At 38.9% G+C, this 72,089-nt stretch overlaps 1 protein-coding gene across 2 annotated transcripts; it reads left to right on the forward strand.

The window, feature by feature from the left end:
• The first annotated feature begins 23,499 nt into the window (after window positions 1–23,499).
• On the forward strand, window positions 23,500–27,528 carry Adcyap1 (adenylate cyclase activating polypeptide 1). Of its 2 annotated transcripts, none has more exons than XM_052193579.1 (4): window positions 23,500–23,606; window positions 25,658–25,789; window positions 26,199–26,297; window positions 27,339–27,528. In XM_052193579.1, exons 1-4 carry the CDS (start codon window positions 23,500–23,502, stop codon window positions 27,526–27,528), a joined length of 528 nt encoding a protein of 175 aa, XP_052049539.1. The 2 variants fall into 2 exon arrangements, with proteins under 2 accessions (XP_052049539.1, XP_052049540.1); XM_052193580.1 differs by lacking the exon at window positions 23,500–23,606 and adding an exon at window positions 25,341–25,369.
• The last annotated feature ends 44,561 nt before the right edge of the window (window positions 27,529–72,089 follow it).

Consider the following 72,089-nt stretch of genomic DNA (forward strand, 5'->3'; position numbering starts at 1 on the left):
AGAGAGAGAGAGAGAGATTATGAAATTCTCTAAAACAATGAGATTGATGGTGTTTTGCCAGAGCTGGTTCTTGGAATTTGAAAATAACCATCTTATAGAAGGGTCTAGGCTTTGGATAACAAAACTTCACCAAAGTGACAACTTGGATGGATTTCATATGCTTGCAATTCCACACTGAGAAGAGTTCTGACTCTGAGCTCAGCTCAGGAGGGAGAGGTGCTGATTAATCACATCTGTCTTCCATGGGACAGTGAGAGGAAGTATGATACATGAGTCATGACTTATTAGTGTCAGAAAATCTCTTGGTAATTTATTTATTGATGTATTTACCTTCTGTCTCCTATTACCAGGATATAAGCTCCAGGAACATATGGGCCCTATATTTTTTATTTATCCTAAGATTGACTTCATGTGTGTGTGTCTCTGTGTGTGTGTGTGTGTGTATGTGTGTGTGTGTGTGTGTGTGTGTGAGAGAGAGAGAGAGAGAGAGAGGAGAGAGAAAGAGCAGGTGCTGCTGGAGGGCAGAGGCATTAGATCTCCTGGAGCTGGAGTACAGGCAGTTGTGAGCCATCCAACATGAGTTCTTGGCTTCAAATTTGGTTCCTCTGCAAGAATAGTAAATGCTCTTAACTGCTGAGTCATCCCTCTAGTACCTTTGATTCTTTTTTTTTTTTTTTTTTTTTGCGACAGGGTTTCTCTGTATAGCCCTGGCTATCCTAGACTCACTCTGTAGGCCAGGCTGGCCTCGAACTCAGAAATCTACCTGCCTTTGCCTCCTAGAGTGCTGGGATTACAGACATGTGCTACCACCGTCTGGCACCTTTGACTCTTCTTATAGATCTGTCTTAAGAACCTGGAACAATATTTAGGTTCACAACATATTTAAATATTTTCTAAATATATTTTTATTTTCACAAATATTTTCACACACACACACCACCACCACCACCACCACCACCACCACCACCACACCAGTTCTGTGTCAATTATGGGACAACTTTCCTGAATTGAATCTCTCCTTCCCCTACATGGGTCCCAGGTACTGAACTCAGGTCATCTGGAGTGATGGCACAGGTCTTCACCTGCTAAACCATCTCACTGACTCTACTGAATATATTTTCTAGTTTTGATCTAGCATATAAGCTCTTCTAGTGTTGGATATATGTCTTAATAGCTATCAATTAACTGACATACCAATATATTAAGTCCATGTGCCCAATACATTTTAAGGTACTCCAAAAAGAATACTTAAATCTGAAATCTGTAGTATTACTAGCATTCTCTTCATTGCAGAATCAGTCATTAAGTGGCTACATTATTCCAATCTCCTTAGTCAGTAAAGGAGATATAAATATGAATAAAATTCCATGTTACCTTCAATAAATTTAAGTTTTTAAGGAATTAGAGAGGAGAATGAATGTTGAAATCCAAATGTGATAGGTGCTTTAATAGTGGTATATATATGTTGATCCCAGAAATGGTAAAAAGGAAAGAACATTTGACTTTATCCAAGTTATGAAGAATCAGGGCTCAGGGAAGTTTTCATTACAAAGTAGAGTTTTGAGGAATGAAAAGAGCATTTTGGTGAGAGAGACAATGTGCAGAAAAAGAAATAAAGAACATCTAGGCAAATCAGGGAAACTTTAATAGAGAGGCAGGAAGGAATCCCAGGGTTGAGATCTGTTAGTGTAAGTTCTGTTTGGTTCAATATGGCAGCCCACAGCCTTGCATGGTTGCTAAGCATTTGTAATATGAATTGAGTTGTACTGTAAAATATACACTTCAATTTTGATGAGAAACTGAGTAAAGTGTAAGTTCACCCACACATAACTTTTCAGATTTTATTTTCATGGTAAATGCAAGTTGCCTAGGCTAGCATGTGGGGAGGAAGTTGACTCTGCTGTTTCACAATGGTGGATCAAATTGAAGAAAATGTGTATTTCTAAGTTTTTGTGGTAGGACTAGAAGGAATTAGGAGGGAGTAGGATCCTGTGACTCATTGGTGTCTGATACCTATGATTTTCTGCTATCCACATACAAAAGGAAAAAGAATCATGGTGGCATTTTGGTCCATGTTGATGTTTCTTCTTGGTTCCTGAGTGGGTGTTTTCAGTAGGTTCTACTGCTGAGTTTAGTAATCAGGCCTTGAATTAGTATGAGAAACAGTAATTTCATTTCAGCAGCTGTATAGAAGTACTCATGGGACCTCAGGTCTCAGGAACCATCTTTAGATGACACTAAAGGTGAAATATTTGCTGAAGAAAATTCTAGAAGGATTCTGAAAAACATTCTATAAGATGGAAGGACCTCCCATATTCATGGGTTGGCAGAATTAAAATTTCACAAGGGTTATATTACAGATTGTGGTCTTCAGAAAAAAACACAATCCTCACCAAAATCCCCATATTCACAAATATAGAAAAATATTCCAACTTGGAAGCAAAAAACTCTGATTGACCAAAGCAATCCCAAGAAGAAAGAACAATGCTAGAAGCATCAAAATAGCTGATCTCCAAATTATACTGCAGAGTTAAAGTGACAAAGACCACTTGTACTGGCACTCCCCAAAAGAAGTTATGTAGACCAGTGAGCTAGAAGAGAATATGCATAAATAAATTTGCACAGTTACAGCCGCCTAATTTTTTGACATAGGTGTCAAAATATACACTGAAAAAAAGCCTGTTCAATAAATGGTATTAGGACATCTACATGTAGAATGCAACTAGATCTATATATCTCACCCTGCATAACAATAAATGAAAGCCCATCAAAGATCTTAATATAAACTTTTAAACTGCTAGAGATAAACACAAATAAAATACTTGAGTGTGTTAACGTAGACAAGAATTTTTTTTCTTTTTTTTTCTTTTTTTTCTTTTTTTTTTATTCGATATAATTTATTTACATTTCAAATGATTTCCCCTTTTCTAGCCCCCCCACTCTCCGAAAGTCCCGCAAACCCCCTTCTCTTCCCCTGTCCTCCCACCCACCCCTTCCCACTTCCCGGTTCTGGTTTTACTGAATACTGTTTCACTGAGTCTTTACAGAACCAGGGGCCACTCCTCCTTTCTTCTTGTACCTCATTTGATGTGTGGATTATGTTTTGGGTATTCCAGTTTTCTAGGTTAATATCCACTTATTAGTGAGTGCATACCATGATTCACCTTTTGAGTCTGGGTTATCTCACTTAGTATGATATTCTCTAGCTCCATCCATTTGCCTAAGAATTTCATAAATTCATTGTTTCTAATGGCTGAATAGTACTCCATTGTGTAGATATACCACATTTTTTGCATCCACTCTTCTGTTGAGGGATACCTGGGTTCTTTCTAGCATCTGGCAATTACAAATAGGGCTGCTATGAACATAGTAGAACATGTATCCTTATTACATGGTGGGGAGTCTTCTGGGTATATGCCCAGGAGTGGTATAGCAGGATCTTCTGGAAGTAGGGTACCCAGTTTTCGGAGGAACCGCCAGACTGATTTCCAGAGTGGTTGTACCAATTTGCAACCCCACCAGCAGTGGAGGAGTGTTCCTCTTTCTCCACACCCTCTCCAACACCTGCTGTCTCCTGAATTTTTAATCTTAGCCATTCTGACTGGTGTAAGATGAAATCTTAGGGTTGTTTTGATTTGCATTTCCCTAATGACTAATGAAGTTGAGCATTTTTTAAGATGTTTCTCCGCCATCCGAAGTTCTTCAGGTGAGAATTCTTTGTTTAACTCTGTACCCCATTTTTTAATAGGGTTGTTTGGTTTTCTGGAGTCTAACTTCTTGAGTTCTTTATATATATTGGATATTAGCCCTCTATCTGATGTAGGATTGGTGAAGATCTTTTCCCAATTTGTTGGTTGCCGATCTGTCCTCTTGATGGTGTCCTTTGCCTTACAGAAACTTTGTAATTTTATGAGGTCCCATTTGTCAATTCTTGCTCTTAGAGCATACGCTATTGGTGTTCTGTTCAGAAACTTTCTCCCTGTCCCGATGTCCTCAAGGGTCTTCCCCAATTTCTTTTCTATTAGCTTCAGAGTGTCTGGCTTTATGTGGAGGTCCTTGATCCATTTGGATTTGAGCTTAGTACAAGGAGACAAGGATGGATCAATTCGCATTCTTCTGCATGCTGACCTCCAGTTGAACCAGCACCATTTGTTGAAAAGGCTATCTTTTTTCCATTCGATGTTTTCAGCCTCTTTGTCGAGGATCAAGTGGCCATAGGTGTGTGGGTTCATTTCTGGATCTTCAATCCTGTTCCATTGATCCTCCTGCCTGTCACTGTACCAATACCATGCAGTTTTTAACACTATTGCTCTGTAGTATTGCTTGAGGTCAGGGATACTGATTCCCCCAGATTTTCTTTTGTTGCTGAGAATAGTTTTAGCTATCCTGGGTTTTTTGTTGTTCCAGATGAATTTGATAATTGCTCTTTCTAACTCTGTGAAGAATTGAGTTGGGATTTTGATGGGTATTGCATTGAATCTGTATAGTGCTTTAGGCAAAATGGCCATTTTAACTATATTGATTCTACCGATCCAGGAGCATGGGAGGTTTTCCCATTTTTTGAGGTCTTCTTCCATTTCCTTCTTCAGACGTAGACAAGAATTTTATGTAATGGATTCCAGTAGCACAGAAAAGTGACTCCAAGAATGGACAAATCAAAATATATGAAATTAACTTTTTAGCATAATAAAGAAAATAATCACCAGATTGAAAAGACAGTCTATAAAGTGGGAGAAAATATTTGCCAACTATACATCAGACAGTTTAGAATATATATGTGTGCATATGTACATATATATAGTTTCAACATTCCATCTCCAGAAAACTCTAAGAAAACACGCAGTAGTGCAGTGTATATAGAGAAAGAATAACCTTATTCACTGTTGGTTGGGACCCAATTTAGTAAGCAACTTTAGAAACTGGTATGGAGGTTCCTTGAAAACTAAAAATATAAGTAGCATGTCTCAGTTACACCATTCCTGGGTATATACCTGAAAGACTGAATGTCTTACTGCAGAGATACTTACTCATCTATTTATTGTTGTCTTTTCTAAAATACCTAAGAAATGTAACCAAGTGTATATGTCTATTAGTAGATAAGAAAAATATGACACAAATACACCATGGGATTTTCTTTAGTTATAAAGAAAAAATGAAATCATGATATTTGCATGAAAATAGTTACAAATTGATCTATTTGATTAATTGAAATGAAACAAATTGAAGCACTGTGTGTTTTCTTATGTATAGTCCTAGACTTTAATTTGTATGTGTATATACACCTCTCCCTCATGTGTGTGTGTGTGTGTGTGTGTGTGTGTATGTATGTGTGTGAAGGTATTTACTGGAATATATATGAGCAGCAGTGGGGGGTGTTGTGTGGAGGGTGGGGTAACAACAAAAGGGGATTAAAAGAAAGGGAGATAGGAGTTGGGGATGAGGAGTCAGATGAAAGTTGTAATGAAAACACCATAATGAAATCCATATGGTGTATGTTCACTAAAGAAAAACTAATGAATGTTGGGTGGAGATGTAGCTAAGGGGTAGAGTCTTTGAACAGCAAAGTCCTGGGTTCCATCCTCAGCTCTGAAAAAGAAAGAAAAGATAGAGGAGAGACACTAATAAAGAATAATGGTTTGGTTTTTAAGCATTCACCAAAGTGATTAATGAGATTCTTCTCATTTTTCTTTAAAAACGTTTCATTTTTATTTCTGTATTTGTCTCTGTGTATATGTCACATGCGCAAGGAAGCTAGAAAAAGGTGTTGGATACCCTGGAGTTCAAGTTATTGGAGGTTGTGAGCTGCCTGATGTGAATGCTGGGAACTGAACTCAATCCTCTGGAAGAGCAGCAGGGTGGCTCTTAACTGCTCAGCCATCTCTTTGGTCCTCACTTTACTTTGTAAGACATTGATGTGGATGCATTGGTTTTAAAGCAATTGAGATTTCAATTTATTGTCACTGGTATTCCTTTTATTGTGTAAATTATCCCATCTTGGGAGAGTGAGAACTTCTTTAGTATTTGATAGATCATTTGATAGATCTCTCCTATATATTTCAAATTAGGCAGATTCTTCTGCCTGACTTGAGTAAGAGATGTTTATTCTAATTTTGTACATTTCTCTCCCAAATTGTAGAGTCATTATGTTTTCAATGAGTTCTGGCTGTTTTTAGTAGAGAGTAATATTTGAGTGCCAAAACCTAGGTGCTTGAAATGGAGAGCTGTTGACCTCTTGGTTGTTGTTCCTTGGTCCTTTCAATAGATATGTTAGGAAGTACATGCTTTAAGATGAACAGTTCATACACATATTTTCATGTCAAATTCAGGCTTATTTCTGTTATTTTTTCCTAGAGACACTATATTCCTACATATCTGTGAAAGTGTCAGATAAATAAAGTTGATACTAAATTTTAAGACACAGTAGCCTGACAGTGGTGGTGCATGCCTTTAATCTCGGCACCCAAGAGGCAGAGACAGGTAGAACTCTGAGTTAAAGACCAGCCTGGTTTATGGAGTGAGTTACAGGAAAGCTAAGGATACACAGAGAAACCCTGTTCTGAAATACCAGAAAGGAAAAAAGAAGACACAGTATTTGAAGTACAGCAAAGATTGGTCTTGCTCTCCTCTACTTGTTCTTGTATAGTTGAGAAGAAAGAGGCTTACCAAGCTTTTCCACCCCACTTTCCTTCTGATTCAACTGAATACTCAGACCTGTTTTATATAAAATCACTATTTATGGCTATGTGGAGTATATTTAAAAATGTGTACACACTTCATGTAATAGCATTAAAAACACAGTCATTCTATTAGTTCTTATTCATCTACAGATACATATATCATTCTTCTATAATAATATGCGATGACTTTATTCAACTCTGATGTGACTACACTCAGCCAACAGAAATAAATGTGGGTTTTTTTTGTGTGTGTGTGCTGTGTTATTTGTGTTGTGTTGTTTGTTTGAGACATGGTGTCCCTGTGTAGTCATGGCTCTCCTGAAACTCTGTAGATCAGGCTGGCCTCAAACTTAGAGATCTACCTGCTTCTGCCTCCTAAGAGCTGGGATTAAAGGCACGAGCCACTACTGCCCAGCAGCAATGAAGTTTTCATTGAATATAATTAATAGTAAAGTGGGCAAACCTTAAGCTTAGCCATGTAATTTGTCATTACAGGTCACTAGCACCATGTTTTTTAAAATCAATGTTTTAAGCTCTGTATATTGTTTTTTCTGTATCTAGTTGCACACATTTCAGAGTGGTATGGCTTTTAAATAAAGTGGGTAACAGTCATAAAATCTTTAGAATATATGTTCATGCTCCATAAGACCTTTTGAATACAAGGAAAACAAAACTGCAAATGGATTGGAATCCAGTGTTGGCCTATTTCATATATTTTAATTTAATTGTTCATCTGATGTGTAGAATCAACTGTGTGATGAGAGCAATGTGTGTTTATGTGTGCTTGAGTGAGTGGTGTTGTCTGTAACAGAATGACTGAACTGTTCCATTATTCATAACTGTGGGGTGGAAAGAAAATAGTCTAAATAAATCTGTGTTAGGACCATGAAGGTGTTGTAGGATAATCAGACTGTAAGCTCAGTGATGTACAGAAACAATTTTCAGAAAGCCATATTTTCACTCACGCCTATTGACCTCAGTATCATCATAGTATTCATCCAAGTGACTAGTGGTAGCTTTCTGATTACATCTTCTTTCTTCACTCCTCCCTCCCTCCTTCCCTTCCCCGTTTTCTTTCACTCTTTCTCTTTCTTTTTCTTTCTTTCTTTCTTTCTTTCTTTCTTTCTTTCTTTCTTTCTTTCTTTCTTTCTTTCTTTCTTTCTTTCTTTCTTTTCCTTCCTTCCTTTCTCTCTCGTTCCTTCCCCCTCTTTCCTTCTTTCCTTCCTTCCTTTCTTCCTTCCTTCCTTCCTTTCCCCCTCATTCCTTTTTTCCTTATCGCTCTTTCTTTCTTTCTCTCTCATTCTTTCTCTCTCTCTCTCTCTCTCTCTCTCTCTCTCTCTCTCTCTCTCTTTCTTTCTTTCTTTCTTTCTTTCTCTTCCTTCCTTCCTTTCTCTCTCTTTCGTTCCTTCCCCCTCTTTCCTTCCTTCCTTCCTTCCTTCCTTCCTTCCTTCCTTCCTTCCTTCCTTCCTTTCCCCCTCATTCCTTTTTTCCTTATCTCTCTTTCTTTCTTTCTCTCTCATTCTTTCTCTCTCTCTCTTTCTTTCTTTTTCTTTCTTTCTTTCTTTCTTTCTTTCTTTCTTTCTTTCTTTCTTTCTTTCTTTCTTTCTTTCTTTCTCTCTCTCTCTTTCTTTCTCTCTCTCTCTTTCTTTCTCTCTCTCTTTCTTTCCTTTCCTTCTTCCTTCCTTCCTTCCTTCCTTCCTTCCTTCCTTCCTTCCTTCCTTCCTTCCTTCCTTCCTTCCTTCCTTCCTTCCCTTCTTCTTCTTCTTCTTTCTTTCTTTCTTTCTTTCTTTCTTTCTTTCTTTCTTTCTCTCTCTCTTTTGATTTTTTTTTTTTTTTGGATTTGGTTTTTTCGAGACAGGGTTTCTCTGTGTAGCCCTGGCTGTCCTGGAGCTCACTCTGCAGACCAGGCTGGCCTCGAACTCAGAAACTGGCCTGCCTTTGCCTCCCAGAATGCTAGGATTACAGGCGTGTGCCACCACCACCGTTCTTTTGATTTTTGAGACAAAGTCACACAACGTAGCCCTGGAAGGCCTGAAACTCACTATATAGACGAGACTGGCTTTGAATTCAGAGATTTGCTTGCCTCTGCATCCCAAGTGCTGGGATATTAGCAGATATTTACCATAAGCAAGCAAACAGCAAAACAAAGTAACACACATCCCTGGCCTGTGTGCACATCTGCAGATATTTTTCTGAATGAAGGAAGTAGTTAACAAATACAGAGGAATTGACTTAAATTTCAGAGTTAACATAGAAGAACTGGAGAGATAACTCAGTTGCTAAGAGCACTGGCTATTATTGCAGAGGTTCCAGGTTCAATTCTCAGATACGATGGTTCACAACTGCCTATAACTTCAGTTTCATGTCTCCTATGCCCTCTTCTGAGCTCATAGATACATATAGACAAAATGCTCATACAAAAGTAAAAAAAGAGATGATACAGGATAATAAATTTTCTTTGGATTTGGGTTTTTTTTTTTTTTGACAGGATTTCTCTGTATAGCCCTGGCTGTCCTGGAACTCACTCTATAGACCAGGCTGGCCTCGAACTCAGAAATCCGCCTGCCTCTGCCTCCCAAGTGCTGGGATTACAGGTGTGTGCCACCATTGCCTGGTGAGAGGTGATAATAAATTTTCAATTCAGTTATTTTCCTTGCAAATTTATCAATGAAACATAATTTACACGCCTCATGTTTCTCCCTTGTCTTTTATTTTTTTATTCGATATATTTTTATTTACATTTCAAATGATTTCCCCTTTCCTGGCTCCCCACTCCCGGAATGTCCCATAAGCCCTCTTGCATCCCCCTGTTCCCCCATCCAACCCTTCCCACTTCCCTGTTCTGGTATTGCCCTATACTGTTGCACTGAGCCTTTCCAGAACCAGGGGCCACTCCTCCGTTCTTCTTGAACATCATTTGAAATGTGGATTATGTCTTGGGTACTCCAAGTTTCTAGGCTAATATCTGCTTATCAGTGAGTACATACCATAATCAATCTTTTGAGATTGGGTTACTTCACTGAAACTAATAGAAAACATACTGGGGAAGACCCTTGAGGATATCGGTACCGGGGGAAAGTTCCTGAACAGAACACCAATAGCTTATGTTCTAAGATAATAGCTTATGTTCTAAGATCAAGAACTGACAAATGGGACCTCATAAAATTACAAAGTTTCTGTAAGGCAAAGGACACCATCAAAAGGACAAAACGGCAACCAACAAATTGGGAAAAGATCTTTATTAACCCTACATCTGACAGAGGACTAATATCCAATATATACAAAGAACTCAAGAAGTTAGACCCCAGAAAACCAAATAACCCTATTAAAAATGGGGTACAGAGCTAAACAAAGAATTTTCACCTGAAGAACTTCGGATGGCTGAGAAACACCTTAAAATATTCTCAACATCATTAGTCATTAGGGAAATGCAAATCAAAACAACCCTGAGATTCCACCTCACACCAGTCAGAATGGCTAAGAGTAAAAACTCAGGAGACAGCAGGTGTTGGTGAGGATGTGGAGTAAGAGGAACACTCCTCCACTGCTGGTGGGGTTGCAAATTGGTACAACCACTCTTGAAATCAGTCTGGTGGTTCCTCAGAAAACTGGGCACGTCACTCCATGAGGACCCTGCCATACCACTGCTGGGCATATACCCAGAGGATTCCCTAGCATGTAATAAGGATACATGCTCCACTGTTCATAGCAGCCCTATTTATAATAGCCAGAAGCTGGAAAGAACCCAGATGTCCCTCAACGGAGGAATGGATAAAAAATTGTGGTATTTATACACATTGGAGTACTATTTAGCCATTAGAAACAATGGAGCTGGAGAACATCCCTTGTCTTTTAAACACAATACTTAAAGGAGAAATACTGGCTAAACCTTTAATTTTGTCTTAGCTTCAGGTGTGGCAGAGATCTGCTGACTGTTGCAGGAACAGTGATAGAATATAGACATTAAAGTTCTGGATGCTTTGGGTGAAGTTTTTCATAGAATTAATATATTTAGCTTTTTTAAAAACATAATTATGTATTTCTTAGCTCAAAAGATGGCCTATTTGTTTCATTGTTTAAGGATGGCCTTACTCCTCAGTGTGTGTGTGTTTGTGGTTTGTGTGTGTGTGTGTGTATGTATTCTCAGTATTTAGTTTCTTTAAAAAAGAACATCAAGAGCCAGCTCCAACTGTAAAACATATACTGGAAGAGAGGTATCTGAAAGGGGAGATGAATAGTTCTGCCTTTAGGATGAGGCTGATGCTTTTAGAGGGGCATCTTTCACTGAATCTAGAGTCTCTGTCTTGTAAGGAATCTGAGTGCATTCCATCCGAAAAGGATAGTGGTCTCTTTCTATTCATTGGATATTACTCTGAGTCATGCAGTTTGTCTAAAGCAATTTTACATATGTAAGAAAACATCAGCCTCCCTGGGATAGCCTTATTTAATAGGTGTCAGTTGTGTGAACCTCCTGGGAATGGCTGTCACACACTATTTATTCCTCTGGAATATGTAACCATAGACAGCCCTAAACAGATCAGTGTAGTTGTTTATTGTTTTAACACATGAGAGAAGGATCATGTAATTATAGACTATTTAAAAATATTAAGAGTTAACAATTGACCTGAATTGAACAATTGTCTGTTCAGCTTCTTTCTTTGCCTATCATCTTCTTACCTCTGTTATGTTTATATTTTCTCTTCTTCAAAGTGCTTTCAAATATATTTGAAATTTTAAAATTTAGTTAAGTATATTGGTGTTTGGTACTGCAGATATATCTATGAACAACAAATGTATCTGGAGTTCACAGAGGCCAGAAGGGGGTATTAAATCCCCTGGGACTGGCAATACAGATGGTTATGAGCCACTATGTGAGTGCTGGAAATCGAACCTGGGTTCTCAGGAAGACCAGAGATCTTAAATGCTGAGTCATCTCTCCAGCTCCTATATATTCTAACTTATTAGTGCAATAACACTGTGAGATAGCACAACCTTTAAAAGTCTGCTAAAGGATGAAATGTGACACAAAATTGAAATTAAGAATGTATGTATAAACCAGATGGTTTGCTGAAGACTCAGCTATGATGAGCTTTATAGCAGCTGTACAGACTGGAGGGTTCTAAGGTTCTTTTGGTACACCTTCAGAATTCTTTGCATTTTAATTTTTTATAACACTATATTGTCTGTGCTAGTTTCCTAAATCAGCTGAAATAAAATGACTCAGAAAACCAGAAACGTCTTGTCTCATGTGTTCAGAGGCAAGAATTTGAAGTGAATGTTTTGGGGGCATGCTTGGTCTGTATAGTAGAGGGAGAGATCTTCCTTTTAGCAGCTTCTGAATGCTCAGGTTTTAAAATTTTGTTTATGGTAGCATAACTCCAATCTTCATGTATTCTTCCTTGTACATGTGCTTGTGGAGGATAGAACTGACATTGGGTGTGTTCTTTAATTATTCTCCATCTTAGTTTTGAGCCATCTCACACCGACTGAAGCTGGGTCTCATTGATTCAGCTACATTAGCAAATGCCAGTGACCTGCCTGTCTCTACCTACTGTGTGCTGAGAATGTGCTGCCATAGGCAGCTTCTTAAGTTCTGGGAGATTGAATTTTGGTTCCAAATGCTTGTTTGGCAAACACTTTACTGATTGAACCATCTTCTAACTGTAATCTTCCTTTTGTATAAGTCTGTGTTTGTGGCCAATTTCCCATTCATAAGGATATCAGTTATGGCGGATTAGGACCTACCCTAGGGACTTCATTTTAACTTCATTATATTTGCAAAAACCTTACTTCTTAAGTAAGGCTACATTCTTTTTTTAAAAATTAGTTTATTTACATTTCAAATGCTATCCCCTTCCTCATTTCCCCTCCAAAACCCCCCTATCCCATTCCCCCTCTCCCTGCTCACTAACCCACCTACTCACCACTTCCCTGACCTGGCATTCCCCTACCCTGGGGCAATGAGCCTCAATTCGTCCAAGGGCCTCTCCTCTCATTGATGTTCAACCATGCCATCCTCTGCTACCCATGTGTATTCTTTGGTTGGTGGTTACGTCCCTGGGAGCTCTGGGGATACTGGTTGGTTCACACTATTGTTCCTCCTATGGGGCTGTAAACCCCTTCAGCTCTTGGGTGTAAGGCCACATTCTTAAGTACAGGGTATAGGATACAAGCATTGTTTGTTTGTTTGTTTGTTTGTTTTATGGAGGGGCTACTTAATTCAATTTATAATACTATTCCTTGGAATCTTTGACTCATGGTCAAACCTAGCATCTGGCCAAGCTTGTTTGTTAGCCATCATTCAGTTTTGATAGCAAACAGTCCTGAACCCTGACATAGAAGAATATACTTACAGAGGTCACAGGGAATCAGAAGCCACTGATCAGGGACCTGGATCTCTATGACCCCATAAAGGAGAACAGAACTGGGTCATAAAACAGTGAAGTTATGAGTAAAGCGTGAGTCTGCTCATCTACCTCTGAGTAATGCAGGATAAAGTAGATTTCCAAGACACAGCTCAACTTCATGCAGCATAAATTTGATTCAACACATTCAATTAATCTCATCAACAATGACTTAAATGCATGGTAATTCAGTCTGTATATTAGAAATGGTTGATCGATGTGCTGCCTGATTCTTCCCCTCTGGCTTCTTTTTTAACTGATGTGGCTCAGCTTGATCTCTTAGCAGGCTGGTTTGATTATCTTCTTTTTGTTTTTGATCTGGTTTACATTTAGCCTTCCTTTCAGTCAGAGGTCAAAGGGTGGCACTATGGAAACAAAAGTCAATTATTTTACTTCCATAAAAATAAAGGAAATTTTAAGAAAAGAAAAAGTATACCTTTATTGAACATGCATCAAGGAAAAGCTGCTCATTAGACATTTGTTTAAAAATGAATCTGAAAACAAGAATAAAAAGCAAATTCGAAAAGAAAAGAGAAATGAATCTTACAAAAACACTCATTTAAAAACTCAGAAAAAAAATAGACATACCATAAAAAGAGTATAACTACAACACAGGTTCCCCTCTAATTCCTAGCATCAGTAATGGACATTTTTATTGCACATCTCCTAGATGCACAGCTATAAATGTTTTAGTTTTTTTTTTTTACAACATTAGTATTATATCGAACATTGGGGTTATTAACCCACTCATTTGATTTGATTATATTATAAATACTTTTTCACCATTAACGTTTTTTTCTACAGTATCATTTAAGTTCATGGAGGAAATCGTGCTTCCTTGAAGGGCGACACTGAAAATTGAATGGATTCTCTTAAAAAACACTTCAGATTTTTTTCTAAATGTTTTGTATTATAATCAATGGTGCTATGAATAGGGTTACAGTTAATTTTTGGCCTGGTTCATGAATTCTTATTTCTCCAGCATAAATCCCCAACAGTAAATCAGTGAGTTTAAAATATGCGTAATTGGCAACATTTTCTCTGGTTAGGCTGTACCAATACCTACTCCTCAGCAGTGTTTGGAGGCATGTTTCCTAGTATGTTTGACAACAGGATATAGTAGAAGAAAATGTCTTTCCCAGATTTAAAATGTAGTATCTCTGTGCTTGCCTAGGATGCTCAAGTCAATGGGGTCAATTCCTACAACTACAAATAAGATATTGTCATTTATATTTGTGTAACCATTATGTTACCTCAAAAATAGTAAATATAAAGTACACTATTATTAAGGAAAATAAGCACTACTGTGTTTCCAATGAGAAGTAGGTAACTTCCACAACTGCCCATGTGTTTGGAAAAAAGAAAAACTTCTCTTGAAGTATTTTTATAAATCAGTTGTCTAGTCATGCTTCTTGTTTTGAAATGACTTCCTTATGCTCTTTACTACTTTCATATTTAATGTGACTGCATTTTCTTCATGAATAAATATATTTTATGTGGCAATTTTGAATTCCTTATATTGTTACACATTTGCCTGTTGCCAATATTTTCTCCAAGTTTGCTTGTGTTTCATTTAAATGTATTTTTAGATTTGTTTGTTTGAGAAGTGGTCTGTGTTGCCCAGGGTGGCCTTAAACTTCTGATGTTCATGTGATTCTCCTGCTTCACAAGTAGCTGAGACTTCAGGGCGTGATATCATTCTTGGCTTGTGGATTTTTGTTTTAATGCAGAAAGTTGATAAATGGTTTTTTTATGGGGCTGGAAGAACACAGACTTCTTTTGCACAGGACCTAAGTTCAATTCCCAGGTCATGCCAATTACTTTTGCTTTTGTGGGCATCTAAACTCATGTGTACACATACAGATATTAAACAAATCTTAAAAATTAAAATTATGTATATTTACTTGTATGTACATGTGCACATGGGTTTATACCATGCCACACATATGGAGGTCAGAGGGCAATTTATGAGAGTCAGTTCTCCCTTTTCCTTCCCCTAGGTGCATCCTGGGGATTGAACTCAGTTCATCGAGTCTGGTAGTAAGTGCCATCTCACTGGCCAAAACAGATAATTTGTTCCTCTTAAAATAGCTTTCATATTGTATCCACTGACAATCTTTATTCCAGACCCTGTCTTTATAGGAATTTTGGGTGGGATGATAATATAATTCAGCAGTAGAACGCTTGTCTAGCACGTGTGAGACCCTGGGTCCTATCTCTACCACTGACACAACTTCACACAAGTTCTTGCTTTTGTCCATGGTGTACTTTTGATTTGTTCTTGCAGCCAGGCTAAATTTTTAAGGAGAAGAAAACAACTCTGAATGACCCCAGCCCTGATCTGTGAACTCCTAGGAGTGTGACATTCCTCTTCTCTTAACAAGAGGCAGAAAGTTTCCCCTACTAGTTTCTATAATCTTCCTCCCATCAAAATACATAAAGCATTGCTTCTTAGTTGATAAGTTTTAAGAGATGCGGCAAAGAGCCTTTGTTTTCTTAAAAAAAAAAAAGATGGGCTGGGCTAGGGAGTAAAGGCCTTCCATTTTCAAATTATTAAAATTTGTGAGATGGGCTGAAGAAATGGTTTAGAGCATTTGCTACTCTTGCAAAGGAACCAGGTTGCTAGCACTCATATCAGGCAGCTCATAACTGTGATCTAGCTCTAGGGAATCTGATGTCCTTCTCTGGTCTTCATGAGAAAACACACACACACACACACACACACACACACACACACAAGCAGAGAGAGAGAGAGAGAGAGAGAGAGAGAAGCAGGCAGATATATAGATAGACATATACACACACACATACAAAAAAAAAAAACAACAAACCTTAAAACAAAACAAGAAGCATACAATATACACTAGGATTCTGACAGCTTTATCTGAAAAGTTAACCTTTTCTTATACATCTGATGAGTAGAAATTAGGCAGCACTGCAGGAAGTATCACCTTGTAGTTGTAGGGTTTTAAGGCTGAGCAAACAACAGTCAAAACTTCTTTCTAATTCATGCCAGATAATGTTGCCAATAATCCTCAAAGTAGCAGTGATGACATTTATTTGTTTGTTTTGGCCAGTAGATAGCTATGAACAAGAGATTCCGAACTTAAAGATGAAAGTCAAACCAAGGATGACCATGTAAAAGAGTATCTATATCTGGGATTGGTTTACAGCACCTACTTGTCCAGCCTCTGTAAGGAGATGATGCCCACAGCAATAACCCTTTCTAAAGATGTGAATGTCAGGTTTCTTTCAGTTTTTGCTTAGGGTCTACTGTGGTATCACTTCTATACATATCTCATTTGACTCACAGAAATCTTGAGTCACTGATGATCATATGGCTTCTGTGGCATTCAATTATATGATGATTTAATAAGATATGATACAATGGATATTAAATAAACAACATTGATTTCTTTTTTTAAAAACTAAGCACATTACTAAAACATTTGCTGATTCTTAATGAAAATCATTTTTAATAATGGTTTGGGGCAGCAATATTTTTAAACATTAAGTATTTAGCCTTTAATATATAAAAATAGGATATGTGGTGTATTATTAGTGCCTAGTCTATAAAACAAAATTCTCCAGTATGCAATGTTTGTAGTGTAATTTAGCCATGTTTATACATGACTTTTAATTGGAAAATTAACAAGGAGTCAAGACACAGACCAAAGCTGGTATCAAACTATTAGTTTATACTTACAATAACTCTAGAAGAAATAAATATGTAAGCCAGAATAATATACCATTAACATCAAAACTCTTTGGAGTCTCTTGGACTTGAATTTGAAGCTGGGGAAGTTTACTAGCCTCTTTCAGTCCTAGCCTCTCATGAGTGAAATAGAAGTAGCACTAATATCCATAAAGAAAACTATAATAAGGGGAAATAATATTAGCCAAGAATTTAGTATGGCAAGTATTCACTAAGTTATTGTTGTTACTGATGGGGAGTGGCAACATTAGATAGCCATTTTGGAAGGAAGGATTTAAAATGATTTAAAGAAATAATAAGATATTAAAGAGTAAACTCCTGACAAATGTAGCTTTATTCTAAGCAGACAAGTGGTAGGCTTCTTAAAAATGCAAATATATGTTGGGTAGAAAGAAAATATAATTTGAAAAGTACTTGCTTGGTTTGGAGTAGCTCAGTGCTAGAGCACTTGCTTAGCACATGTATATAGTTTTGATCCCATCATTAAGAAAAGTATTGACAGAGATATTACTACACAGTGCTAGCAGTAAGGATAATGAAAAGCACGTTTAAAACTAAACTGTTGTTGTTGTTGTTGTTTGTTGAGACGGTTTCTCTATGTAGTCTTGGCTGCCCTGGAGCCAAGAACTCAATCTGTAGACCAATCTCTCCTGGGATTCAGAGGTCCACCTGTCTCTATCTCCTGCCTGTTGAGTGCTGGGATTAAAGGCATGTGTCACTACTACTTGGCTACACACTAAATCTTATTACAAATATTCATTGACAGATAAGACTGAGTCTGAGCTCAGAGTGCAGAGGTTTGGTTTGCTAAAAAGTCATAGAGCAAGATCCTCTTTTGATTTGTACACAAAAACTTTGCACATAGATTGGTCTTTAATGTTTTCAGAAGCTGTCGGTGAAACTCATTTGAGTTTCCTGGATATAATTAAACACTTTAATCCTATATTTAAGCCTAAAGTGAGGAGAGTATGTAGCTGAAGTTAAAGAGGACTTTCTTTTTGATTTTAAAGAGCAGATTTTAGAAATCTCTGAAGAATTAGACAGGAGTCACACAGTGAAATCTGGGTTACAGTTTTTGGTGCCCCATAGATTTGTGCTCAGTTAATTTAGTCTAAGGAGAGATGTATATGGAACTATTGAAATTACTTAGCTCTTCAACCCAAAGAATACTGTTTCTTGTGTTGCCTATTTTGTTCTCAAAAATTGGCATTTTTTTTTTAGCCATGTGAATATGCAATTCTTTCTTGGATTAGAGAGAAATGCTTTGCTCATGTGGTTTGGAAAGGCCTTCTTTCCTGGTTGTTTTCAGAGTGGGAGGCACTCCATTCTGAAGGTCAGAGAAGTCATGACACATTATGGGTAAACTCATCATCTCCTTACTTCACAGTGATTTCAGAAGAGCATGATGCAGGCTTCAAAGTAAGCCTTGGTCATGATGTTCTGTGGCAGAACATTTGGGTTTCCCTACAGGTGGAATCAGTATGAAGTGAGTCATTAGTCATCACATTTTCTGGAAAAGTCAGAAGAGAAAAAGTTTAGAATGAAATTGAATACAGGCTTATAATTTACTTCTGTCATTCACAAGGGAGGATGATATCCTGTATTAAGCTTGTTCACCAAAAAGGCTCACAATAGCATGGTTCTTATGCTAAGTGCCAATTAGAAAAGAATAGAAAGAGAACACACGGTTTTTGAAGTCTTTATTAGATATTATTTATGTTCGGAATGTGTAAAGATGCATTGTGGAAACACATCCTTTTTATATGATTAAAGAATTCTGATGGAGAAGGGCATAAAGACAGTGGTGGTAATGGGTAATGTGGAGAGCTAAGTAGTTAAGGAATGGGAAAAGTCACAGGAAATAATGAGTACTCTGAATGATTGGGTCAGGAGGAAAGGAAGAGAAATTGCCTTACCTGAGAAACTAAGCTCACTTCTCAGGTCTGCATAAAGGCAGAAATATAGTTTAATTCACCATGGGTTTGCTAGATCAAGATTCCCATTAAACAAATTCCCCAGGTGGAGATGATTCTATGAGTAGGAATCTGACAGATAAGATCCTTCAAATGCTATTGTGCTTACTAAAGGAAAATCCTTTGCAAATTCAAACTCTGACTAGAGGTCATGTTTCAAAAGACCAAAACTGTCTCAATCTTCTTTGAAGGCTAAAAAGTTCTTTGAATTGAGTGATTGATTCAGTGTTCAAGACTCCCACATCAGAAATGCAGATGTGTCAGGAGAAATAATTCAGGGATGTGTTAATTTGATTTTTAGCTAGTTCGATGTTTTGGATTAAAACTTGTTTTCAGATCTAAAGGACTAACAGGGCAAACAGGAGCTAACACACTAGGAATTTGAAATTAAGGGCCTTTCCTTATTTCCAATAGACGTTTCTGAAGAGTGCTTTTCAGGTAGGTCAGTAGGGGCTTAGCCTCAGATATCTTTAGTTGTTGCCTGTTGGACGACAGTGGTAAGAGCTTGAATTCCAAGATGTCATGGCTATTTATATTGTGATAATATAATTCTAGTTAATATAACATTCCTATATTTCATAGTCTGGAGAAAAGTTGACAGCTTGGGAAGTCTACCAAACCATAAAGGATGAAGAGAAAGGAGTATTGGTATTGGAAAGAAGGCTTTCCATTCTTCTGTGCTATCTAAATAGAAAGTCTGGCCCCTCCTCTTTTACAGTTATGTATAGGACATCTGGAAATTTCTCATTTTACTTATCAAGTCACTTTTAGGAGTATATAAAAATTTATTTGGGGTAGAAATTGGGTTTAAAAAAATTACAAGGCTTTTCCCTCCACACACTCTTCTTCCCTTCTCCCCAGTCTTCCCAGGAACAGCTGTTTAGTTGAGGGTCTCTTATATCTGTGCCCAGGCTTCTTCCTGTGTCTTAGTCCAAGTTGCCACATGCATTCCTAAATTAACAAATATATGTGGCTGGCTTCAGTCTCCTACCCAGTCTTTGCTGGCATACCAGTTACTGTGGACAGTACTGGGTGATAAGCCTCTTGTTTGCCTTTTGGCTGATGGTTGCTTATTGCACATAGGTTCAAAAATCCAAACTCAAAAGCCTCCTAGATACAGCAGTTTTAAGGTTGTGCTGGAGCATCCTGAAATTAATGGCAAAGACTCATTCTTATGAGGAGTAGTTAGGAAGCCAGTTTTGGTCTTTGAACGGTAACCCTCCATAAAGCAGATAGGGTTCAGTGGATGGCTTTGACCAAGTGGGATTCAGTTCCAAACTCATGTAGCTCTCAAGACCTCAGCCCACATTAGGTTTCTAATTTTTCTTTCCCACAACCTTCCTCAATTCTCAGCCAAGGGTTCATCCTTCTCTCCCCCCCTTCAATATTTTTGACTAGGGGCTCAGTCCAGAACTCTCAACTAGAATGCTTTCCTGATCTCCAGAAGTCAAGCACACCTAATTAAAGATGGCCATTGGCCATGAAAATGTCTGTGAAATGAGCCTGTATAGGATTGAGGATTTTAGCTCTCTAGGGAGGGCTAGGTGGTTTCAGAAGGTGCCACCCCCACCCCAAAAAAAAACAAGGTCTCTGGAGTTTAGTCACCAGCAACCTCAAATTCTCTACTGAGTTTTTCACTCTACTGAATGGCATTAACTTCAAGTTGTATGAGTTTTGGATGTTGGACCTGAGTAAACTCTGAGGCTACCCAGCCCCAGGCAGTGAGAGCGGCAACAACCCCCACACCCTGTTGAACTGAAAGCAAGCTAATGCTCTTGAAGGCTTACTTATTTTTCTTGCTTGTGGTTTTTGCTTTTAACAGACCTTGAAGTCAACAAAACTCCCCACACGGTGGCTCTCTTGACTAAAGTTGGGCATTGAATGGTGAATTTTAAATGAGTAGTCCTAGAGATTTTTAAAATATTTTTCCAGATTGAACTCATTTCAGAATTCAAGTGGGAGGTAAAAAATGAGAATTTTAATGGAGTTCACCTTTGACTCAAAAGTCAGGAGAGCCACTGTAGGCAATAGTTCTGGGCAAGTTTGTTATGAAAAGCAGTTCTGCTGGATTATCTTTCCTGTTCACTGCAGGCTTGTGTGAGGGTTAGGAAAGATAGCCCTTGAACATGTAGTTCAGGAACATAGATACCCCAACCTAAAGTAGCAGACAGATATAACATAACACAAAGAGAAACAGCCCCCGTGTAGAAATAGTTTGTTGATAGTATTCAATCTAAAGCTAGGAGGAAACTAAGAGGAGGCAGGCAGCTTTGGATCATTCAAAGTTAGGGAATAAGGAAAAAATTGATTACTGGAGAAAGTATTAAACTTCAAATAAAGGTGGGAATAGCATTAAAAGCGAGAAATTCTGTGCCTTGAAAAAGTACTCAGAACTAACAGCTTATTTAAACACTTACTTAAATCCAAATCACAGACAGTATAAAGGAAGTACCTCTACTTAATTGTAATTTCCTGTTTTTATGTGCGTGTTTGTATAAGATTCAAATAGTGAAAATGCACTCTAACGGTTATTGATGTTTCTATTTTCCCTTGAAAAGAAAGGCTCTTGAGATCTCCTGGTGGACCAGAAATTTGTGAAGCTTCTGGAATTACTCAGGAGCACAAAAAGGTTCCCATTGGATGTGATCTTTCCTTATTGCTTTCTTCTTCTCATTTTATTTTTAGTCAAAAATATTAACTATCCCTAGGGAAGGGTTCCTGGTAGCAATCTTCACCAAGAGAACTTGTGCAAGGAATCCTCCTGTGTTCCCAGTCTGTATTTCCCGAAACAGAATTCAACATGTAAGAGAAATTCAAGGGACACTCATCCCACAATCTTAAAATTTCAATTCTTGCAGGAAACACAATGCCATAGTTTCAATTTTTAAAACCAGTAAGAGCCACAGAAAGTGTGAAAGTGTGTAGACAGGGAAGGTAGAGATCCATCGAAATACCAGGACTAACTCAGAAGAAAAAGCTTTGCACCTAGGCAGGGATTAAGAAGGTTCTAAGCACTGGGACATTCGTGGACACAGAATGCAAGGGAAGATGAATATGAACAGCGGGGTGATTTAGAAAATGAATTGCCATAGTAAGAGCACCATTGCCAAACCTTCAAATTTAGGGGCTGTGGTGAAAATCAAACTAGTGGCAATTTTCAACATTTGTAGCATCTGCGCCCAAACAGTTCAGCACCAAGAGCCTGGACAGCACCACAGGCTCTGCTCCCAGTCTCATCCATCAATCTATTCAGAGACAGACTGTCAACACAGCCAGACTCCTTAGATATTTACTGAAAATCCTCTAAGTCTTTCCTTTAAAACATGAAACGACTTCCACATTTAGTCGCCTATCTGGAAAAGCATACGCAAGGAATTAGAAAACCTAAATTAAAATTATTAATAGGAGAGTTTGATGGTGCTTAATTCCAGAGATCAGAGTTGTCATTGGTGGGGGTTGAGTAAAAAGTAAAAAGAAGCAGGGACACAGTAAAAACACGACTTCACCATCCTCTAAATTCTATGAGTTCTTTACTTGTCTTTGAGAAATGAATGAAATCGAAAACCATCAAAATAATTGGACTTCTTAAAAATTGGATTGTGTGAGTGAAAGGTGTTTATCAGAAGCTGATGACTCCGGATCTTATCATCCTGGAGGACAGCACAGAATAGTTAATATGTTCCTTGAGGGACTAGGATGCTGACGTCTTTTACTGATACCGGATCATTACGTGACTGGGAAAAAAAAAAGGAAGTCATATCATGAATAAAAATCGGAGTGCAACAGTGTAACCAAAATATTCTGTACTTGAAGGCAATTGCAGACAGATGTTGACAAAGAGGTGTCTCCTGAAACCACGTTCGGACAGCTTTTTTTGTTAACTGCATATATAAATACGAGCAGAAGGCCAGTCACCTCTGTCAGCAGCAACAGAAGCAGCATCTTCAGACGCAGCCTGAGACCTCGGAGCAGAGAAGGTGCCTCAGATTCCCGACTCCCACAAGCTGCCAGATCGGCTCCTACAGAGGCCAGCAGCTCTGGCCTTCTCCCTTTCCATCCTCCCTTTCTTCCCCGACTTTCCCTCTTTTCTTACCCATTAGCTTCTTCGCCTGCTGGACTTAAGTCCACTCTGCTCCCCCTCCCTTTGGCAGCTCGCCTACTCTGTCTTCTACATCTATCTCCTCGCCCACTTCCTTCGGGTGTCACGCTCCCTCCTAGTTTTGTGCCTCTACAAAGTTTTGAGCGGAATTTCGGCAAACAAGTCCCCACAGCTCCTTCAGCTAATTCTCGCGGCTTCTCTCCAGACACCAGCTCCAGACAGTGACTGATATCTCTCGGGTTGTGATTCCAGCGCAGAAACTCGAAGGAGCCCTTTGCCCGCAGTCAACCCTTTCCTAGCCGCGGTAAGGTGTGTGTGTGTGTGTGTGTGTGTGTGTTTTCTTAGCATACTAACAGATTGATTGATTGACTACAGACTCCCTCCCTGTGCTGCCAGCAGCATCAGTGTATGAGTTAGCCTTCTTTAGTTCAAGGTCTGACTAGTTACTGGGTGCTGGGCACACACAAAGCTATTTTTTCGAACTATACCAAGAGAGAAGTGGCTGGACGCCCTGGTGTGGCTAAGTGGTGTTTCAACTGCTCCCCAGCTCCCAGGAGTTTCTTGGGGTTAGAAGGTGGAAAGCCAGGAGCGATCTCACTTACTGCATGTCCTCTTTCCTCTTCTGCACAGAATGACCATGTGTAGCGGAGCAAGGCTGGCCCTGCTGGTCTATGGCATAATAATGCATAGCAGTGTTTCCTGTTCACCTGCCGCCGGACTCAGCTTCCCTGGGATCAGGTAGGTGCTACCCTAATACTACACCCACTTTGGTCGCCTCTCTGAAGATCTGGATGTCAGGCTCCTAAGCATCACTTCCTGCGCGCCCATGCATTTCTACCGCCTTGTTTCGGGAGACCCCTTTGGGTCCCTAGCTAAGCCTGGGGGTCAGAGAGGCTCTAGAACAGCCAGATTCCCTCCTTACTAGTGGAGCCCAGGGACTCAGAGCGTTTCCTATCCTTGTAGAAATCTTCCCTCCGCTAACTTGTATAAAAGAATGTGGCAGGGTGCTCCCCCCTTCCCGTTTAGCTTCTTTTACCTATTCTTTGAGTGAGTTGGAAAACTTCAGTTCCCAGATCAAAACCCGGCAGGGGCCGAGAGCGAAGCTCTCCCCACTTTCCTTTGTTACTGCCTAGTCTGGACTATTGGGGCGGGGTCTCTCGCTCCTCCGCCCTTCCTGTTGTCTCTTTTGAATTCTTTCCCACTGGAAGAGCTCTCTTTCAAATATACCCTGTTTCAAACTGAAGTTTGAGTCCTAGAACGCCTTGGGGTGGGGGTGTTGGCCAGACACGGTTAAGGAAAAGCTACTTGAGAGACGGAAGAACACAAGGAGACGGCAAAGGAGGGAGAAGAAACAAATGCGAAGAAGGGAGAGAATGCCAGCAGGCAGGAGGGGTTGGGAGGACAGCCTAGCTCAATTGAGGATGCAGAAAACCTGGCTTTTGTTTTGGCTTCTGATTCTAATCGTGAGACGTTGCCTAGATTCCCTATCGAAGCTCCAGAAACCCTCACCCGTATGCGGGACAGTGGAAATGCGTGGGGTCGAGTAGTGTGGGTGCGGGGTGGCACTCAGGGCAGCCAGGAGAGCGCGGCGTTGAGCTGACTCTTGGAGCCCCGCCCAAGAACCTCTGCCTTAGTGGTATATGACCATTGATGTTTTGGCAGACAGAAATCCTAGCTTCTGTAACATGATTCCAGCATGTGGGCGCAGGGCAAAGCAGGGGTGGCTAGAAAGTCTGGGACCTGGACTGGTGTATCCCAGGGAGGAAAGGCTGGTTATGCCGGTGGGGAGGAGCTCATCTGGCCTCTCCTGGAAGGGCTGAAAGGCAAGCAAGCGCCTGGTGCAAGAATGACTGAACCCTGACTAGAGAATGCTATTTGTTCGATTGATTGCATTCCGAGTACTCCTGGAGCCCAAAGCTACCCGACTTTGCATTTTCGTTCTCTTCTGCCTGTCCTTTGTCCCGCTGAGAGGCGATATGTGAGGAGACTGTGGGATCGCTGTACACCTACGGAATGTCAGTCCAAGTCCACCCCTTCCTTGCGCTCTGGGGTAGAGATGGGATCCAACCTCCCCGTTAATGCTAACAGACAGCAGGAACTCTTTGTTTAATGGACTCGAAAGGTCTTTCACCTCCAGCTATTCTCAAAGTTGCGTGTGCCTAGCACTTATCCTGGGTGATAGGCTCTGGAGCGCTCTGTCACAACACAGAATGAGCCAAACTAGCTAAGTTTAGGGGCATCTATTATTCATGTTCCTAGCAGATTCTCTCCAGCCTAAAATAGAAGCTGGAGGTTCTCCGTGACCTACATCTGTACGGGGAAGGGCTCCCCTGGGCTCGGCGGCTCGGATGGGGGTAGCTGTTGCTGGAGTTGTCCTCCTGCATCCTACCTATCTACCCATTCCTTCTGTTCTTCCCTGGGTCTCCCGTCTCGATTCATATAATTTCTTAGGATCTTTCTCATGCGAGCTAAATGCTATTTAGGGAAGCCTGGGGAGTCAGGTGAGGGAAAAAGCGGGTGTTTTCCTTGGCCATGTGTTGGGGTTTACACAGTTGTCCAGTGGCACTGCTGGAGATAGTTGTTTCTTCCGAGGAGATGTGAGCGAATTTCCCTGTGGTCCTTGCAGTAGGAACTGCTGCTGGGTGTAATACCCTTTACCTTGTTCCTGGGACCGTTATGGAAGTATGGACAATTTTCCGTGGGAGACCATAACGAAGGAAAATCAACGGGACCTTCTTGGCAGAACTAGGGAGTGACTTTTAATGACCCTCCTTTTGGCTATCCCTTAGACCAGAAGACGAGGCTTACGACCAGGACGGAAACCCGCTGCAAGACTTCTACGACTGGGACCCTCCGGGTGTGGGAAGCCCCGCCTCCGCGCTGCGTGATGCTTATGCCCTTTACTACCCAGCGGACAGGAGGTACAACCCGCCCGGCCCGGCTTCTGCCGGTGGCTTAGGTCTAACCTGGCAGAAGGGACCTGGTAGGGGCTCTAAAAGTAGGGCCCTTTCTCCTAAAAGGGTGCTCAAGCCTCCCTTCCCATGAGAGCCACAGAAAATTAGCAGATTCCTGTGGAGCCCAGGCCGCACGACAACTGAAAGCTCTGAGGCCAGAGAGATGTCTGTGAGAGTGCAACTCTGTAGGTGGGGAGCGTTCAGGCTATACTAAATACCATCCTAGATTCACCCCCGGAGAGTGGGAACTTCCCTAAATTACTCCCAGGACCCAGGGTGTTGGGTCATCCTCCTGAAAAGCCCAGCAGTGGGAGCCTTGGCTGTCATTTGAAGGGCTGAGGCAGTGAGTGACCCACATTCTTTGTTTCCCCATTAGAGATGTCGCCCACGAAATCCTTAACGAAGCCTACCGCAAAGTCTTGGACCAGCTGTCCGCCAGGAAGTACCTTCAGTCGGTCGTGGCCAGGGGCGTGGGGTAAGAGTTTGTGAAAGAGTTAACCTTGGAATGATGCACACGCCTGGTGGGTGCCCATCTAGAAAGCTTGTGGAGAGGGCGGGGCAGCTTTTACGTTTATGCGCGCCCACGCGCCTGAGGGTGTGTCTGCGTCCTGGAAACAAGGTGGATACTACGAGCTTTGGGCGGAGTTCTAAAAACTGGGCATTTAAATTTGTCCTAAGAGCCAGAGAGGTGAAAGAGAAAGAGGGTAGGAAAATTGGGGTTTCGACCCTTGTTGAATGAGAACCAAGTCAAATCAGATAACCACGTTTCCGTTTCCAGGTTTGTGGGAGTGTTTGCCTCAGGAAGGAGCACTAGGTTTACTATAAAGGCAAACCGAAGGAACAAAGTCGCTAAATTTGTATACTTAAACATAATTTACTCACCCCAGACAAGCCCAGAGCTAAGGTCTTGCGTGAAGCCTGTGTCAGCAGAAGGCAACATTTTAATAAAGCCCAAGGGGAAGCTGATTACATTTTAACCATGAATAATTCATGCGGTGAAAAATATTGCCTACCGCCTGTCGCCTTATATCACTATCACATTTTTCAACTTAACACGCGCAAAGAGAGAAGGGTGCCCATGTTTGCCTAGATTTGAGGAATCGATGACCTAGTAGGAACCCACAGGCCTTTAGGGACCCTTGTATGTCGGGTAGTGCAAAGGCACAAGTCCAGACAATTTAGCTAGAGTCATGGATAGTGTAATCTTGAGAAGCAATGTTTAGTGAAAAGATGAAAGAGCGCGGATTCTTCAGACGCCCGGCTGCTTCAGAAAGATTTAGGAAAATCTGAAAGATACAGTGCCAGGAAACTCAGAGTGGGAAGGAGGGACTCTGGGGTCTCCGTATTACCGCATTTACCGCCAGCTGGTGAGGAGCAAAAGAGGGCTGCCCAGGGATGCTAGGAATCCTGCCCGCTCCCAGTTTGCTCCCGTGTGGGGGTGGGGCCCACTTGTTTTCCCTCAGCAACTCAATGTGTCTCCCGCCCCGCCCCCTCTCTCCGCCCCCTCTCCTTGCAGGGAGAACCTAGGCGGCGGTGCGGTGGACGACCGGGCGCCCCTTACCAAACGGCACTCGGATGGCATCTTCACAGATAGCTACAGCCGCTACCGAAAACAAATGGCTGTCAAGAAATACTTGGCGGCCGTGCTAGGGAAAAGGTATAAACAGAGGGTTAAAAACAAAGGACGCCGAATAGCGTACTTGTAGCGACGAGTTGCCAGCTACCATGTGTATAAAATGAAAAGTCGTTTTCCAAATTGACTGACCAGTCATCACTCATGTGTTCTTTCCAAACATGTATTTATGTATCAAGTAAAGCCATTAAATGACTATTTTGATAATAATATTGTTTTTCTTTTTATGAAGCACTAGAGAATGCACAGATATACTTTGTGGACCAATTATTGATATATATTATAAGTATATATTAAGAATATATATAACAGAGCAATTCATAAGCGTGCACAAGGATTGAAAATTCACCTGAGCTGTTTATGTTTTTATATAAAATAAATAGAGAAAATAGACAACCATTGTTTTGAATATTACTCCTATTTTTGTAAAATGGAATTAAAGGATAGTATTTTTATCCACAACCAGCTTAAAGATACCAATAATGGCCATTTGTACAAAAAACAATGATGCCCTGCTCCAGGAGATTTCTGAGGAAATGACTTGGGGAATTGCTGAAGGGCTTTCTTTCCCTGTGAGTCTCTGGGGCAGGCTCCTTGAACCCCAGCCTAAGTAACTCAAGTGGACATTGTCCCACTGGTTGCTGGGCAATTCCAACACTTTCACTTTCTTTGATTATACTTTTAAGTGTATTTGTCTCTCCTCAGATTCTCAGCCCAGAAGGAAATTCTAATTAAACAACAGCTCGATCCAAATTGTGCTTCTCCCCAGAATTCATGTCATTCCCTGGGAGAAGAATTGAGGAACTGTACAGAGGAGACGGCTTGGAGAGAAAGCCCTCTTTTCTGTACTTCCTGATTCTTCAGGGAACTATCCTAAGGCTAGGGCAATTGGAACAAAGTGGAAAAGGCAGGGCATGGGGTGCAGAGGAGGGCCCTGTAGAGGAACTGATTTGAGAGTTGCCTCAGGTCTGAGAATCTGGGCACAAGTCTAGCACCTCTGCAGGTTCCACTGCCTGACAGATCAAGTGCTGGTGTTGGAATGAATGCAAAGTACAATGTGTTTTTCTCCAGTGCTGTCCATGCTTTTCATGTTGTGAAATGGCCAGGATCCTCCCCTTTGAACACTGCTCTGAGAAGCCTCCTCTGTTCTTTGTGGTTTTTCTGGAGACCCTCCTTCCTACCTTTGCCCTTCTGCATTGTTTTAGAATCTTTTGCCATTTTCCACTCACTTATCTTAAATTTGTGAATGCTACTTACTTTTGTTGTTGTTTGATGCAAGCAGTTACTGTAAAGTTTAGGAACCCCTGTGTAGCTACCACAGAGTAATTATGCACTAAATATGAACCTTTTGTTTCTTGTTTATTGAGTTTGTAGGTAAAATGTATTTTTCTATATTATGGCTTATTGCTTAGTAAAATTTATTTCATAAACCAGTCTTTGTCATATTAGAATGTGTAGTGTTCCAATGCTGCTCAGTTTGACTGATAAATCATTTAAACCCCATCTTCATATGTATGAGTACTATCTTATATTTGTTCTCAAGAGTGGTGGAAGGAGGATCCCACACCCCACCATTGTATCCTGTCTTGGCTAAAAAAAGCATGTCTGTTTCTTGTCAATTTCTTGAACATATATGGAGTAATCTTTATAAACAAAAGAATCTTCACCCACCAACCAGATCAAGCAGCAACAAACCAGACAGCCTCCCAAATTTTAGGCACAAATTTAAAAAAAAAAAAAAGAAAAAAAAAAAGAAAAAACAATCAAAACAAAACAAGAAAAAAAAAACATTAGTTTGTAAAGTTTAAAGGACTTTTTCTTTTTCTTGTACAGATTTGATTAGTATGAAGTCAGGCATCTAAGAAAACAACTGTATTTGCATTCCCAGGCGGGTGGATGGATGCTGCCCCAGATCACATTGCAAACAGAGAAAGCAAGCAGGCATTCGATTTCAGCCTGTGTCCAGCTACAAGATCAATCTTTAATTCTGCAGTCTCCTCAGGCAATGTGACCCGGGATGCAGTTTGCAGCTTTAGTGCCTTTCTTTGCCTTTTAAATCGCCATGAATCACAGATGGCTATTTAGTGGCCCTACAATGCTGCAACACATTGGCTTGCGTTTTAGTCCTAATTATTTGTTTCTTGGATAATTGTTTGTGTCAGCTGTTAGTGGTGAAACTGGGCTCTAGTGAACCTTTTATTTATGAAGTCTAACTTCGTGTTCACGTAGCTAGTGGCAAGCATTTTACAGTGATCATCCAATTTAATCTTTTGTATACTTTTTAGAAATGCCAAGAGCCTTACTAAACTGGAGCAGTTTTATGATATAGTATGATATAGGTAGATGTTAGTCTTGAAGCTCTTATTTTGTGTGCAACTGATTATACAAACATATTAACCAAGCATTATTACACACATAATATCTATAACTAGGACTTTGATAACTGTTACATAAAGTGTGTAAAATTTGTATGAATAAATTTTTGTAAACAATCCACCTTGGTCTAATGTTTGGAGAAAAAACACATTCAGGAAATAATCATTTTAAAATCTTTTAAAGTATTATATTTCATTAGCAGCCATAAGATTTTTTTTCATGTCTGGAATATATATCAACCTAATCATTCATGCACCTCATAACTGTACTCCAACATCTGCATGATGGGGTACTGGACTCAACTAAAACTTTAAAGTAGCTGCTCAGATGGAGAAGACTAAGAAGATACTATGCCCATAAATAGACAAGGATGTTAGAACATTTGTAAGCTACATGGTTAGATTACTATCTGTCTGCTGGTGTGTACATACATGATTTAGTGTTTAGGAAGTTACCAGGCAATGGTGGTAGATCATACTGCAGTGTTAGGTATACTTACAGAGTAACTATTTAATTTTTTAAAAAGTACCTGTGTATTAACTAGGTCTTGACAAAATTTTGTATAAAAAGGATTGAAATAATCAGTTTGGGAATTGTAGGATGTGTTTAGAGACATACAAAGTTATTGATCACTAAAATGTTTTCAATAGAAGGATCAAGGACATTATTAATCAAAGAGTTAACAAGAGTTTTAAAATAAAATGTGCTTTGAAGCCTAAGAGAAACGCATAAAGTTATTTGTGGATAATATACATTATTAGTTTAAATTAGTAAGATTTGAAAATGAAAACTCCATATATTTCTCAGTACACATTTTTTGTTGTTCTTGTCTATTTCTAGGTTAAAAAATGCTTTGAGAACCATTAACAATTATAACTAGCCACATGGCAGAATGTAGATTAGTATAAATGGGTTATTAGTTAGTGCTGAATATTTGTAAATATCTTTTGAGTCTGAGTCATTATTCTGGGAGCTTGGGCCTGGGAGGAAAATAGCGCATTACAAGTGAGCTCAATTAATAACTCAACAAATGTCACAATATTATATAAAGACTAGTAAAACTTCAAAAATTATTTGTAGCTCACTTTTAGAATTATATATGAGGAGCCCAGATCTAGAAGTAGATATATGTAGAAAATAAGAAAAGAGTATAGAATAGTTATTTTTATATCGGATTTCTTTCCCCTTCCTTTGTAATTTTCCTCTTGCTATGTCACAGTGTAGTGAATGAAAACATGAAAAAAGAAAATGTATTTGCTTGAGGACTAATGCAATGACTTGTCAAAGAATAAAGATAAACCCTAGACTTGGCTGACATCAAGTGAAGGTCCGATATGTAATTTTTCTTGGTGGTTTTTTTTTTTTTAATATGGGATAGATTAAGTTACAGGCCTTATTAGGAAGACTTGAGAGAGTTGAGTTTTCAAGAGTCTAAAACATGTGCATTATTGTTTATTGCTTACTGGGAACAGTGAGATTCAATAGAACACAAATTAAACACCTGAAATGGACATGTGTGATGGTCAAAGAGTTTGGCTGACATCTAATTGTGCTTTTCTGTATCATTTGGGAGGTCTTGTTAGTGATGAAAATTCTAGGGTTACGCCAGAAAAAATGAGCCTACATTTTAAATAAAAATGCTACATTGATGTGCACCCAATTTGAGACCACTTAAATTTAGAATTTGATCACACACACACACACACACACACACACACACACATATGCGAGTGTACATTAAAATTAGTTATTTTCCATATTAAATAAGCATCAGGTTATGCTCCTCATATATAGTAATCAATAAAAAAGTCATATACCCCCCTCAAAATCGGCCTTCGGTTCTTGGACAAGTACACTATTTCCTTTAAATCATTAAGACTATTAGTTAGTATTACTACATGAGTATTCTGGTTGTCTTCACTCCCTAACTCTCAGTTACAGGTAGTTCCGGAAGGAAAGTGATTTTCTAAATAGAGTCCCAGAACATTTAATCATGTGATTAGAAGATCAGTGCAATACTAGAGAGCCTGGGTAGCTAGCTTGCACTAACTGTGGGGACCAAGAAGTCAATTTTCAATTGTATTATATCTCGGTTTGGTTTTAAGGATTTTAACCTTCTGAACTATTCACAAAATGACTTCACCTGGAAGCTTCACTGTGGCCTCAATCCATTCTTCACACCTGTACAGCATCAGAAACCAGGACCAAGCTAGCAGTCTTCTCTTCTACTCTTATCCCCAGAGAAGAAGAGTACCCATTCCCCTTGCAGCTGCCCCTGCCCCCTTGATCAGTTTTAGCTTTGTTTTGTATTCTGTGTTCTAATAAGCTATTACTGAATGGCTGACACTGACACAGAGTTTAAGGTTCTTTGAATTACATTTCTGTTACACTTTCCTTTGTGACCCCTTTTCACATGAGACTTCTTTTTATAATGACACATATACATCAAACACTTACCATAGCAAATCATATATTTATTTTAGAACAATTCTTTGTTACACATATATCTTTACTATTTATACGAGATGAAAGGAAAGTTTGCATACTAATGAGCTAGGTGGGCTTCTTTTTACATAAAGAATTGAATTGACTGAATATTTGATACTGCAGAATATCTCCAACCTTTAACAGAGTTGACAATTTATAGTCATTAATACTAAAATGTTGTTTGCATCATTATAAAATGTTAAATTATTATAAAATGTCCGAAGTATGTTTAGAATCATTTCAGATATTTCTGGCAATTACTGACCCAAAATTTTTTATTGATTTTTAAAAATATTTAATTTTATGTGCATTGGGGTGAAAGTGTCATATTCTCTGGAACTGGAGTTACAGATAATTGTCAGCTGCTATGTGGGTGCTGGGAATTGAACTTGGGTCCTGTGGAAGGGCAGCCACGTTCTTAACCACTGAGCCAGCTCTCCAGTCCCTATTGGTTTTTAAAAATGAAACTTAGGTCAACAACTTCACCAGTAAGTTTTAACATAGAACTCAATATAGTCCAAAGACTAATTTGGTACCTGTTGAGGCATGAGTAGGAAATATTAAAATTCTTTGTTTATAATAATTAAACAATTATGCTTGTAAAGAAATATAAAAGTATTTATGTATAGTAACAACACTGAGTTCATAACATAAAATAGTCTTGAGTCCAAGATGAGGTCTTTCAGGTAGTATTTATTGACATTGTGTGGTCTGACAGTACATGCAGTGCAAAGTATAAATGTTATGTGCTCAGAACAAAGGTTGTTGTGAAGTCATGTGAAACACTTCTGATTCATAACATATATGAATTTGAATTACCTGCTTTTTTTTTTAACTTTTCACTATTGCCAGATCTTTTCCTGACAAAATCAGTTATATGACCCAATGTGACAGCCTGTTCTTAGCAGGATAGTTTAACAGTCTTTGGAATGAGAATGTGTTTTTCTCCATTCCAGCCATCTCTCTTTGACTGGAATATCTCCTCTATCTGTTTAATACTAATAATCCTTAAGGCCCAAAGACCCAAGTCCCCTCCCATGATGGTTTGAATATGCTTGGCCCAGGGAGTGGCACTGCTAGGAGGTGTGGTCTTGTTAGAGTAGGCATGGCCTTGTTGAAGGAAGTATATCACTTGGGAGTGGTCAAAGAGAGCTTCCTTCTAGCCTCCTGAGGGTGTCAGTCTTCTCTTATTGGCCTACAGATTAAGTTGCAGAACTATTAGCGTCATCTCCAGCACCATGACTGTCTGGATGCTGCCATGCTTCCTACCATATTGTTAATGGACTGAACCTCTGAACTTATAAGCTAGCTCCAATTAAATGTCCTTTGTAAGAGTTGCCTTGGTCCTGATGTATCTTCCCAGCAATGGAAACCCTAACTAAGACACCTTCCTTCCTCTGTTCATCCTTCATTTGTTCCTACCTCTCTTGTTGGTCTTAGACACAAAATCCCTTGCTGCCACATCCAAGTAAGCGTGTGGTATCTCATCCTTTTCTAGGAAATACCATCAGCCTCCCAGACTTACCTTCATCTTCATTTGAGACCATTTACTCCTGCACTATTTTCTTTGTGTCATTTCTTTTTGACTTGGCTCTTCTGATCCTCAATGCACACTGATTACTCTACTCTTAAAATATTTTGTAAGTTGATGGCTTGTTCCTAGCTAGACAGTCCCTTGGAGTATACATGGGTGGTAAGTGGTATTTTTCTGCCTTTTAAGATGTCATCTGATATACTTCTGGGGTCATACAAAAGAAATATTTTTCTTGAATCAATAACTTAACCTGAAAACCTGCAGAATTCTCCATGACATTTCTTTCTAATACTAAAAGTTAAGCCAAAAAGTAAATTTAAGAAGTGAAATTAACGTATTAATTTGGTATTCATCAGAATTCTGATTCAATCTACCTTTAGGAAAAGCTACATAGAGAAGGCAAATTAATTAGGTATATTTCTGACATAAGATAAAATGATCTTTATATTAACTTAGAGGCAAAAGGCTGAAATAAACTCAAGCCACATAGGCTTTTATTTTATCATTCTGATAAAGGATTGCATTTTCACACTGAAGCAGATTCACCCAATGCCACAAGATAGTAATACTTTCCTCACCTAGAATAAAGGAAAAGAAATATCTTGAGATGCAGACAGGAAAATAGACTATTGTCAAATTAATAGTTAGCATAATAGTTATCTATGACTGTCAGAGAAACTTCCTTGTTAACTGGAATGTAACTTAAAACATGACTTGGTAAATAGGAAGATGGAAATTATTGAACATTTTTTTTTCTATCAGCAGTTTAGCATTCTAGCAGGTGACACCATCTGGCTTAAGTTATATCCTTGCTGAGTGTTACAGAACTCTAACTCGGGGATACTCTATGTGCATCATGATTCCTTTCTGCTAAAATACTTTGATTTTCATTTGGTTAACAACCCCTCCTTCATACAGGACATGGCATGGATTTCTAGGATGTTAACTGACTTCTTGATACAGCCAATTAGGATAATGGTATTCCCTACTAACAAATCATACCTTGTTATTTAGGATAGTGGAATTAGAAAGGACTTTTTTTTTTCTGTATTTTTCCAGTCATTGTTAGAGTGTTCAAATGCCTCAATGATGCAGTTGCCTACATGCATACTGGAAACTCCCTATACAGTGTAGTCCTAAATGAAATCATTACTCAAGCATTTAGTTGTCCTCCTGGTTGTCATCACTATTCCCTCCCATACTACTTAGCCTGTGCACTTCTGAGTTTCTTCCCTTTCCTTTATTCTTTTACTAGGCCATTAGCTCTCAGGGATTTTTCCATCCCTGTTCTTGTATAACCTCACACCCAACATAATAATTTGGCTAAGCTTGTTTATTTTTCATCAATATGACCTAAACTTGATTGTCTAATTGTATAGTTAACAAAGTCTTTGAAAGGTCTTCCAAGCTCTTTTAGATGATCCTAAAGAAAGCCTTCAGAGACCTGAGAGGGAGGCTTGATAAAATGAGCATTGGTCACCTGCATGTTTTAGAAAGTTCTATTACAGTAATTAGTGTAGGATCAATTTTTAGCAAGATATTTCAGAAGACGTTAGAGTAGGAGATGCATGATTTTCCAGGTTCCTGCTGTTCCCTGGGGGCAATAAGCTAGGCAGCATAGCAATGCTAATATGCCTGCTTAGGGCTAAGTTCTTTCAGGTAGAGAGACTAAACCCAAAGGATTTCCAATTCATTTTTATTTCCATCTACAATGTCCTAAACACCTAACTTAATTACTTGACAGTATATAGGATTACAAAACCTTAAAAAAACCAATCTGCTCATGTCTAACTTTCTGACTTTTTTGCATTTTACATTTTGCTCTATTGTACAGAGATTATCTAGTAAGAGCACATATTGTATAGAAGATTTCAAGAAACATTTTCATAACTAAAAGTTTATACCCCTTGAACATTTTCCTAGCAATCATTCTACAGCCTGCTTTGATGAGTTTGACTACTTTGGATACCTTGTATAAATGAAATCATGTACTGTTTGCCCTACTGCTGGCTTCTTTCACTAAGTATAGTGTTTTTAAGATTCATCCATGTTGCAGCATATAATGTCCTTTTAAAAAGTGACTTTTCTTTAATACATATTGACCACTTTATTGGTGTTGTTATTTTTTAGAGACAGGGATTTTCCTGTCCTGGACATTGCTCTTTAGACCATGCTGGTCTAGAACTCACAGAGACGCAACAACCTGCTTCTGCTCTATCAAGCTTTTGGATTAAAGGTGTACACCACCCCACCCCACTAACTGTGTGTTTTTAATTCATCCATCTGTTGACGGTGTGCCAATGAATGAGTCTATGTCTTGGCTGATGTGGATGATGCTACAATGAGCATGTTGTTTTCATAACCAATAATAACACACCCTTTCAGAAATAGTATTTCCCTTGACTAGACTTTACCCTGGACAGAATTTTTTATGGAACTCTAAGACTGAGCTGACACTGAGTTCTAATGTGGTTTTGCATCTCAGGTATTCCTGTAAAGCCCTCAAGGCAAATAGGGCAACAAGTTGTATGAGGCAGGGGAGATGCAAGAGTTTTCTGACTATTTAGGATTTTTTGAGGTTTAATCCTAAATATAATCTAATGTACCTTCTCAGACTCCAGACCATCTTTAATTACCTGCCTGGCCTTCTGAGTCTTAAAGGAAAACAACTTCAACTGAGTAACAAAGTAGATGCAAGAGAGCATGGCAATATTTTCTATGAGTTTCAGGGAAAATGGAAAGTAGCAAGCTTGGTCTTAGCTTTCCCAAGATGGGTCCTCATTATAGTGCCAGGCTTTCATGTTGAAGAACACTGAGAGCTTCCTCAATGCCACACACTCTGAAGCTACCTGATAAGCTGATTTAAGTTTGTTTTTCCCCTCTGCATCTGTTCTTGTGCCAATTTCTCCCTTTTATCTGTCTCTGTCTCTTTCTGTCTCTACCTCTGTCTCTTTCTGTTACTTTCCCCCTCTGCCCCAGCCTTGGGTCTTATTGGCAATTCCTCTCTCCCTTTGTTTTGATAACTGGGGTCTCTGATTCTTTCCAAGTCTTTATGTGCTTAACATTACACTTCAGTGTATTTCTTCATTGCTTCTTAACAAGAATCTATTTTGACAGGAACAGGTGTCTATTTGCATTACCAACCATGAAAATCTGGGTGCTGCTATCCAAATTAAATCCTGCCTTGGCTCCTACCCTATGGCCAGTTTTCACTAAAATCCAGGTATTTTTGGATTTCATAGTTTGGGTGTTTTTGCTTATCCAATTTATGAGCTGATAAATGAGGATAATACTTTCCTTCATAAGAACAAACCCAGTATACAAATTGTCTGCAAATGTCTTTTGGTTTTTATCAGCTTATCATTATATTTACATATTTGGTGTAAATATATTGTTAATTCTATGTTTCTTGTGTATTGGTTGATGTTTCTTTTCTTTTAAGCTTCTATGACTCTCTAGTCATCTGTGATATTGAGAAGTGGCTGTTTTCACCATATTTTATTTTTTATTTATTATTTATTTATTTATTTAAGATTTATTTATTGTTATATGTGAGTACACTATAGCTGTCTTCAGATAGCACCAGAAGAGGGCATCAGATCTCATTACAGGGATGGTTGTGAGCCACCATGTGGTTGCTGGGATTTGAACTCAGAACCTTCGGAAGAGCAGTCAGTGCTCTTAACCGCTGAGCCATCTCTCCAGCCCCTCTCACCATATTTTAAACTCATGAGCTCTCATGGATCTTTCTTCTTCAATGGTACTTTTTGGAGAAGGTCAGGATAGGGTTATGGAAGTAGTCAACATAAACCACCAGAGAAACACTGGGGAGGTAGGAGGAGGCAAATGGAGCATATGTTGAATGTTAGTTACATGATACTGTTTTGTATTAGTGATATTTTTGTATGAATATAACCCTGGCTTTTATTGTGTGATCTTCCAGGAGCTAGGAAACCAGTATTTTATTTTTCTACTCCTCAGAGCAGTGCTTGCAAGGTATGGTGCTGGTCTTCATATTGTCACATGAATGTAATATAACTGGAAAGGGACTACTGATGAGCAATGGAATTGATGTAATGCACAGAACAAGGTTTTGGCTGTGTATATGAAGAGCTGGAGATGCTTTAGTGGGGGAAAACTTGAAGAGTGTTTTACTGGGCTTTGAAATATTAAATAATTATCTAAGTGGTACAGATTATCCCTTTTTGAGCATCCCTGTGAAAGCTGAAGGAAAAAAAATCAAATTAGGCACAGAAGGACACTTAAAAAAAATAAGACACACTTTATTGGGCATAGGAATGACCATCTTTAAGGAATTGAAGAGTCTCCTTTTCATTATGTGTGGACAAACTTCATGACACATTGGAGAGGGATAGTATGGGCCTGCTCAGAGGATAGGCACATCCTCAGTGCCTCTTTTAGAACAGTGTTATGTTCTAAATCTCTATCTCCTTTTATTCACAGAAGGATATCCTAAGATTTGTCCTTGTTACTTTATGTCAGCTTGATACAAGATAGAATCAAATGGGAAGGGGAACCTCAACTGAGAAAATGCCTGCAGGCGAGTCTGTGGGAACATTTTCCTGATTGAACTGATGGAGAAGGGCTTAGCCTACTAAGGGCTGTGCCATCCCTTGATAGGTGGTCCTGGGTTCTATAATAAAGTAGAGTGAGCCTGCTGTGAGTCTGCTCTGACTCCCTTTATGATGAGCTGCAAGTATAAGCTGAAATAAGGCATTTCCTCCACAAGTTGCTTTTGGTCATGGTGTTTACCACAGAATTAGAAACCAAACAAGGATAGCTGTCTTCCTTACCTATGTTAGTATTTCTCTCTCTTAATTTTCTCCTTATTTGCTCCATGTTTTAGGATATACCATCTCCCTTGATAGAAGCAACCTGGATAATCATATCTCTTTGGTCAGTTTTGGGCCAGTTAGTGGAAACTCAGAGGTAGAGAATGGAATTTGTAATAAGTAGCCATAATGAATGCTTGGGAGAATCAAAGCAGCCAAGGCACTGAACATATAGGGGCTTAAGGCCATTTAATACAACCACTTTTTGGCTTCACAAATATAGACGGAAATGTGTACTAAGAAGTATATATTATTGGATTTTGAATATTTTGGTTTATAGTCTGATTCTTCCTTTTATCAACTGAGTGTCCCAAGGTCACTCATTTTTGCAAAAACAACACATTCTTCCTGTATAAATGAGAAATTAAATTATGATACTTAATTCCCTGGGATTTCTTGGAGTTCTAACAGGAAGGTCATATTCTCTGCAAACTGCAAATTCCTATGTGGTAAGTGGTCAGTTTTGGTCACTAGACAGCTAACCTCATGTTCACTTGTCTAGTTTCTTACCTGTTGTTTATTCCCTGGTGCTGAACCTTTGTACAGCTACTGGGATATTCATGTTTCTAACTATGTCATTCTATGTACAATTCAGTTTCTTTTAAAAGTCTCTCTGTATGTAATACTCCCTTGTCTTATTCCTTCAGAGCAGTAATCATAAAGAAGTGAAGTAGACAGTAGTGAGCTATCAGATAAACTAACCTTTCCAGTCACTTAAGTTTTAAATGGACATTTTTTTTGTTGGATAATTGGCCTGATCTAACTAAAATATATGATCTCATTAAGAAGAATCTTAAAGAGAAGGTAATGCTAGTGATGACTGTAGGCTAAGGTTTGGATAGAAGCCATGGAGTATTTTTGGTGGATAGACCCTATTACTCCCCAGGTTCCATTGGGTAGTGTCTGCATGCATGTCTGACTGTGAAAGGAAATGTCTAGGGAGAAGTCAGGGACTGAAAAAAAGCAGGTCTTCCTGTCTTCCCACAGAGACACATATGTGCACAGACACAGACACAGATAGGCATAGATACAGACACACTGACACAGACACACTAACACAGACAAACACAACACACAAACACAGATAGGCACAGATAGACACAGACACACTGACACAGACACAGACACACTGACACAGACAGACACACTGACACAGACAGACACATAGACAGACAGACAGACACACACACACATACACACACACCCTCCCTCTCTGAGGATAGTCAATTCATATAGATTAGGCTAGGGACAAGTCAGAATCTGATCATTTATTAGTAAAATAGTGCTGCTTCTATAAATAGCTCAAAGATGATTCTGTGTAAGTTACTTTCTGTGGACATTTGTATCTATTTATATCTCGAGTTTATCTTTATCTAGAAGGTATATCTTTAGCTTTAGTATAGACATAAACACTTAGTCACATGCCTAAATGTAAGTCATGAAACAAAATGGCGGAAGTCACATAAGTTACAATATTTATGTCTTGAGGATGGCTAAACTTAGCTGCAACATCTAATTTGCAATGACGTCTTTCTTTAACAAGTTTTATAAGAGGGATGATTTAAGTCAAGGAGCAGCAGTGACTCATTCACATGGTGCCCAGTGGCTGAGCTAAGTTTAGAACACAAGGGATGCTAGCATCTTCTGGGGCTTAGATTTTTTACTGTTAAGTCATTTTGTTCTTCCACACTGTTTTTGTTTTTTGTTGTTGTTTTTCAGTCATTCACTTTGGTAAAATAAGAAACTTGCAATGCAATCATAAAACTCTTGTTTTCCTTATTTAATTAGCTGACTTTAAATAGCAGTCTGTTATAGGTTCTATATTTGGGCTCCATTCAGTTGGAGCTTATTTTGTTGTTATATGGTTCATGACTTGAGATTTTATTAAGTTCAATTTTGTCTTTATCATTAAGGTAAAGGCCTTTAACAATTATATATGGGAATGCAGAAGCAACTTTGAGGAGTAAGAAATTCTGTTGCCTATAAGGAAGCAGTAATGAGATGAAAACTAGCTTGTTTGTCATCCATTCCTAAAACATTAATATCTGAGCTAGGGAGGGACGAAGGCTACCAGGAGGGGAAAGATTATCCTCCAGGAGCTCATATTTTTCTGAGAGAAAGATGGAAATGCAAACAGGTGATTATGAGACGGGAAGAGAAAATTAATAGACAAGATAGAACATTAATGCTATGGGACAAGTATGGTCTATGGACAAGCATCAGATTTCCTCTAAAACCTGAAACATGCATGCTGGATTCTATCCAATATCTACTTATCAGAGAAATTCTGGAGGTGGGGCTAAACCAATAAAATTTTAAGAAGCTTTCTAGATGATGAAACTGTTAGCTTGAGGGTTCTATTTATTTCAGAAACTTTATCTTCCTAATGACTCAGCAACTTTGAGTTTCACTAATTTTCTGCCTATGAATACTGGTTCTCATAATCAGGGACAGGCGGGACAGATAAGGGCACCTATCAAGAGACATTAGCATTTAATATTGTAGAAAGGAATCTGCAAGTATACCTTTTGAGTAACTCAACCTAGATATCTAAAGAATGACTCAGGAGAAATGCAAGACTCAGTGACTTTGTATGTGAAAGCCTTTGCTATCCATAGAGAGATGATAATGAGGGAAACATGTAGGAGGAGGTAAGGAGAGAAACAGGGAGGGGCCCAGAGATCACAGACAAGGATGGCTACTTAGCCAGAGGGGTGAGACTAGATTTTGAAATGACTAACTGCTTTTGTTTCTACTCCCTATGCAATTTGCTAGCTAAAGATGAAGTAGAAGACAGATCTCCAGGATGCACTTGCTGTCTTTTGGGGCTGCTGGTTCTTAGAATAAAGCATAGTTTAAAGTTCCAGTTCTTATCTCTGCTTGTTGGGTTTGTAGTGACAAGCAGCACAGACTGTTGTATTCTAGTTATTTATGGACTCACTCGGCTATAGAAAAGCTGTTTTTTTTCCATAGCTTTCTAGTTTAGCTAAGAGTCAATAGTTGCTCCCTTGTTCTGCCTGATCCAATTGGAATTTTCAAAAGGAACTTTACTGAGGAGCAGTAAAAAGGACAAAGTTTTGTTCAAAAGTATAAAACAATCAATTATTTAGAACAGTGATAGCTAAGAGTCAACGGACATCTTTCCTTTACTCATTTAACAAGTAAATATACCCTTGTCAGCGATACAAGGTGAGTTAGAGGAATCTCTAATATGAAGAGGCTCAGGATTTCAGGGCAAGACAGATATATAAAGAAAGGTGTATAATAAAGCACCAAGAGAAGACATTAGAAATCTATTCTACAAAGAACAGAATGAGTTAATATTGCTGGACTGTCTTTGACTTGCCAGCTCCCAATAGTGACACAGAGACTTATATTTATGAAAGCTTAGGCACTACATCTTAGGCTCTTTCCTAACTAGCTTATGTAACTTAATTAACCCATTATTGTAATCCATATTCTGCCATGTGGCCTATAACCTCTCATTCAGTTCCAATACCTGTGTTCTTTTCACCTCTGTGTCCCACTGGTAAATCCCTCACACCTGATTCTTCTCCCAGAGACAAGATTATTTTTAAAAAAAGACCTTACTTCTGCAGGTGAGTGGTGGCATATGCCTTTAATCCCAGCACTTGGGAGGCAGAGGCAGGTTGATTTCTGAGTTCGAGGCCAGCCTGGTCTACAGCATTAGTTCCAGGACAGCCAGGGATATACAGAGAAACCCTGTCTTGAAAAACCAAAAAAAAAAAAGTTATTACTTCTTTTTTTTTCTTTTCTTTTGTGTGTGTGTGTGTGTGTGTGTGTGTGTGTGTGTGTGTGTGTGTGAGAGAGAGAGAGAGAGAGAGAGAGAGAGAGAGAGAGAGAATTTGTGTCATTCATGTAAAGATGCTTGTAGAGGCCAGAGAGGGCATCCATCAGGATCTCTGGAGTGGGAGTTATAAATTGTGAGTCACTGCTCAGCCTAAGACACCCCTAGCTCCAACTTAGGGTTGACATTGGTCCTGTGCTAGGTTTAGAATGAACTTCTTCATAGCCTGCTCTTTTCTGTGAGGTAGTTACCCTGAGTCTGAAATGTCTATAATCTTGGAATTATCTGGTTTTCTCATTCATTACTAAGATCTGGATTATTGGGTAGGAAAGTTGCATATATACTAGCTTTAAGAATCCTATCTTGAGCATTTTGTTGGAGAATGGCATTGACTTGCCTTTCATTCTACTAGAAGATCGATTTAAATACATAAACTTATGAGGTATACTCCTCATTTGAACTACCACACTGCTACACAGACTTTCCTCAGCAAGAACTTGTATGTATTCTTGGTCAGATAGCCACCCATGTCTGATCACTTATTCTCCTTACAGTGTTTAATTCAAGACTCTTCATGCTGACCTCATTTACTTTTCCATGGTGTATGGGATGACCTGGCCTAAACTCCTTTGTGCTCAGTGCCTTGGCTGCTTTGATTTTCCCCAAGCATTCCTTATAAAAGCTACTTATTAGAAATTTTATAACTTATTACAAATTTACAATGGCTCTTTCATTGGAAAAAAGAGTGTTCTCTTGGAAGTGTGTTACTATGGGTGTCTTAGTTACTTTTCTGTTTTTGGGATGAAACACAATGTCCAAAGCAACTTATAAAAGAAGCATTTAATTTGGGTCTCACAGTTCCAAAGGGCTAGAGTCCTGACCATCATAGGCAGGAGCTGGGCAACACACAGGTAGGTACAGTGTTGGAGCAGAAGCAGAGAGCTTACATCTGGTCCACAAGCACAAGGTAGAGAGAGAGAGAGAGAGAGAGAGAGAGAGAGAGAGAGAGAGAGAGAGAGAGAGAGAGAGAGAGAGAGCTGGGAATGATGTGGCTCAAAGTCCACATCAAGGGACAAGCTACTGCAATGAGGTCATACTCTCTAATTCTTCCCAAACAATCCCACCGAACTGGGGACCAAATTTTCAAATATATGAACCATGGGGGCCATCCTCATTCAAACCACAGTGGCCCCTTAAGGATCTTCATTTTTACTGCTTTCTTTGCTGCCTCTAAGATTTGCTTAAGTAACTTGCATTTCACTGTGTATCCCATTTCAACCTTTTCTCTGTTGCTGGATATTAATTTGTTTTCACTTAAAAAAATAATTGTATCCTAAAGTTCTGGTACTTTTTGTTTTTATTGGGTGATGTTACGTGGATAAGTTTAGTTTTTGAAAATTTATTGAATTTTATACTGATGAAAGACATGCTTTTATTATTTAGTACTTTAATAAAAGTGGAAAACCTACTACTAAATATTATCAAGATACTCATATTTACATAGAAAGCTATTGTTATTTTAGTTTTATAAATATGGTTTATTAAAATATAGGTAATTTTTAGTTAAAGGGTCTTGATCAATTGATTTTAAAGGACTGAATTAGTTTCAATTCTTACTATCAACAATAAACCCTACTTATAAAACCTGGAAAATATAGAAATGAAACCATTTAATTCTTCTGATTTAAATTTTGGTAAGTATTCAGGCAGTTGAACATGGCCAAATTTAGATATTGTAAGTTGTAAAATCAATCTGTCATTGCATATTTATACACATACATATGTATTTACATATACACAAGAATTATGTATGGATATGCATCTCCATATGCATAAATATATAAAAATATATGTTACAGATATCCACATGCACATTGTAGAGAAATTTGCAGTAGAAACCTAGAATGAAAAATATTTGGCTTGATTATCTTTAAGCTGTACGTGCTATGACTATAATGTCTAACATTTCATACCTAAAGCTTTGTAGTCAAAGTCCTGGAAGAGGAGGTCAGTGTTGAAATTATCTCTGAAGAAAATAAATCTTTATTTTATAAAAACGTTTTAATCTATTAGAAAGTAATCTTGAAAGAGAGGACACTATTGTATACACATGCGATATCTACAACCCATTTCTAAGGAGATAGAGACTGTCAGGTAGAATTCCATGAAACATTCCAATGATATTTCATTCACACTTTGAGTTGTATTTTTGCTTCATCTGGGAACAAGTGGCTAGAAAAATCTGAGGATGCTAATTCAGGAGTTATTGTTGCCCACAGGTGCATCTTTTCCTCAAATGTATCACTGTGTTTACACTTCTCAAGTTTGACAGTCTTCTGTCTTTCACATAGAGGATAAAATGCCTATAGCTACTCTTTCAAATTCTCAGAGAATTCTCAGAGAATTCAAAAACTGTGTGTGTCAAGCCTTCCTAAGATTGAAACATTTTTCATCCAAGTAATTCTTTCTAAGCATGCGTTTAAAGTAAGTTCTCAGACCAGATATCATTAAGGTTATTTTTTTTTCCTTAGCAAAATCTAAGAATTTCCAGAAAAGCAATCTATCTATGGGAAACATCTCCTCATTTCCCTTCATAGGGTATTGGAAAGTGTGTCCTGGAAAAGGAAGAGCCAAGCAAAGGTATAGTGTGAGGCCCAGCTCAGTAAAGGTGAACACCTGCAGTTGTTGCCAAGAAGCTGCCGTTGTGTTTTCTGTACTTGTCAGCCATGGGTTAATGGTCCCCCCCCCACCACCACCAAGAGATAAAACTTGGGATGGCCCATTTAGGTAGCAAAGCAAGTTCAGAATGCTGTAGAGCATGCCACCAAAAACTATATGCAATTTACAATGGAAAGTGCACTAGGGTTGGTGGCTGTGTATGGGATAGATCCCCAAGTTGGGCAGTATGGAGACAGCCTTTCCTTCAGTCTCTGCTCCACACTTTGTCTCCTTATTTCCTCCTGTGAGTATTTTGTTCACCTTCTAAGAAGCACTAAGGCATCCACATTTTGGTCTTCCTTCTTCTTAAGGCTTCTTCATAAGGTCTGTAAATTGAATCTTGGGTATTCTGAACTTTTGGGCTTATATCCATTTATCAGTGAGTACATATCATGTGTGTTCTTTTGTGACTGAGTTACCTCACTATTGTAGATGCTGAGAAATGCTTGCTGTTGGAAGCCTGATATGGTTGTCTCCTGAGAGGCTTTGCCAGAGCCTGACAAATACAGAGGCAGATGCTAGCAGCCAACCATTGGACTGAGCCTATGGGGGTCTCTGATGGAGGAGTTGGAGAAGGGACTGAAGGAGTTGAGGGGGTTGGCAGCCCCATGGAGGGAGCTACAGTGTTAACAGGCCAGACATCCCCCCTCCCCCGAGCTCCCGGGGGACTGTACCACCAACCAAAGAGTACACATGGAGGGATCCATGTGACAGAGGATGGCCTTGTTGGACATCTGTGGGAGGAGAGGCCCTTGGGCCTGAGGGTGTTTGATGCCCCAGTGTAGGGGAATGCCAGGGCAGGAAGATGGGAGAGGGTTGGGTGGATGGGGTAGCACCCTCATAGGCAAGGGAAATGGGATAGAGGGTTTCAGAAGGGGAGATGTGGAAAGGGGGAAAGCATTTGAAATGTAAATAAAGAAAATATCCAATAAAAAAAGAAAGAAAGAAGAAGGTAGGAAGGAATAAAAGAAGGAAAGAAGGAAGAAAGGGCATTCAGAGGCAGCCAGTAAACAAGTGGTAAAGAGATTTGAGGACAGGGGAGTGGTTCACAGTGTGTACAGCACAGGGAAAAGCAACAGAGAAACCCTAGTTTTCATTCAGATTAGTATATTCTCCACAGCTTTAGTTCCACCATTTCTCATTGCCATCCTAGGCAAGGGAGGACTTTTGGGTGTGGGAGGAAATAATATCAATGATAAGCCAAACCAATATTTTTGCTATTGGATAAACACTTTTCATGCATTTCTTTGTTTGCTTCAGGCCACTGATTTATAAGCAGCATTTTCCAGGACACTCGATTAAGTTACATCACAGCTGGGTCTTCAATGGTGGCTAGAGAGCAACTTTCTTAGTCACCATATAAAGCTGCCCATGGGTATATTCTCTAAGGCTTGCAGACGAAACCTCTGACTTAGTCTTGCAAAGAAGAGGATGTGAGAAGGCCAAAGTTTTAATAAAGACAAGGGTACATTCTTTCTTAGGGCATCATTTCCTCAGCACCACTTACCATGGCTTGTTATTACATGTGTTTTTTTTTTTTTATTGTTTATGGTCTTCACTGCTTCAGTGTGTCAGACACTGGAACTATATTCAGACTGTCAGTCCATTGGTGACCAATGTGTTGTGAGTCAATTAGTGAGTAGGCCAGGTTCTCTTCACCTCTCAGGCTGTGGTGGGCCATAACAATGGGTTTCTCTTTTTACCTTTGAGAATTTAAATATTAGATTTTCTATACAGTGACTGTGTAAAAGAAGGCACATTATTTAGCTTCTCTGAGTATCAATTTCCTGGTGAAAAGTGGGGATAATGGCACCTTCTTCAAAAAGGTGTTGAGATGCTTCACTGTGATAATTACACAGAGGGTCTAGCATATAACAGGGCTTAAAAGTATAGAATAGCATCAGGGACAAAAATACAGTTGCTGTGAGGGTAGCTGAGAGAAAAATTTGTGCCTTTCCTTTAAGTAATTAGATATTAGATTTTATAAAAATTTTGCCATGGTTTCGATATAGTTTTAGTCTGTGTCCTAAAGCTTGACACACGCCCTCCTGCCCTGCTAATGTGGTAGTATAAAGAGAGGGCAAAACCTTTAGGAGGTGAGGTAATTGCTTAAGCAAGGTAATTGGATGACAGGGTATTCTGCTTGGAAGAGATCAATGTAGTTGTAGGAAGAGCCTGAACATTTCCCTTGAAAGTGGGATTTTATAAAGCAAGATCATTTCAGTCAATTGGTCTCTTCTGTATACAGTATTGCTTTTCCTGCTTGTCTGTCATATTGTAATGCAGATATAAGGGCCCTCAACACAGGAAGAATTGATTGTGCCTCTTAGTCTTGGATATTTAGTTTCTAAAACTGTGAACTAAATAAACTTTGTTATAAAGTGCCCCACCTCAGGAATTTTATTATAGCAATGATATTTTATTACAGAAACAGACTGATATGGGGTTCCCCAGGGGCTTTGTCTTCAACAAGTCTGTCTGAACCATTACATGGCCCATGGCTTTGAAGGCTGCACACACATCTTTGCCTTGTGTAGAATCTCAAATCTCAAGTAACCTAGAGTTCACAGTGGGTTGCTGTGTATCCCCAGCAGGCAGAAAAGCTGAATTGTATGTGTTGTCCCTTGGCCCCACAGTATAGTTCTTGGAGAGATTCAGGTCCCTGAAAGTACTTTCATTAACCACTTAATACACTTAGGAACCAGTAATACTGGAGCTATCCTGCTATTATCAATGAGAAGGTATGTCTCAAGTAGGTTGAAAGGTATTTGTTTCCTTACTCTTCTGTCCATTCAGAATAGAATCTTGTTGCCATGGTAACAGAAGAGCAAGTAAGAGTTTTTGAGTGCCCTAGATGCTTTTGCACAAGGAGAGGAGTGAGGTTGAACTAAAATGTGGACTTAAAATGAAATATCATTTTCATCTGTCTTTCGCTGTAGAGGGCAGATGTCATGATTATGCCTGAAACTATTTTTCTTTTTTCTTTTCTTTTTCAAAGATTTATTTATTTATTATATATAAGTACACTGTAGCTGTCTTCAGACACTCCAGAAGAGGGTGTCAGATCTTATTACGAATGGTTGTGAGCCACCATGTGGATTCTGGGATTTGAACTCAGGACCTTCAGAAGAGCAGTCAGTGCTCTTAACCACTGAGCCATCACTCCAGCCTGAAACTATTTTTTCAAAGTAAGCATATTCAGCCCTTGGATTTGAAGATTAAGGGGAAAAAGGTGGAGAGAAAAGAACTCTCTTTCTCCTTCCCAAAACATTTCACACATGGTTTTCTTCTGGGGACATTTTCTTTCTTGCTTGCAGCAGGGACTCAACACACAACAATTTGGAGAAAGTTTAAAATTTATCCCCATTCTTGTTCTGTCTGTCTGTCTGTCTCTGTCTCTGTCTCCACCTTCCTTCCTTTCTCTGTCTCTGTCTCTGTCTCTGTTTCTGTCTGTCTCTCTCTATATATACATACATACATGTTTGTCATATTATATATTATATATTTATTATGTTATATATTATATTATAATATATAAACACACACACACACATACACACACACACACACACACACACATATATATATAAAACTTTCTCTCATTATTTTGTGTGTATGTGTATGCGGGGCATGCATGTACTATTCTGTGTATGTGGAGGTCAGAGAAAAACTTGTCAGTTCTACTGTGCTACCATATGGGTCTTGGCACTCACATGGATCTTGAACTCAGATCAGCAGGCTTGACAGCAGGTAGTCCTCCTAGCTGAGGCATCACATTGGTCCCTGGTCTCTATTATTTTAAACATAAAATGAATATATTTCTTTTAGAAACTGATGTTATTTGAATAAACTGATGTTATTTGAATAAACAAGTGAAAAGATTGGACTTTGGCTTGGAGTTTGGAGGAGGGTGGCCTGTGTCTCACCTGTATGACTCCTCTTCATTTGTGTTGGGTTTCTCATATCTGTGCCTCCTCTCTCCCTAGTTTGGCCATTTTTGGTTCTCTTTTCAAGGTATACCCAACATATAATCACTGAACACAGTGAGCTCTTGGCATGGTGTGCCCTTTATATGTCCAACATGGTGGGTTTAGTGCCTTTCACTTTGTAGTCTCCACGACTCAGCCTGATGCTCTCAACTTACCAGGGCCAGAAAGATTTCCTGATTCCCAGGCTCTCTCTCTCTCTTTCTCTCCTCCTCCTCCTCCTCCTCCTCCTCCTCCTCCTCCTCCTCCTCCTCCTCCTCCTCCTCCTCCTCTCTCTCCTCTCTCCTCTCCTCCTCCTCTCTCTCCCCTCTCTCCCCTCTCTCCTCTCTCTCCTCTCTCTCCTCTCTCTCCTCTCTCTCTCTCTCTCTCTCTCTCTCTCTCTCTCTCTCTCTCTCTCTCTCTCTCTCTCTCTCTCTCTTTCTTTCCTCCTTCTCTCCCTCCCTCTCCTGCATGAAGTGGGCATTCTATCATGCTTCTTCTTAGGTTTTTTATTTTTGGATACAGGGTCTTTCATTAGGCCTGGAGCTCACTGCTTGGCTAGACTGACTGGTCGGTGAGCTCCTATCTCAGCTTCTAAGTGCTGCAGTTACAAGTGCATGCTGCTACATCTGTCCTCTTTAAAAATGTGGGTGCTGGGGATCTGAACTCAGATTCTCATTTGTGCACAGCAAGCACTTTACCCACTAAGGCATAGCTCCCTAGCTTAAATTGTCATTGTGTCATGTGCACCTTCATGGCAACCTGGAAGTCAGCTTTAAGTTTAGACATTTTGGATCCCTTTGTGCTAGCCTTTGTTGGCAATGTAGGGGAACAAGAGGACTAAGCCTGTAGCTGGTCTTTGGTACTTTGTGGGTTCTTCCTTTTCCCATTCTTTATTCCTCTGGTTTCATCCCTAGGAGAGAAAGGATGGGGTGGGAGGAGAGAGATCCCTGAATATAATTTATTTATAATTAAAAGGATTTTTTGAAAAGCATGTTCTTTTATTGAAAAAAAGAAGTAAAAACATTTTGATAAAATTGAAGATTTACATGGAAAATATTTCTGATCAAATAGAATAGATATAAGGAAAACACGTTAAAATTGGCAATTTTCGTGGAAAATTAAAGAGTAAAGTGGTAGACAAAAAACATTGCTAAATTAATTTAAAAAGGAAGTAGAAACATCTTATAATAGAACTGAAGATTTACATGGAAAATATTTCTGATAAAATTGTTGAAAAATGTAGAGAAATGTTAAAATTGAAGATTATCATGGAAAATTTTATATTGATATAATAATGGTAGGCATAAAAGTATTCCTAAGTTTATTGAAAGTGGAATTATAAACATTTTCGGATAAAGTTGAAGATTTACATGGAAAATATTTCTTTTTTTTGGAAAATATTTCTGACAAAATTGAAGAAATATATAGAAAAACATGTTAAAATTGAAAATTATCATGGAAAATTATACAGATAAAATGATAGGCATAAAAAGTAATTCTAAGTTGATTGAAAGTGGAATTGTAAACATTTTCAGGTAAAATTGAAGATTTACATGGATTTTCTGATAAAATTAAAGAAATATATAGAAAAACATTTTAAAATTGACTATTTCATGGAAAATTATACAGATAAAATGGTAGACATAAAAACCCTTTCTAAATTAATTGAAGGTTGAATTAAAAAGATTTTGTGATAAAATCAGAGATTTACATGGAAACATTTCTGATAAAATAGAAATATATAGACACATGTTAAGATTGAAGATTATCATGAAAAATAATGCAGACAAAATGGTAGACATAAAAACATTACTAAATTAATTGAAAGAGGAATTACAAACATTTTCTGATAAAATTGAAGATTTACAAGAAAACTATTTGTTAGTTTATGTCTTTTTATTGGGGAATTGAGTCCATTGATGTTAAGAGATATTAAGGAATAGTAATTGTTGCTTCCTGTTACTTTTGATGCTATTTTTATGTTTGTGTGGATATCTTCTTTTGGGTTTGTTGGAAGAATATTACTTTCTTGCTTTTTCTAGGGTGTGGTTTTCCTCCTTGTGTTGGTGTTTCCATCTATTATCTTTTGTAGGGCTGGGTTTGTGGGAAGATATTGTGTAAATTTGGTTTTATCATGAAATATCTTGGTTCACTCCATCTATGGTGATTGAGAGTTTTGCTGGGTATAGTAGTCTGTTTTATGTTCTCTTAGGGTCTGTATGAGATCTGCCCAGGATCTTCTAGCTTTCATGGTTTCTGGTGAGAAGTCTGGTGTAATTCTGATAGGTCTGCCTTTATTAATTACTTGCCCCCTTTTCCTTACTGCTTTTAATATTCTTTCTTTCTTTAGTGCATTTGGTGTTTTGATTACTATGTGCCTGGAGGACTTTCTGGTCTGGTCCAGTCTGGAGTTCTGTAGGCTTCTTGTATGTTCATGGGCATCTCTTTCTTTAGGTTAGGGAAATTTTCTTTTATAATTTTGTTGAAGATATTTACTGGCTCTTTAAGTTTGAATTCATCACTCTCTTCTATACAGGTTTGGTCTTATTGTGTCCTGGATTTCCTGGATATTTTGGGTTACAAGCTTTATGCATTTTGCATTTTCTTTGACTGTTGAGGCAATGTTTTCTATGGTATCTTCACCTGAAATTTTTTCTTCTATCTCTTGTATTCTGTTGTTGATGCTTGTGTCTCTGACTCCTGATCTCTTTCCAAGGTTTTCTATCTCCAGAGATGTCTCACTTTGTAATTTCTTTACTGTTTCTACCTCTACTTTTAGATTCTGGATAGTTTTCTTCAGTTCCTTCACTTGATTGTTTGTCTTTTCCTGTAATTCTTTAAGGAATTTTTGTGTTTCCTCTTTAAGAGCTTTTACCAGTTGAACCGTGTTCTCCTGTATTTCTTTAAGGGAGTTATTTAAGTCCTTCTTGAAGCCCTCTATCAGCATCATATGATTTTAAATCCAACTCTTGGTTTTCTGGTGTGTTGGGGTATCTGGGACTTTCTGTCCTTGGAGAACTGGGTTCTGTTGTTGCCAAGTAGCCTTGGTTTCTATTGGTAGGGTTCTTGTGTTTGCCTTTCACCATCTGGTTATCTCTGGTGTTAGTTGGTCTTGCTGTCTCTGGTTGGAGGTTGTCCCTCCCGTGGGCCTGTAAGCCTGTGTCAGTACTCCTGGGAGACTAAATCTCTTCTGTCAGGGGCTGTGGAGCCGCCTGGCTCCCTGGTGCAAATGGTGGCAGGAAGTCTTCCATCCCAGCTGCTCCACTGAGCTATGCTCCTAGCTGTTCCTCTCCAGAGAGAAGGTGGAGATCTCACCTCTGTGGTCAGATGTGAAAGTGCTGCTGGGAGATCACTCTCTCCTGGCAGGCTGTGCACAGAAGGCTGTGGAGTCGTCTGGTTCCCCAGTGCAAATACGAAAAGGATTTTGATATTTCCTTTTGTTTGTTCTTTGACTAAAACAGCAATCAACCCCTCTGAACAACTCCCAACCACCAACCCCTTCTCTCACGGCCCTAGCATTTACATACTGTATGAAAAGTTCCCAGAATTCTAAATGTCACACAATTGCAGAAACTATCTGCAGCTGGCAAAACCATTCCTCTGCTAGAGCATGAGGCACATCATAGTCAGTTGCTGTAGACAGTCTAAAGCAGCCCCATTTCCCTACACCTGGGATTAAAACAAATGCACATTCCTATAGCATTTCTGTAGTTTTAAAAGAAACAAAAATGCCAGATTTCTCACTACATAAGCCTTGATCTTTGGCCTCTGGGCCCCAAATCTCTGTCTTGTAGGCAGTTATGTAGGCATTCCTGTATGTTACACCATAGTCTGTTTTTCACCCTTTATGGGAGGGATCCTGGGGAATGCTGTTTCAAAGGTCCTGCAAATCAGGCTTCAAAGTGGTGGTCCTGTGAGATTGGTCGCAGATACCCAGAGTGAGATGTGGAGAGAGATGTGAGCTTCAGATGTGTACATCCTATATCATTTTTTTCTTGTGGATACACACAGCTGGACCAGCATCAGAGTGGGACCAAAACAGTCTTTTTTTTTTTTTTTTTTTTTTTTTTGCTTGAGCGTAAGAGAGGCATTTACCAAGGAAAGGGAAATCTGGTAATTCAAGCATGTGAAAATTCTTGTAAAAATTAATGGACTGATTAAAATATACAAGGACTCTGCATTTAATAAACCTAGCAATGCATTATTGCAATTATGTTCTAGTTGCAGAATGGTTTTTTATACCACTGCCTGCTTATAGTTCAATAAAGTACTTTTAGAACTAATACTACATGTTGCTGAATTAATTAAAAACTTTTTTGTGTGTGTTCTAAAATATGAGTCATATATTTCAAGAGTTCATTCATGTGATGAATATCTATCAGGTACCTCCTTGGTAGGTACCTGTGGACTCCTTTGCTGGGCTTGATGCTATTAATAACAATGAGAAAGCAACAACGTATGAATCTGCATTTTGTGAACTAGGACACAAGACATTTATTGCAATTCATGCTCAGGGCTGGAAACATCTAGAAGCTTTTATAAAGAGGATTCTGCTGAATATTGGATGAGAAAAAAATTTATTGATTCATAAAATTCAACAAATCAGTATTTCCTATGGCCTAATTACTTTGTATTAAGCCCGCCTGACAAAAGTTCTGTAACCTCTTAGTGTTGTCATGATAAAGATCAAGCTTCTAACACAGGGACCTTTAGAGACACATTTACACCACAGGCAGACAATAGCAGGGCTAATCAAAGGCAGGAGAGTGCTAGGTGTCTGTCCAGGGACGAAGGAATTGAGTGATAGACAATGACTTGAAGACAGATCTCAATGCTTAGCATGATAATGAAAGTTGACCAAGTATTGAATATAAAATGTTCCCCACAGGCTCATGCTTGCTCCTTAGCTGATGAAGCCCTTTAAGAGGCCAGAGAACCTTTAGGAAGTAGGGCTTAGCTGAAGGAAATAGGTCACTAGGGATGGGACTTTGAAGATTACAGCCTGGTTCCTGCCTCACTTTCTATTTCCTGGTATGGGATAATATGAACATCTGTACCTTCAGTGACCATAGACTAAGTTACTCAGGCATTACTCATGTGATGGACTCCCCATGGACCAAAATACTTGGAAATCATGAATCCCCAAAGCCTTTCTTTTCTTAAGTCCTTTCAATCAGATTTTGGGGATTGCAATGCAGAAATAACTAACTCAGATACTGGAACCTAATGTGGAGGCAGAAGCTTGTCACTAAGATTTGTTTTTCTAGTGCTACTGGCACCTGGCCATTGTTGCTCTGCTGGCCATTAATTTAGTTCCTGATTTCATGTTTTTCTCCATGACTGTGTATACAGATGGGAAGCAATGGCTAGCATTTTATTTTGGCATTTGAGGTACTTCCTACATAAACATACTCCTGTAATTTATTGTGACCTTGTCAATTTGAAAACAGAGGGAAAATGCATAAAGATTAAACCATTCAGGGGTCAATGGGATAGTTCCCCCAGTCCTCCCAGCATCCTCCAGTACTGTGAGAGGTCAGACAAGGCAATAGTTACCTTCTTCAAGAAGTGATAGTAGCGTCTCTTTTCTACCCATGGTGCTGAAAATTTAAAATTTTCTCAGGCATATAGAGTCAAATCCATATTTCATCTGTAAGGATTATATATGGTTAAATAAATTCTGTCTTTAAAATATAATTACTCTGGGAAATGGATCTTAGAATACTCTCAAGCCTGCCACTTTATTTTCAATATCTTGCTGAAGTCAGCCACAATAAAAAATGGAAATTTGGGAGTGAGTAGTGGATGGGAGTCACAACTGGAAGAGTGGTTTGAGAAGGTCCTGAGTACGGGCTTCTGGGACTATCAGGACCACATAAAGGAGGGAGGGGAAAAAGCAGGAAGAAAGACACCATTTACATCTTTTTGAGCATGTGTTTATGTGGAGGCAAAAGAGGCAGCCTCACATGTGGTTCCTTTTCAGATGTCCACTTTATGTTTTGAGACAGGTTTCTCACTGCCCTGGGGTTGGTTCCATTGCCTGTTTCAACTAGGTTGGTTGGCCAGCATGTTCCAGGGCTCTGCTCATGTTCCAGGGCTTATGCCTCCCCCTAGACCTAGGGTTACAAGCATGTCTTGTACTTTTACTTTTAACCCATTACTTTTTTTTTAATGGGTTCTGAGAATAAAACTCAGCTACTTATGCTTGCATAGTAATCATTTTATTGGCTGAGTTAATATCCCAGGCCCTAATCCTCTTTTTCTTTTCTTTTCTTTTCTTTTCTTTTCTTTTCTCTTCTTCTCTTTTTTCTTCTCTTTTCTTTTTTCATTTTCTTTATTATTATTGTTATTTTCTAAATTCTCTGTTTACATTCCCAATGCTTTCCCCTTTCCTGGTTCCCCCCTCCCCATATGTCCCATAAGCCTTCTCTCCACCCATTCTCCAATCACCTCCCTCCTTTTTCTCTGTCCTAGTACTCCCCTACAATGCTGGATCAGGCCTTTCCAGGATCAGGGCCCTCTCCTTACTTCATCATGGGAGTCATTTGATATGTTGCTTATGTCTTGGGTATTCAAAGCTTCTGAGCTAATTAATATCCACTTATCAGTGACTGCATTCCATGTATATTCTTTTGTGATTGGATTACCTCACTTAGGATGATATTTTCCAATTCCAACCATTTGCCTAAAAATTTCATGAATTCATTGTTTTTAATTGCTGAGTAATATTCCGTTATGTAAACATACCACATTTTCTGTATCCATTCCTCCATTGAGGGACATCTGGGATCTTTCCAGCTTCTGGCTATTATAAATAAGACTGCTATAAACATAGTGGAGCATGTGTCCTTATTGCATGCCAGGGAATACTCTGGGTATATGCCCAGGAGTGTTATAGCAGGGTCCTCCGGAAGTGTCATGTTCAGTTTTCTGAGGAACCGCCAGACTGATTTCCAAAGTGGTTGTACCATCTTGCAATCCCACCAGCAGAGGAGGAGTGTTCCTCTTTATCCACATCCTCGCCAACACCTGCTGTCTCCTGAGTTTTTAACCTTAGCCATTCTGACTCGTATGATGTGAAATCTCAGGGTTGTTTTGATTTGCATTTCCCTAATGACTAATGATGTTGAGCACTTCTTAAGGTGCTTCTCGGCCATCTGAATTTCTTCAGGTGAAAATTCTTTGTTTAGATGTGTACTCCATTGTTTAATAGGGTTACTTAGTCCCCTGGAGTCTAACTTGAGTTCTTTGTATATATTGGATATTAGTCCTCTATCGGATGTAGGGTTGGTGAAGATCTTTTCCCAATTTGTTGGTTGCTGTTTTGTCCTTTTGACAGTGTCCTTTGCCTTACAGAAACTTTGTAGTTTTATGAGGTCCCATTTGTCAATTCTTGATCTTAGAGCATAAGCTATTGGTGTTCTGTTCAGGAACTTTTCCCTTGTGCCCATGTCCTCAGGGGTTTCCCCCAGTTTCCTTTCTATTAGTTTCAGTGTGTCTGGTTTTATGTGGAGGTCCTTGATCCACTTGGAATTGAGCTTAGTACACGGAGATAAGAATGGATCAATTCTCAATCTTCTGCATGTTGACCTCCAGTTGAACCAGCACCATTTGTTGAAAAGGCTATCTTTCTTCCACTGGATGTTTTCTGCTCCTTTGTCAAAGTGACCATAGGTGTGTGGATTCATTTCTGGGTCTTCAATTCTATTCCATTTGTCCACTTGCCTGTCGCTGTGCCAATACCATGCAGTTTTTAACACTATTGCTCTGTAGTATTGCTTGAGGTTTGGGATACTGATTCCCCCAGAAGCTCTTTTACTGTTGGAAATAGTTTTTAGCTATCCTGGGTTTTTTGTTATTCCAGATGAATTTGAGAATTGATTTTTCTAACTCTATGAAGAACTGAGTTGGGATTTTGATGGGGATTGTGTTGAATTTGTATATTGCTTTTGGCAAGATGGCCATTTTGACTATATTAATACTGCCAATCCAAGAGCATGGAAGATTTTTCCATTTTCTGAGGTCTTCTTTGATTTTCTTCTTCAGAGACCTGAAGTTCTTCTCGTACAGATCTTTTATTTGTTTGGTTAGAGTCACACCAAGAGTCACACACTTTATATTGTTTGTGGCTATTCTCTAATTTCTTTCTCAGCCTGCTTTTCCTTTGAGTATAGAAAGACTACTGATTTGCTTGAGTTGATTTTATAACCTGCCACTTTGCTGAAGTGCTAATCCCCCCTTTCTGAGTACAGGTTACAGTGTTCACATTTTGTTAAAGTACAAAGTAAGCAGACTGGGCCTCAGATCCTTGTTTTTGCCTTGGCTTACCTTTCCTCTCCAACAGCAAAGGGCAGGCTTGGCAGCAACTGTAATGGTCTCCCTGAGAGTCACTGAGGTAAGCATAAGACTAGGTAGGGTCATGATTTCATTGTTTTAGGTAGTTACTAGTACACTGTCTTATAGTAGATGAGGATCTTCTGAATTGCTGAGTTATTTTAACTTTTTGAAAGCTTCCTTGGAGGAAATTAAAAAATATTTTTTTGAGTCAGAGTCTTGCTATATAGCAGATGCTGACCATGAACTCATAATTATCTTGCCTCTGATCCCTGAATGCTAGGATTCTAGAAAAGCCTATGTCCTGCTCTTGTAGATGGTATTTTCAAGTACTGATCCTATGATGAACAAGATGAGCCAAGCACCTACACTATTGTTCTTATTATGTTACCTGGGTTTTAGGGTAAAACCCAGCACAGTAGTACCTCCTATTCAATATGCCAGTTCCAAAGTGGTATAGGGCTGGAAAGTCACTTTAATCTGGGTGGCCACTAAGGGAAAACTGAATATATGGGCATAGTGATTCCAAAGTCTGTTTATGAGAAGCTGACAGAAACTTTGCGGATTTTTCAGAGAAGGAGAACAAAGGCAGTGGGGTGAGGGGTTTCCATGTCTTGGGAGTTCATAGATGATAGAGCAGGTAATCCTGGCCAGGCTGTGTGGTCTGGTTGATCATTATGGTTGATCAAGCAATGATGACTCAGGAGCTGAGTCATCATTGCTTGAGGGGACACCATTATCCCCATTGAGCCCATTGAAAGACCTCCTCAGGGCCAGCCTGGGTTTCTGTCTTGGGATACTTGCTCCCCCTTGTGGGGAATGATGTCATCATGAAGTGACCTAAGGCAACTTAGGGTAGTTTGAGGGCCCTGTCATAAAGACATTTACTGATCAGATCTCCCATTCCTAAAATCCTAGGTAACTGCAGAAGGGAGTGACTTAGAAGTAAAATAAAAGAAGTAAAATAGAAGGGCTGGAGAGATGGATCAGTGGTTAAGAGCTCTGACTGCTCTTCCAGAGATCCTAAATTCAATTCCCAGAAACTACATGGTGGCGTATAACCATCTATAATGGGATCTGATGTCTTCTGGTGTGTCTGAGGACAGCAATGGTGTATTCATATTCATAAAATAAATAAATCTTCAAAAAAAGAAGTAAAATAGAGCCAGAGAAGAACACGGTGGGGTGAGTTAGGCCAGTGACTGGCCTGCCTTCACTGAGGAAAAGACTTCAAGGGACTACTGCAAATACTGAGCCTCGAAAAGGGCTTTAGACTCCGGAAAAGAAAATTTTAAGCTTTCCTAATTTTTTTTTTTGAGAAATCAGGAATGACATTTGGTGTTTTTGTTTTTTGTTTTTATTTTTAATAAATAAACTAGAAATGGCAGTAATTTGCAGCAATACTCAAAGAACATTGCAAGTTTCAACAGAAAGCAGTGAGCTAAAGACATGATTTCCCTTTTATTTGCTGTTATAAGCTTGGCTACATGTCTGTGTTCTCCAAGCTTCAGCTTTCTCTCTGAACATGTGGATAGTGAATATTACAGTGTACCCAAACTGTGAGAGCAGTGATAGGTATTTGATATATACAGTGTAGGCAGAACTTGGCATGTAGAGAGAGTGACACAAGTACTCACCAGCTTGCCTCCCTTTCCTCTTTGTCTCTATGTAGACACATAGAACAAAAGGGACAATTTTCAGTTATCCATAGATGTGACAACTACACTATGGATTTGAGTCATGACATGTTCCCTATTAGATGAAAGTGTTGAACTCAGATGGTTTGGAAATGGCAAGGGTGGGAATCATAGGCAGAGGTCCTTACTTTTCTTTGGTTCTGAACTTAAGCCTTTAATGGCTTAGTATCCTTTCCAGCTCAGTGACTTTAATTCTTTATTGTTAAAAATAAGAACAAGAGAGTAGACTCTGATTAGGATTTCAGCTCTTCTATATCCCCAGGATGACTTAGGGCAAGTTAATTAGTTCTATGTGCCTCAGTTCCCTTACTTATAAGGGTTGTAAGGGTTGAGTAAATTCTTTTATGTAAAAATGTATGCCAGTGACTCTACCCCTTCCAGGACAGAGGAAAGAATCAACCTTTATTGGGCTCTAAAGTGGTTTTCTTAACTATATACTGCTGGTCGTGTTTTTCTTTAAGTCTACATGCCTAGAAACATGCCTCCTACAAGAATAATGAAATATAATTTTACCATAACAAAATAGTAGGAAAGTCCATAGAGCTTCTTAATAAGTTCCTTTCTTTAAAAAATGTATCAGAGCATAGTGTCTTACACCTTTAGTCTCAGCACTTGGGAGGCAAAGACAGGAGGATCTCTGTAACTTCAAGCCTGGTCAACAGAGTGAGTTCCAAGACAGCCAGAGGTACATAGTGAGACCTTATTTAAAACAAAACAAAATAAAACCAACAACAATAATGACAACAACAGCAACCAAAAACTAACTGATCAACAAAAACAAAAACAAAAGAAAAATTAGTTTTGTTCTTTACTTATATGTTTTATTCAAGAGAATATAGTCAGCTGGTTGCTATTGTTCAGGTTGCTTCATCCTTCCGAAAGTGTTTTCTTATCTGTAGGACAGCAATGGTGATCTTTATGTTGAAAAGTTAAAATGAGAAATAAGCAGATTTACACACACAAAGCACTTAATCTAGTCTAACAGTGAGGTATATAATTGCTAGACACCAGCTTCCCCATTCTGTTCTGAATAAATGAATAATGATTTTCTTTCTTCTATACATGTTAACTGATCTTCTGTGTGATCTTTAGGTTACTTTAAACATGTAACTGCATAGAGAGCTCAGTTACTGGGCACTTATTGAGATTATCCTGGGAGTATGGGCTTGCCTCAACAGGGATTGTACAGATAATGTTGGTCATATATAAATGTGTAGAGTTATGAGCAGATATTCTGCAGAAATCAACTCTAATCTTCACATGCTCTGTCCACTCTCCAGCTTGATGGGTTCTTATTTTTAATGTAAAGCCCTATTTTTCTAGATGTAAACTGCAGCTTTATCAAGTGACCACTTTATGTTTTTAGTAATTGGCTAAAACTATGGAGGGTATGTTTTGTACCGGGTAGACTGGATGGGGAATAAGAGGCCATTGGGATAACAACTAAGGTTGTGGAGACAACTCTTTAAGAAACAGCAATTAAACATGTACAGATGTCCCTGCTTATCTGGAGAGTCTCAATTTCATTATATAAGATAGAATAGCATTTCAAATACCTATGTGCATACTATCATGTGAGTCACATAGTTTTTAGATGCTTGCTAATACCTAGTACATTGTAAATGCATTGCCAATAGTTAGTAATTCTATATTTCTTAGGGGCTACTGATAATACATATATTCAATAGTGAGTCAGTTTTTAAAGTTTTTTTGTGCTGACTGAATTCACATATTTGGAATCTGTGGACATAGAGAGCCTACTGTATACATACACAGTAGTTATGCAACTGTTCAGAAGAAAGAACATTTGGAATGCTCCATTCCATCTGGAATCTACTTCTGGTATTTGGACCAGTCAAAATATAGACCTGAATTTTAATTTTTCACTCATAGGGGTAAGGATAGAGTTGTGAGGATAAGTTGGTAAGATATGCAGAACACCTAAAGGGTGAATAGTTGTAATGCTCAGAGCCAGCTTAAAAAAAAAATCACTGTGTGGATGCTTAGAAGGTTAGAAACTTCTAATATGGGTTTTAGGCCTTATTCTAAGAATTATCAAATCAGCAGTAGATGCACATGATAAAATCAGAAACATTTACTATTCTAGGCAATGGACAACAAATCCTTGTGTGTTTCCCACGTGCAGATTGTTTAAGGAAAATCAGTGACACTGAACCCAGTTTGTGAGCTTGTGCCAAAGCCATTGCATAGTCCCTGGAGGGAAAAGGAGTCGACAGGATAGAGGGCATAATAACACATGCACTTCAAGGCAAATGAAAAAAGAAATAGTCAACTCTTAAGTAACACTCAGAATTGACCCTGAGATTTTGTCTTCACCCCTAACTTGTCTGCTGTGGTCCTTGCCCCTAGCCTCTCTTCACTTCAATGGGAATGCAAAGGAGTCTTTTCAGAATTGTGAGGAAGAACTCTGAGCCTTTTTCTGAGCCCAACATTTGCTTCCATAGACAGGTATAAACATAAACTGTAGCCACTGCAGCCCATTTTTGTGTGCTTGTCAATAGTCTTGAGTTCTCTGTTTTATTAACAGTATCTCATCAGAAGCACTTTTGCTTGTAAAATTAGTTTTTTTCTAAAAAAATCTATTTTATATCAAAACCAGTTATATCTCTTGTGGTTTCAAACAACTGAAGGGGAGTATATCCAACATAGGGTTGTTGGGGGCAGGAGAGTATGCTTAATCTCCTTGATCTCTAGTGTCTGGCAATGGAGGATGTCTACTTCTCATAGTTGAGTGTGGCATGCAGAAAAAGTTTCCTGGAAAAGATACATTTGTAAAGATAAGTGTCAACAGGCTTTTTCATAAGAAGGGAGTAGGCTCATGGCTGCCTAACCAATTACACATTTGTCTAATATCAAAGTAACCTTTCTTTGAGTGAATAGAAGCTGTTGGTTCTTAAAGATAAGCTTGAGGATTGTTTTAGGAGGATATTGAGAATTTTTCTTTTGTCTTTTCAGGAAGGATTTCCAGGTGCAGGATGAGACTCCAACAGGAAAAGAACTGGATCCCTATAGATGCTGGACTAACCATGGTTGCCTTGGATGTAGAATAACACTTTTTTTTAAAGTAATTAAATCCAATAATTAATTCCTCTAAATTAATTTGATGATTTTTTTAAAAAAATCAGTTTTGTATGCAAAACCTTCAGATGATTTCTGTATGCCTTGTCCTGCCTTTGGATATTTCTTAAGAATGAAAGGACTAGCAGAGAGTCCTTTCTAGATGTGCCTCAGGGGTGATAGAAGGACTTGATAGACTAGGCTTGTGCTTATGCATATAACTGATAGGGGTCCCCATATCAGTGGCCCTATTCCCTTAGAGAGGCACAAATGATCTTCTTGTTAAATCATACACAGGCTTCAGGTTGCACCTGGGATCTTCCCTCTCAAAGACAGAGCTGAGTAGTACACTTTTTACCAGCTGGTAATCCCATCAGCAATGGAGAAATGTTTCTCTTTTTCCACATCCTCTCCAGCATCTGCTATCACCTGAGTTTTTAATCTAGCCATTCTGATTGGTGTGAGGTAGAATCTCAGGATTTGTTTTGATTTTCATTTCCCTGATGATTAAGGATGTTGAACATTTCTTTAGGTGCTTCTCAGCCCTTTGAGTTTCCTCAGTTGAAAATTTTCTGTTTAGCTCTGTTCCCCATTTTTTTAATAGGGTTATTTGGTTCTCTGGAGTCTAACTTCTTGAGTTCTTTGAAAATTCTTTGTTTAGATGTGTACTCCATTTTTTAATAGGGTTATTTGGTCCCCTGGAGTCTAACTTCTTGAGTTCTTTGTATATATTGGATATTAACCCTCTATCGAATATAAGATTGGTAAAGATCTTTTCCCAATCTGGTGGTTGTCGTTTTGTCCTATTGACAGTGTCCTTTGCTTTACAGAAGCTTTGCAATTTTAGGAGGTCCCATTTGTCGATTGTTGACCTTAGAGCATAAGCCATTGGTGTTCTGTCCAGGAACTTTTACCCTGGGCCCATGTATTCAAGGCCCATGTTTTTTTTTTTTTTTTTTTTTTTTTTTTTTGTTACTCCAAATGAATTGGATAATCACTCTTTCTAACTCTATGAAGAATTGAGTTGGAATTTTGATGGGTATTGCATTGAATCTGTAGATTGCTTTGGAAAGATGGCCATTTTTATTATATTAATCCTGCCAATCCACAAGCATGGGAGATCTTTCTATCTTCTGAGGTCTTCTTTGATTTCTTTCTTCAGAGACTTGGAGTTCTTATGGTACAGATCTTTCAATTGTTTTATTAGAGTCATACCAAGATATTTTCTATTGTTTGTGACTATTGTGAATGGTGTTGTCTCCCTAATTTCTTTCTCAGCCTGTTTATCCTCTGAGTAGAAGAAGGTTACTAATTGATTTGAGTTAATTTTATATCCAACCACTTTTCTGAAGTTGATAATAGGTTTAGGAGTTCTCTGGTGGATTTTTTGAGGTCACTTAAGTATTATATCTTATCATCTGCAAATAGTGATATTTTGACTTCTTCCTTTCCAATTTGTTGTATCCCTTTGTTGTCTAATTGCTCTATTTAGAATTTCAAGTACTATATTGAATAGATAGGGAGAGAGTGGGCGGCCTTGTCTAGTGCCTGATTTTAGTGGTATTGCTTCAAGTTTCTCTCCATTTAGTTTGATGTTGTCTACTGGTTTGCTGTGTATTGCCTTTACTAAGGTATGGGCCTTGAATTTCTGATCTTTCTAAGACTTTTATCCTGAAGAGGTGCTGAATATTGTCAAATGCTTTATCAGCAGCTAATGAGATGATCATGTGTTTTTTTTCCTTAGAGTTTATTTATGTAGTGGGTTGCATTGATGGATTTCTGTATATTGAACCATTCCTGCATTTCTGGGATGAAACCTACTTGATCATGGTGAATGATTGTTTGGTGTGTTCTTGGATTCGGTTTTCAAGAATTTTATTGAGTATTTTTGCATTGATATTCATAAGGGAAACTGGTCTGAAGTTCTCTTTCTTTGTTGGGTCTTTCTGTGATTTAGGTATGAGCAGAATTATAGATTAATAGAACTAATTTGAGAGTGTTCTTTCTCTTTCTATTTTGTGGAATAATTTGAAGAATATTGGTATTAGGTTTTCTTTGAAGGTCGGATAGAATTAAGCACTAAACCTATCTGGTCCTGCGCTTTTAATGATTGCTTCTATTTCTTTAGGAGTTATGGGACTGTTTAGATGATTTGTCTGATACTCATTTAACTTTGGTATTTGTTATCTGTCTAGAAAATTGCCCATTTCATACAGACTTTCCAATATTGTTGAGCATAGGCTTTTGTAGAAGGATCTGATGATTTTTGAATTTCCTCAGTTTCTGTTATGTCTCCCTTTTCATTTCTGATTTTGGTATTTGTTATCTGTCTAGAAAATTGCCCATTTCATACAGACTTTCCAATATTGTTGAGCATAGGCTTTTGTAGAAGGATCTGATGATTTTTGAATTTCCTCAGTTTCTGTTATGTCTCCCTTCTCATTTCTGATTTTGTTAATTTGGATACTGTCTCTGTGCCCTCTGGTTAGTCTGGCTAAAGGTTTATCTCTCTTGTTGATTTTCTCAAAAAACCAGCTCCTGGTTTTATTGATTCTTGTATAGTTCTTTTTGTTTCTACTTGGTTGATTTTATTTCCTGCTGTTTACCCCTCTTGGGTGTATCTGCTTTTTTTTTTTTTTTTTTTTTTTTTTTTTTTTTTTTTTTTTTTAATCTAGAGCTTTCACGTGTGCTTCAAGCTGCTATTGTATGCTCTTTCCAGTTTCTTTTTGGAGGCACTTAGAGCTATGAGTTTTCTTCTTAGCATTGCTTTCATTCTGTCCCATAAGTTTGGGTATTTTGTGCTTCCATTTTCATTAAATTCTTAAAAGTCTTTAATTTCTTTCTTTATTTCTTACTTGACCAAGTTAACATTGAGTAGAGCATTGTTAATTTTCTATGCATATGTGGGATTTCTGTTGTTTTTGTTGTTATTGAAGACCAGCCTTAGTCAGCGGTGCTCTGATAGGATGCATGGGATTATTTCAATCTTCTGGTATCTGTTGAGTCCTGGTTTGTGACCAATTATATGGTCAATTTTGGAGAAGGTACTATGAAGTGCTGAGAAGAAGTTATTTTTTTTGTTTTAGGATAAAATGTTCTTTTTTTTTTCCCCAAAGGGCCGAACTTTCAGAACATTTTTATTTATTTATTTTTTTTGAAGTTTGTTTAGCTCTGTACCCCATTTTTTAAATTCTATATATTTTTTATTTACATTTCAAATGATTTCCCCTTTTTTAGCCCCCACTCCCCGAAAGTCCCATAAGCCCCCTTCTCTCCCCCTGTCCTCCCACCCACCCCTTCCCACTTCCCCGTTCTGGTTTTGCCGAATACTGCTTCACTGAGTCTTTCCAGAACAAGGGGCCACTCCTCCTTTCTTCTTGTACCTCATTTGATGTGTGGATTATGTTTTGGGTATTCCAGTTTTCTAGGTTAATATCCACTTATTAGTGAGTGCATACCATGATTCACCTTTTGAGTCTGGGTTAGCTCACTTAGTATGATGTTCTCTAGCTCCATCCATTTGCCTAAGAATTTCATGAATTCATTGTTTCTAATGGCTGAATAGTACTCCATTGTGTAGATATACCACATTTTTTGCATCCATTCTTCTGTTGAGGGATACCTGGGTTCTTTCCAGCATCTGGCAATTATAAATAGGGCTGCTATGAACATAGTAGAGCATGTATCCTTATTACATGGTGGGGAATCCTCTGGGTATATGCCCAGGAGTGGTATAGCAGGATCTTCTGGAAGTGAGGTGCCCAGTTTTCGGAGGAACCCCCAGACTGATTTCCAGAGTGGTTGTACCAATTTGCAACCCCACCAGCAGTGGAGGAGTGTTCCTCTTTCTCCACACCCTCTCCAACACCTGCTGTCTCCTGAATTTTTAATCTTAGCCATTCTGACTGGTGTAAGATGAAATCTCAGGGTTGTTTTGATTTGCATTTCCCTAATGACTAATGAAGTTGAGCATTTTTTAAGATGCTTCTCCGCTATCCGAAGTTCTTCAGGTGACAATTCTTTGTTTAACACTGTATCCCATTTTTTAATAGTGTTGTTTGGTTTTCTGGAGTCTAACTTCTTGAGTTCTTTATATATATTGGATATTAGCCCTCTATCTGATGTAGGATTGGTGAAGATCTTTTCCCAATTTGTTGGTTGCCGATTTGTCCTCTTGATGGTGTCCTTTGCCTTACAGAAACTTTGTAATTTTATGAGGTCCCATTTGTCAATTCTTGCTCTCAGAGCATACGCTGTTGGTGTTCTGTTCAGAAACTTTCTCCCTGTACCGACGTCCTCAAGGGTCTTCCCCAGTTTCTTTTCTATTAGCTTCAGAGTGTCTGGCTTTATGTGGAGGTCCTTGATCCATTTGGATTTGAGCTTAGTACAAGGAGACAAGGATGGATCAATTCGCATTCTTCTGCATGCTGACCTCCAGTTGAACCAGCACCATTTGTTGAAAAGGCTATCTTTTTTCTATTGGATGTTTTCAGCCTCTTTGTCGAGGATCAAGTGGCCATAGGTGTGTGGGTTCATTTCTGGATCTTCAATCCTATTGAATCCAATTTCCCATTTTCTGAGGTCTTCTTCTATTTCCTTCTTCAGAGACCTGAAGTTCTTGTCATATAGATCTTTCACTTTTTTGGTTAGAGTCACACCAAGATACTTTATATTGTTTGTGGCTATTGTGAAGGGTGTCATTTCCCTAACTTCTTTCTCAGCCTGATTATCCTTTGAGTATAGGAAGGCAACTGATTTGCTTGAGTTGATTTTATAAACCTTCCATTGATCCTCCTGCCTGTCACTGTACCAATACCATGCAGTTTTTAACACTATTGCTCTGTAGTATTGCTTGAGGTCAGGGATACTGATTCCCCCAGACTTTCTTTTGTTGCTGAAAATAGTTTTAGCTATCCTGGGTTTTTGGTTATTCCAGATGAATTTGATAATTGCTCTTTCTAACTCTGTGAAGAATTGAGTTGGGATTTTGATGGGTATTGCATTGAATCTGTATATTACTTTTGGCAAAATGGCCATTTTAACTATCTTGATTCTACCGATCCATGAGCATGGGAGGTTTTCCCATTTTCTGAGGTCTTCTTCTATTTCCTTCTTCAGAGACCTGAAGTTCTTGTCATATAGATCTTTAACTTTTTTGGTTAGAGCCACACCAAGATACTTTATATTGTTTGTGGCTATTGTGAAGGGTGTCATTTCCCTAACTTCTTTCTCAGCCTGTTTATCCTTTGAGTATAGGAAGGCAACTGATTTGCTTGAGTTGATTTTATAACCAGCCACTTTGCTGAAGTTGTTTATCAGCTATAGGAGTTCTGTGGTGGAGGTTTTTAGGTCACTTAAGTAGACTATCATGTCATCTGCAAATAGTGATAATTTGACTTCTTCCTTTCCAATTTGTATCCCCTTGACCTTTTTATGTTATCTAATTGATAAGATAAGCTATTATTAGACAACATAAGGTATCTTATGTTATCTAATAATAGCTAGAACATCAAGTACTATATGGAAAAGATATGGAGAGATGACAGCCTTGTCTAGTCCCTGATTTTAGTGTGATTGCTTCAAGTTTCTCTCTGTTTAGTTTGATCTTGGCTACCGGTTTGCTGTATATTGCTTTAACGATGTTTAGGTATGGGACTTGAATTCCTGTTCTTTCCAAGACTTTTAGCATGAAAGGATGCTGAATTTTGTCAAATGCTTTTTCTGCATCTAATGAGATGATCATATGGTTTTTTTTCCTTGAGTTTATTTATGCAGTGGACAGCATTGATGAATTTCCTTATATTGAACCATCCCTGCATCCCTGGGATGAAGGCTACTTGATCATGGTGGATGATTGTTTTGTTCTGTTCTTGGATTCGGTTGGCAAGAATTTTATTAAGTATTTTTGCATCAATATTCCTAAGAGAAATTGGCCTGAAGTTCTCTTTCTTTGTTGGATCTTTGTGTGGTTTTAGTATCAGTGTAATTGTGGCTTCATAGAACGAGTTGGGTAGAGTTCCTTCTGTGTCTATTTTGTGGAATAGTTTGAAGAGTATTGGTGTTAGGTCTTCTATGAAGGTCTGATAGAATTCTGCACTGAAGCCATATGGTCCCGTGCTTTTTTTGGTTGGGAGACTTTCTATGACCCCTTTTATTTCTTTGGGTGTTATGGGACTGTTTAGATGATCTATTTGATCCTGATTTAGTTTTGGTGTAGGATATCTGTCTAGGAAACTTTCCATTTCCTACAGATTCTCCAGTTGTGTTGAGTATGGGCTTTTGTAGTAGGATCTAATGATTTTTTGAATTTCCTCAGTTTCTCTTGTTATATCTCCCTTTTCATTTCTAAGTTTGCTAATCTGGATACTGTCTTTGTGCCCTTTGGTTAGTCTGGCTAAGGGTTTATCTATCTTGTTGATTTTCTCAAAGAACCAGCTCCTGGTTTTGTTGATTCTTTGTATGGCTCTCTTTGTTTCTGCTTGATTGATTTCAGCCCTGAGTTTGATGATTTCCTGCCTTCTACTCCTCCTGGGTGAAATAGGTTCTTTTTGTTCCAGGGCTTTCAGGTGTGTCATTAAGCTGTTAGTGTATGCTCTCTTCATTTTCTTTTTGGAGGCACTCAGGGCTATGAGTTTTCCTCTTAGCACTGCTTTCATTGTGTTCCATAGATTTGTTATGTTGTGTCTTCATTTTCATTAAGTTCTAAAAAGTCTTTAATTTCTTTCTTTATTTCTTCCTTCACCAAGGTATCATTGAGTAGAATGTTGTTCATTTTCCACGTGTATGTGGGTTTTCTGTTGTTTTTGTTGCTATTGAAGACCAGTTTTACTCCATAGTGATCTGATAGGAGGCATGGGATTAGTTCGATCTTCTTATATTTGTTGAGGTCTGTCTTGTGACCAATTATATGGTCGATTTTGGAGAAGGTACCATGAGGTGCTGAGAAAAAGGTATATTCTTTTGCTTTAGGATATAATGTTCTATATATATCTGTTAAATTGAATTGGTCCAATGTTTCAGTTAGTTTCACTGTGTACATGTTCAGTTTCTGTTTTCCTGATTGGTCCATTAAGGAAAGTGCAGTGTTAATGTCACCCACAATTATTGTGTTAGGTTCAATGTGTGCTTTGAGCTTTAATAAAGTTTCTTTTATGAATGAGGGTGCCCTTGCAGTTGGAGCATAGATGTTCAAGATTGAGAGTTCTTCTTGTTGTATTTTTCCTTTGACCAGCAAGACGTGTCCCTCAGAGTCTCTTTTGATGACTTTGGATTGAAAGTCAGTTTTATCTGATATTAGAATGGTTCCTCCAGCTTGTTTCCTGAGACCATTTGCTTGTCAAATTGTCTTCCAGCCTTTTACTCTAAAGTAGTGTTTGTCTTTGACCCTGAGGTGTGTTTCCTGTATGCAGCAAAATGTAGGGTCCTGTTTATGTATCCAGTCGGTTAGTCTATGTCTTTTTATTGGGGCATTGAGTCCATTGGTGTTAAGAGATATTAAGGAATAGTGATTATTACTTCCTGTCATTTTTGATGTTATTTTTAAAATTTGATTGTTTAACTTCTTTTTGGTTTGATGAAAGAAGGTTACTATCTTGCTTTTTCCAGGGTGAAGTTTCCCTCCTTGTATTGCTGTTTTCCTCCTATTATCTTTTGTAGTGCTGGGTTTGTGGATAGATATTGGGTAAACTTGGTTTTGTCATGGAATATCTTATTTTCTCCAACTATGGTGATTGAGAGTTTTGCTGGGTATAGTAGTTTTGGCTGGCATTTGTGTTCTCTTAGAGTCTGCATGAGATCTGCCCAGGATCTTTTAGCTTTCATAGTCTTAGGTGAGAAGTCTGGTGATTCTGATAGGTCTTCCTTTATATGTTACTTGACCTTTTTCTCTTACTGCCTTTAATATTCTTTTTTGGTTAGTACATTTGAGGTTTTGATTATTATGTGACAGGAGGTATTTCTGTTCTGGTCCAGTCTGTTTGGAGTTCTGTAGGCTTCTTGTATATGCATAGGCATCTCTCTCTTTAGGTTAGAGAAGTTTTCTTCCATAATTTTATTGAGGATATTTGCTGACCCTTTAAGTTGTAAATCTTCACTCTCATCTATGCCTATAATCCTTAGGTTTGGTCTTCTCATTGTGTCCTGGATTTCCTGCATGTTTTGGGTTACAAGTTTTTTGCATTTTGCATTTTCTTTAACTGTTGAGTCTATGGTTTCTATGGTATCTTCAGTATCTGAGATTCTTTCTTCTATCTCTTGTATTCTGTTGTTGATATTTGCATCTATGTCCCTTGATTTCTTCCCAAGGTTTTCTATCTCCAAAGTTGTCTCCCTTTGAGTTTTCTTAGTTGTTTCTACTTCTGATTTTAGATCCTGGATGGTTTTGCTTAGCTCCTTCACTTGCTTGTTTGTGCTTTCCTGTAATTCTTTAAGAGATTTTTGTGTTTCGTCTTTCATGACCTCAGCCTGTTGACCAAAGTTCTCCTGTATTTCTTTAAGTGATTTTTGTGTTTCCTCCTTATTGGCTTTTGTATTCTCCTGAATTTCTTTCAATGATTTTTGTGTTTCCCTTGTAAGGGCTTCTAACTTTTGATCCATTTTCTCCTGAATTTTTTTTAAGTGTTTTTTATGTGTTCCTCTACCAGCATCATGACCAGTGATTTTAAATCCAAATCTTTTTTTTCTGGTGTGATGGGGTATCCAGGACATGCTGTTAATGGAGAATTGGGTTCAGATGCTGCCATATTGCCTTGGTTTCTGCTAGTGACGTTCCTGCGTTTGCCTTTTGCCATCTAGTTCTCACTGGTGTTAGTTGGTCTTGTCAGTGCTGTACTCACCAGTGCAAGCTGCCTCTTCCCAGGTGGCCTCTGGTGCACAGCTGACCTCCTGCACTGCCTGGAGACAGGGTACTGTGGCCCAGGCTGCTCAGATCCTGAAGCAGACACTTGAAGGCTCCGCTGGGGCCCGCTGGACTCACCAGAGCACACTGACTCCTCCCAGCTGGCCTCCCTGGTGCCCCTCTGGCCTCCCATAGGACCTGGAGAGGTGGCTTTGCAGCCCAGGCTGTTCTGGATCCCGAAGTGGAGATAGGAGATCGAAGGCTCCTGCCAGAGGCCTCAGGACTGGAACTTAAGCTCTGTGCTGCTGGAGCAAGCTGTGTGCTCCCAGTCTGCCTCTGGGTGCACACCAGGCCTCCTTCACTTCCTGGAGACCAAGCGCTGTGGCCCAGGCTGTTCTGATCCTGAAGCAGACACCCGAAGGCTCCTGCCAGGGCCTGCTGGACTCACCAGAGCACACTGACTCCTCCCAGCCGGCCTCCCGGGTTCCCCCCCCCCCCCCCCCCCGCCTCCTGCAGGACCCAGAGATGTGGTGTTGCCCATCTATTATTGTTCATAGGGCTGCATTTGTGGCAATATTTTGTGGAAATTTGTCTTTGTCATGGAATATCTTGGTTTCTCCATGTATGGTAATTGAAAGTTTTGCTGGGTATCATAACCTGGGCTGGCATTTGTGTTCTCTTAGGGTCTGTATAATATCTGCCCAGTATCTTCTTGCTTTCATATTCTCTGGTGAGAAGTCTGGTGTAAGTCTGATAGGTTTGTCTTCATATGTAACTAGACCAGTTTCCCCTTAGTCCTTTTAATATTCTTTTCTTGTTTTGTGTACTTGGAGGTTTGACTACTATGTGACAAGAGCAATTTCTTTTCTGGTCAAATATATTTGGAGTGCTGTAGGCTTCTTGTATATTCATGGGCATCTCTTTATTTAGGTTAGGGAAGTTTTC

The sequence above is a fragment of the Apodemus sylvaticus genome, chromosome 9 (genome assembly GCF_947179515.1).
Source record: "Apodemus sylvaticus chromosome 9, mApoSyl1.1, whole genome shotgun sequence".
In the NCBI taxonomy this organism is placed as follows: domain Eukaryota; kingdom Metazoa; phylum Chordata; class Mammalia; order Rodentia; family Muridae; genus Apodemus; species Apodemus sylvaticus.

What these genes read in the sequence shown, in the direction of transcription:
- Adcyap1 (XM_052193579.1), top strand. Translation starts at nt 23,500, where the DNA reads ATGACCATGTGTAGCGGAGCAAGGCTGGCCCTGCTGGTCTATGGCATA. An exon ending in TACTACCCAGCGGACAGGAG is followed by an intron (nt 25,790 to 26,198) that starts GTACAACCCGCC and finishes TTTCCCCATTAG; the next exon opens with AGATGTCGCCCACGAAATCC. An exon ending in GTCGTGGCCAGGGGCGTGGG is followed by an intron (nt 26,298 to 27,338) that starts GTAAGAGTTTGT and finishes CTCTCCTTGCAG; the next exon opens with GGAGAACCTAGGCGGCGGTG.